Genomic DNA, 72,089 nt, shown 5'->3' on the forward strand with positions numbered 1-72,089 from the left:
CTCAGTACCACCAAAAAGAAAAAAAAAAAATCCCAGCATTTGGGAGGTTGAGACAGGAGGATCACAGTTCGAGGACAGCCTCAGCTACTTAGTAAGACCCTTTGCAACTCAGTGAGACCCTGTTTCAAAATAAAGAAAGAAAAATAGCTCAGAGGTAGAATGCCCCTGGGTTTCATCTCCAGTACTGCAAAAAAAAAAAAAGGAAAAATATACTTATTGTAAGATTCATTTACTGGGATTTTAAAGCACCCTTTCTTTCACAAAAGCCCAGAGTGGAGATAATGCGCCAGGGGCTGCTGTGTTTTCCTGGCATGAGCTCCCATCATCTGAGGATCCCAAGGAGAACAGTGGTTTGATCCTGAAGCTCTCATGAAAGGAGGGGGTGGTCTCATTGGATGGAACTTGAAGGTGGTGGACCTGGGGCACTCTAACGGGAGGTAGAGAGAGCTACTCCCCAAGGCTGGAGGGCCACTTGGGGGAGGCTGAAGTAGTTGACGGAGGCTTCTTTTTTGTCTGCTGTTGCTGCTGCTGCTATAGGAGAGGGAAGTATGCCTGACAGTTCTAAAACTGGCTCTAACTTGGTCCCCAAGTTGGTAGTTCCAGCCTTCTCCTTTTGCTTTCTGGGATCATCCTCATTGGACATTGAGTCTGTGGCCATTGACAACCAACTTACTAAAAGACTTCTGCAGCTGGCCTGGCAGTAAACTGGATGAAAACATATTGCTGTCTCTACACAGCAGTGATCGTCCAGATCTCTCCCAACTGGTAGAAATTATTTCTAAAATGTGTCTCAGTAATGGTACTGCCAAGACCACCAACATACAGTGTGGTGATAGTCTTATCCTCTGGTGGGTCCAGTTGAGGCACTGCTGAAGCCAGCCTTAGAAAGTTAACCTGCTACAGGCCTATTGGTTCCCTAATACCCATCTTTAATGTTCTGATCAGCAAGAGAGTCATCTGGACCTTTAGGCTTGATGGGAGTGTGGCAGTTCTCTCTCCTAACTTGAAAGCTACCATTTCCTCCAGACACTCTCAAGATGGCCACCTCTCTGGGTTCCAACACCTGTAACAGGCAGAACTGGGAGGATGTGGATTTCCCCTTTCTGTGCCACATGTGTCTTGGAGAAAATCCATATATCTGAAGGACCAAAGAAAAGTCCAGGAAAGAATGCCAAATTTGTTCCAGGCTATTTGAAATGTGTTGATGGTGCCCCAGGGTTCACATGTGTTTCAAGAAGACTGAAATATTTCAAAGCTTCAGTCAATTGAAGGCTTGTTATGTTTATGTACTTTGTTACTAAGCAGTATATGGAGTTCTGGAAATTTGGCCTCTGGTCCAGAGATCTAAAAGCAGAACTAATAATAGCAAGGTAAAATTCAAATATGTTGGTTTATTTTTTTCTGAAATTTGGGTATAAATCTAATCAGAAATTTCAGATATGGGTGCCTTGAAAGAAATATTTTGCATTTGTGTAAATAGATAATTTCATACAAATTATGTTCACTTTTCATAGTGTGGGTTGATGGAGAAATTGGAAGTAAAAGGGAGTCCAGTGGATAGTACAGAAATAAAAATATGATTGTCACCAGGTACCAGGAAACACTGTTATGAAAATCTAGTTGAGTTTCCTCTCCATTTCACCATGTATGATCAGGAGACCAGGAATTGTGGGGGGAAAAGTTACTTGTGTGTAGAAAGGAAAAATTATGATAGAAATATTTATTGTTGTTGTTGTTGTTGTTTAAAATATTCAGTTCCTAGAGAGAACACAACAGCAACTACTTTGTGATAACCCATTTTTCCCATGTTTCACTGATGTTATGAATAGAAAAGCATTAGTACTAGGTAGAATGTGAATGTCAGGGAAATTAGAAGTGTGTTGGTCAGCTTTGTGTCACTATGACCAGTATACCTGATAAGAACAACTTAGAGAAATAAAGGTTTATTTGGTTCATAGATTCAGAGGTTTAGTCTACAGTTAGCTGGCTCCAAGGTAGAGCTATCAAAGTAGCAGGTCATGATTAAGAAAGAGTTGCTCAGCTAATGGCATCTGGGAAGCAGAGAAGTTGGGTGAGGGAGAGGGAAAGGAAGAGGAAGAAGGAGCAGAAGACAGAGAAAGAAGTAGAGAGAGAGGGAAAGAGACAATTAATATAAATGAATGGAGTCAGGAACTCCATGGCACACTCTAGCCATGCCCTGCCTCTGGACCTTGCTGAACTAAAGATCAAGTTTCCAGCACATGAACTTTGTAGGGGCTACTCCAGATGCAAACTGTAACAAGAGGTAAAATGACCTGCATACAAATCTTAGTTCTGCCTCTTACTTGTTATAAAACTTAAGCAAGATATTTAAACTCCTTGTGCATCAGTTCCCCCATGAGCATAATAGCTTACTCATAGAACCATCCTGAAATGTTGACAAATTAGTATTGTTTAATAAATCAATGTATATAAGGAAATGGCAGTAGCCTTCATCATCATAACCCTTATCATCATTGTTGTTATATTCTTACTAAGAAAAGAGGACAAGTTGATATATGTAAGATAAATTAAATGTTGAAAGCATGCTAGCTAAAATTTTTGTAAAGTTGAAGACCATGATGATTGCTTTAATAGTTCCCAGAGGAAAATCATCTGCTCTATTAGGAACTATCTATCAAAACAAGGGGTTGAAGACTGACCCCGCAAGACAGATGTAGAAGATACAATCCTACAGCTGGACTGAATAGCCCAAACTTCTGGCAGGGCTCCCATAGTTTAACCTTGGCTGACCTGGTAGAAAAAGAGTCTGGGCGAGCTGCTTCATCACTTTGGGGAAACCACCCCTAGATGGAATCTTTTACTTAAAAATTCCATGAAGAAGGAGACTCTATAGATGAGCAAATAAGGTGACCTGGCTGAAGGGGATAGGAGGAGAAAAGAAAAACTTCTCTGAAGCACATGATGTACTTAAACAAATATATCAATGTCAATCATCAAGCCAAGCATGAGAAGGAGGGAGGGGGAGGGAACAGGCGGGAATTGGGTAAGGCTAATTGGGTGATGTGTGTATGTATGTCTCCACCATCTTGCCTCCCATTAAGATGTATGAATATAATGCACCAATAAAAAATAATTTTTAATTCCAAATTTTCCCCGATTTCTACTATGAGATCACAACATCATCCTTTCCCCAAAGGTCCAATAGCTGTTTTTTACCACGCAGGGGATACTGTCTCTTCACTGTGCTCCAGGACACTGAGTTTAAACTACTCTCCCCTCCCAAGATGAAGATATTTAGAGATCCATAAATGTAAATATATAATTATAAATTTATAAATTATAAAATTATAAATTCTTTATGGCAAACGTCTAGGCTAAAGCAGAAAAATGAAAAGCATAATTAAAAAACTGAAATGCTTTTCATACTGCAGGATGTGGGCCTCGTGTGTGTGTGTGTGTGTGTGTGTGTGTGTGTGTGTGTGTGTGTGTGAATGTGTGTGGTATGCATGTATGTGCATACATAAAGAAGGCTCTGTAGATGTTCACCTGGATGAATAGATGTCTACAAAGGAAAGCAGAATAATAGTGTCTCAGAGAAAAAGAATAATAATGTCTTTGGAGAAAAAGAATTTAAAAAAATAAAACTTATCAAAGATCCTGTCCAGACTGTTCTCAAAGAATGAATCTGAACCACAGCGAAAGCCTAAGGATAAAATGTGTTCGGCCTTACATTTAAGAATAATCCTGAAAGCTGGGTGTGATGGTGCATGGTTATAATCCCAGCATTCGGGAGGCTGAGACAGGAGGATCATGGTTCATGGACAGCCTCAGCTACTTAGTAAGGCCCTCTGCAAGTTAGTGAGACCCAGTTTCAAAATAAAAGAATAAAAAAATAGGGCAGGGGGTGTAGCTCAGAGGTTGAATGCCCCTGGGTTCCATCCCCAGACCCAAAAAATAAAAATAAAAAATAGGGCTGGAGGTATATAGCTCAGAAGTAGAATGACCCTGGATTCTATCCCAGTACTGCAAGAAGGAGAAGAGAAGGAGAAGGAGAAGGAGAAGGAGAAGGAGAAGGAGAAGGAGAAGGAGAAGGAGAAGGAGAAGGAGAAGGAGAAGGAGAAGAATCTTGGAAATTTCTGAGGTAATTTTTAAAGGAAAAGCAGCGATTGGATCAATTAAATAGCATGAGAAGAAAAGTATATCCTTAAAAAGTAAAAATCAACCCTAGCTATGAAGAGCTGAAGTGAGACACTGAACTATTAAGACACTAACAGCCCATAAAGTAAAGAGAATCTTACTAATGAATTATAAACACAGACTTAAAGAGATTGGTCCATAGAATGGACTTGGGTCATACTCTCTTAACTAGATTTTCCAGAGAAAACCAACTGATCCTATAGACAGATTCCTCACTTGGCTCAATATAATTACCACTAAGGGGCATCATTTTTCCTAAAAGTTTCATGCAGTTAATTCCGTATGTTCATGTTGTTGTACTTTTTTTCAGAATACAATTAATACCTGTCCTCCCCCAAATAATAATTCTGGTGTTGATTTTTTATCTAAGAAAAACTATATAGTTGGTTGAATTTAGACTAAATTTGTCCTCAACCTTCTGGTTTTATTTATAGTTCTTGAAAGCTCGTTCCTTTGACAAGGTTGTCATCAGTCTGTTTTATTTATAGGCACTGATTGTACATGCTTACTTCTTTCCCGAAGAAATTACCATGTGCCACTACTGATTCTGGCACTAGGCCAACATCCTAATATCTCATCAAAAACCAGAACCCATCCAGGCGTGGTGGCGCACGCTTGTAATCCCAGCATTTGGGAGGATGAGACAGGACGATCGCAGTTGGAGGCCAGCCTCAGCTACTTAGTGAGGCCCTTTGTAACTCAATGAGACCCTGTTTCAAAATAAAGAATCAAAAATCGGGCTGGGGGTTATAACTTGAAGATAGAATGACCCTGGGTTCCATCCCCAGTACCACAAAAATAAAATAAAATAAAATAAAATAAAATAAAATAAAATAAAATAAAAACAGGACCCATGTGTCTAGCAAGCAGGGGCACAGCTGTGAAATCGACCTTCCACAGGGACAAACAAGGAGGAGATGCATTTTAGTTTAAATTGTTTCCTTGAATATTTAACCAGCAAAAGTGCCACCTGTTTTGAAACTTAAGTTTTATGTCCTCACCTGCAGAGAGCCTCACTTAAATCCGTGAAGTCTTGGAGCCATGGTAACTAACAGCACTTAGGACAGTAATTAAAGAAAACAAAATATCTTGCCCACTATCAGATTATAAGAAAGGTTTTTTTATATATATATATTTGCTTTGAAACACAATCTCACTAGGTGGCTGAGTCTGTTTCAGAATCTGTGATCCTTCTGTCTCAGCCACCCAAGTACTGGGATTACAGGCATATGCCACTTTGCCTGGGTATATTGGAAAAATTTAACTGAGACTAAATGGCTACCCAGCTTCAGAATTCACTTTATTCATTTACGCACATATCTGCTTATCACGTGTTGTGCTGGGTACCATGGTCAACCCTGCACATAGTATGGTATGCAGAGTCTAATATAATCTAGTAAAAATATGTTAAGGGAATGGCTATAGCTGGTGACCAAACAATTTACTGCTGAAGTTACAAACATAAAATTAAACCTACATCACTTTGCAAGATGCCTTGGTACCACTACCTTCAAAATACATATATCTTCCCCTCCCTAATACACCGCTCTGGAACTTGCTTGTACTTGCTAACTGTCAGGACAATTGTACTGACTTCTCCAAAGCACGAGTAGACTTAAATGGTTCCCCTACCCGATCTTGCCTCGTTCCTTTAATAGTCAAAGGCACGGAGTTCAAGATGTCTATCAGGTACTAAAAGCCAGTTTCTGATTTGCAGATGGACAGAGGTGACTGGTCTGCGCTCTCTTCCAAAACTCCATTGCTACATGATGGCCCCAATTAAAAAGTCATAGATACTTGGTAATGATGATGATGATGATGATGATGATGATGATGATGATGATAGCCATGACAGCGACAATAGGTACATACATGCATGCATGCATATGTACATACATACATACATACATGTATTCATGCATATAAAACTCGATGATCATGGGCTCCACTTTCCAAACAGAAATATCTCTTATTTTTTGAGGAAGCAGACCATATTCTGTTCTTCCATGCTACACCAGCAGGAGCCAAGAAAAAGAAAAGAAAAAAAAGAAGAGGGGGGGGGGAGTATAGCACATTGGACATGCCAATAAATGAATGATAAATTATTAAAGCGTGATTGGAAATATTGCCATTTTTCATAGCTGTCACTTTAAGTATAAAAGCATCAGCACATTAAACTAGTTACTGCTTTTTTCATAATTGAGACTTTAGCTTCTAGCTGTGCCCTGCAGCTTTTCATTAATCACTGGGTCTGAAGTTCAAGTTCAGTGACAGCTTAGAAGGCATTAAACGGGCAAAGTATTTTCCAGGTACGGTTTGGAAAGGCCTTTTAGTCCTCTAATCCACAGCTAATTGTTTTTCAAAGTCTCTAAACACAATCTACTCCTGGCGTCTCCTAGTGACAGAATTAGCTGCAAACTGGTTTTCTTTTTATCTTCCCAGGCTTTCTCGCACTAAAATCTATTGAGAGCCTATTGTTAGCTGCAGAAAACAGGTGCAGAATGACTGGGATATGTAAAACTGTAACTGATACTTAACCAAGGAAACATTTATTAGATTGCCTCTGAAACAATACTTCCTGAATACTTATTCTAATCATACCATTTAATTTGTCATAAAAGAAACAAGATGGCATGAAACTTTGCACACAGGCCGACTTTTACTTTTTTCATGAAAAAAAAGACCTTGTTGGATTCTTTTTAAAAACTGCAACTGAATATTCCACCCAAGATGCAGGCAGAATGTGGCTTCCCACATTTATCCCAGCTCCAAGATTCCCAGCATAAGCTCCTCAGTTGCTTGAGTTCATCATTGTTTCCTTTCCCTTTATTCCAAGTATCACACATCAGGTTTTAATGGATGTGCCAAAACATTCTTTCTTTTGTATAACAAATTATCAAGAGCATTGCGGCTCATTAATTATGTCATCTAATTGGATCGAGGCAGGTGCATAATACCTCCGATGAAGTGGTCAGTGGCAGGAAGGCCCAAGTGCAAGTTTTTCTATTAGAAATCAGCATGTCTCCAGACTCATGGAATTACTTTGTACTTATTGATTAATGGCCATAATTTATTACAGTGCAGAAGATCTTGCATTGAGTTAAATGTGTGATTAATCAATTTTCCATCAAATTATGAGCAGCAGAGCAGTTGCCAGAAAGAAAATACCAAGTGCATTTTCCCATGGTGTAAATATATCAGGACTTCAGCTAATAACTGTCTATCACTCGCTTAATATTCTCTGTCACCCTGATAGATGTCATCTCTGCAAATGGGCCACAGGTAGCAATGACGGAGAGACCACCAAACATGCTTTATAGCTGCCCTTCTCATATAATGAAATACGCTTTGCGCCCATCTCCAAACAATTTATTAATTCAAAATTCATTTCTGCCTTCAGCCTGAAATACATCATCGTTAAGTCAACAATCTTCTATTTAAACCGAGGATGAATATGGAGGAAAGAAAACCTTAGGCAAAAGAGAGATGGATTTCAGGCTGCCCATGAACGGGAGTTCATTTTTATTTTCTGTCAAAAATTTCAGGCCCATGACTAATTTTTGTCAATTCAAATCTGCTTTTAAAGCACAACACGTGTGCAGCTTGAGAACACGAACGGGGCCTACTAAGTGAGGGGAAGAATGCATTTGGTTGCCAAGCTTAACTTCTCTGATTAAATAACAGGTATTTTGAGGTTGCCAAATGAGTCATCTCGTATGAGCGGAATACTTCATCTTTCAGTTAAACTATGTAGATGCTACACCTAAGTAAAGGGGGAGAAGGCAGTCAGGCATCGTGGTGCGTGCCTATAATCCCAGCACTTGGAAGGCAGAAACAGGAGGATCACAGGTTCAAAGCCAGCCTCAGCAACTTAGCAAAACTTTTAGCAACTTAGTGAGAGCCTGTTTCTATCTAAAAAAATAAATAAATAAAAATAGGGGATATAGGCTGGACGTGGTGGTGCACGCTTGTAATCCCTGCGCTTGGGAGGCGGAGACAGGAGGATCGCACAGGTTTGAAGCCAGCCTCTCTGGCTTAAGAGACTCTGTTTCCAAATAAAAATATAAAATAGGTCTGGGAGTGTAGCCCGGAGATAGAAGGGTTTCCAAGAACCCCAGTACCACCAAATAAATAAATAAATAAATAAATAAATAAATAAATAAATAAATAAGGGGTGTAGCTTAGAGGTAGAACTACACCCCCACACGAACACACACGCATGACAAAAGACAAATGAAAACGTTGAGGTAACATAACAGTACTTTAATCAGCCACGTTTGAAGAAGATGAACTTGTATTAAAGCTCACGTACAGAAAGAAAAAGTGATTCGGACACATAGAGATTGAAGTGGAATCGATCAGTTTAAACACGAGAGTGCTAATGCACTGAGCCATAGCAATCTAGAGGTAATAAAATGATTGTGTAACAGCTCTAAAGGAAACTTATCCAGGCTTGGGCAATACAAGAAGAGACCTAAAAATGTTAGGGCAGAAGGACCTCACAGAGCAGCACCCTTGCTCATCCCGGAGGGTGAAAAGCTTCCTGTGTGAGCTCGCACCCCCATCCATGACCCCAGGGTGAAAGGCTTCCTTTGCGAGCTCGCACCCCCATCCACAGCTCGCCAGCTCTCACTGTGAGTCCGCTGACCCCACCTTCACGAGGCAGAGCTTTTAATGTCAGAGCCTTTGCCCTTTCTGTGCTAGGATATAGACCCCGAGCCAGACTTCTATTAAAGTCCCTCATTCTGACATTTTAATCCATGTGTCTTGAAGTTAGAGAAATAGAATGCATGCCACTGTACCTTAGCTGAAATGAGATTTTTTTTTGTCTTAAACCCACCCCAAAAATACAGAGCGACTTTTCTTTGCCTCCAAAATACCTGTATTATCCTAATAGTGGGCTTACCATGCAGGCCACCTGTGTGAAGCTTTGCAAACCACTTTTTCTGTAGCCAGCATCTCTGTAGTTAAGATCCTCAAGTCCATAAACCTCTTCTCCTACAAAAGCAGCTGCGTTTTCTTCTCGGCTTTAGGTCCTCCATTTCTAGAGTATATATGCAAGCGGGATAAAAACTAAATGACATTATCAGGTACCATTCACATTAATATATTTACTATATAATTTGGAAAACACAGCCATGAAAATAGCTCTCCAATCCCCCTTGTAATGCCATATGAAAGATTCATTGTAATGGTTCTTTATTCCCAATTTCACCCTCCTGCGTTGTATGGGATTATTAAGTACGCTTGTGTTGGTTGTTTTATGTGAGGTATTAAAATTCTGTAATTACTCAAGCTCAAGTCTCAATCATTTTAACACCTATTAAATCTCTCTGGCTAGAAGGGATCAAACTTCTTTTTCTTGGAAGAAAGGAGATTAGGGCTTTCCACATGCCCAGAAAAAAAAAAAAAAAAAAAAACGTGTATTACAGAGATATTTTTCTAGTCCTGTAGAATTCTCCAGTTGAACCTCATCTTGACGCCAACTTTAACATTCATTTGTGGTCCCACCATTTCTTAAAGTAGACCTCAGTCTTACCACATTCAAACACAGAAGGAAGTTTCTGCTGCGGAGAAGAGAGATCCCATAAAGAACACGTGACTATAGGGGGGAAATTGGGACCTTTGTGCAGTGCTTTGGAATGCAAAATAACGTGCTACAGAAAACCATAAGGAAGCTCCTTAAAAATACAAAATAAAATTTTATGATCCAGCAATTCTGCTTCTAGCATGCACTCCAAGAATTGAAAGCAGGAATGCCTACATGTATTTACACACCCAGGTTCATAACAGTATTCACAATAACCCAAAGGAAAAAGCAATGCAAGTGTTCATCTGCCGATAAACAGATAAACAGAATCTTGTGTGTACAGACAATGGAATATTATTCAGCCTTAAAGAGGAAGGTAATTCTGCCACATGCTGCCACGTAAACAAACATTATTGTCGGTGAAATAAATAACTTATTTAAAAAAGCACAAATCTTTTAGATTCTACTGACATGATTACTACAGTTCTCAAATCCGTGCAGACAGAGGGTAGAATAGCAAGTAACTAATGGTTAGGAGAAGGGAGATGGAGAGTGAAGTCTCATGGGTGGAATTTTTTGTTGTACAAGATTAAAAAAGAGTTCTAAAAATGATTGGGAGTGACAGGCTCTCAGCACAGATGTACTTAAGGATACTCTGTGTGCCTAAAAATGGCTAAAATACTAAAATTTATGTTCTGTGAATTTTACCGCAATTAAAAAATAAAAGAACATGTGACTATAAAGACAGGGGGCAAACAGGAAGAGAGAGGGAGAGAGGGAAAGAGGGAGAGAGGGAGGGAGAGAGAGAGAGAGAGCGCACAATTCAGAGGCGGCCTCGCTTATTTTGGCTCAAACTCTCCCCTAATGCGGCCCTGGATGCAATATGGCTAGTCCCACTTAGAAGAATAAGAAATACAATTGATCTGCCCGTGGAGAGATGGGATGATTTTAACTATGTGATGTAGCCTGGTTGGGCGTATTTCTACCTCTCAACAAGGAACTTAAGAAGTGGAAGAGCAACTCTGCTCAGCGGCGGCACCATGCACCGAGCACCGCGTGACCCAGCACCGAGTTCCCCAATCCTTGTGTACCTCCAAGTCTTCTTCAGCAGCTGCAGCTTCAGGATCCCGACCACAGGCCTGAGTTGTTGCTGTAGCCGGGGCGGTGGAGGCCCCTTGCAGAGCAGACAAGCTCTCCTGACTTCCAGTGATCTGAGTGCTGGCAGTGAAGCTAAGTGCTTCAGGATCTTCCAGTTCTACAAAGGAGAACTCAAAATATTGACACTTATGAGAAAACTCCTGATGTTTAAGTGTTGGCAAATACTACTGAAAAAAATTTTAAGTACTATGTGCATCTTAATGTGGAAAGAAATTGGGGTTTTCAACCATCATTGTGTTCTTCCTGCTTCAGGAGGCCAGCTTGGCTCTTCTAGCACCAGGATGCTAGACCTCGCTGATGAGACGTTCTTACTCTCATCTCAAAACTCACACATGTATCCGTGGAATCAGATGTGTTCTTTATTTATTGTTTTCGTGTATGCATACTCTTGACTAATATAATGATTGCTTCCTGAGAACGGAATCAATTAGTCATTCTTAAATAGATCTATGGTGCTCACCACAGTACCTTTTACTCAGTATCTACTTACTGTAACTCACTAACTCTGTGGACCTATGACTCAAAGGATATAAGCTGAGACCAATGGATGGAACCAGTTTTATTCTCAGAGGGTATTTCCAAAATCCAAATCAGTTTGCGATGTTTTCTTTTCCTAATTTATAAATATGATAAGTTGACCTCTTTTCTTTTTTTTATCTTTGCATCTCTCCCCTTATCTAATGCTAAGATATACTCATTAATTCATTTAGTTCTGATTAACTGTTAACAGGGTGCCAAATTCTATTTAACTTACTAGTCTTTATAAAAACCTTTAGATAGAGGTGCTTTATTGCTCCCAATTTCAAATGAAATAACTGAGCAGTAAATTAACAAGTAAGTTATATACTGATATCACTCAGTATATAACAGAGCCAGAAACAGTCCCTAGATAATTGGCTCTTTTTTTTTAAGGTTCTGCGGATGGAACCCAGGGACATTCTTCCTCTGAGCACAGCCCCTGACCTATTTTTTATTCTTTATTTTGAAACAGGGTCTCACTGTGTTGCAGAGGGCCTCACTAAGTAGCCGAGGCTGTCCGCGAACCGCGATCCTCCAGTCTCAGCCTCCCTAATGCTGGGATTATAAACCTGTGCCACCACGCCCAGCTCACAGTCGACTCTTTTAACCACACCTATCTGTTTCCACTAAAAATGCTTAGAATAACTGTGGTGACCTCAGGATCTGGAATGGGACAGAATGATAAAGACTCCAATGCCTATCTCTCCTTTCAACTAATTTCTCTTTCTTTCATTCTTTCATAATTGAACTGAAACTATAGCTTGGCCACAAATAACAAGAATTTGGTGGAAATCAAGGGAAGCTTTCTGTGACAATCAGTTGGCTATTTAAAATCTGAAATAGAGTACTGCATATTTCTTTGTTTTCACATCATGAGCTGCACATTTTTATGTGAGTAAAACCTGAAATAAACATATGCGCATATATGTATGTACTCATACATTTTTGTCCCAGAGAAGGACTTACTATGCACCACTCTGTTGGAAAGTACTGAGAACAGATTGGAGCTTGGGCTAATGGAAGCCAACTTAGAGACGCATTTCCTTTGGCTTAGTAGACTGCATTTATGAAGTTCCAGTCGCCTCTGTGTTTGGCCAAGTTATTGTTAGCCATACACATGTAGGAAAGGTTTGTATAAATATTTCCACAGCTCACTGTGTTGGCATACTCAGTACAATGACATAAAATTACAGGGCCAGAGATTGTGTTATCCATTACAGGGCCAGAGATTGTGTTATACCTGAACTTATCCATGGTGCTAGAGCAGGGTATCCTTACGTTCTGGCAGAGAAACAGACCGGAACTTAGTCTGTGGAAAATTCCTCCAACTAGCAGCCCTGAATATTATTAGCACAGAATTAGGATGTTCTTGTTACTTAGTACCTATAGTTAGGAGTTTATAGTCATTTAACACACCACACTTGGGGGGGGGAGCACTTAATTTGGAGAGGCAACTGTTCAGTAGGGAAATAAAAAACTGTAAAGGAAGACCTCTGCAGTCTTGAAGGAAAGGGCATATTCAATGAAGCTAGAAGTTTATATCCTAACTGCATGTTTTTTTTTGTTGTTTTTTGTTTTTTTTTTTTTTTTTTGGTGGTACTGGGGGTGGGACCCAGAGGCTTTCTACCTCTGAGCTATACTCCCAGACCTATTTTATATTTGGAAACAGGGTCTCACTAAGTAGCTGAGGCTGGCTTTGGACCTGTGTGATCCTCCTGCCTCAGCCTCCCAAGCGCAGGGATTATAAGCGTGCACCACCACGCCCGGCTCTATCCTAACTGCATTGTAAAGATTGTTTTAGAATATTTTAATAAAAGAATTGAAAAATTATAATAATTTGATTTGGGAATCTAAGAAAGGTTACTGTATTTTCTTTATTTTTATTTAATAAAAAAGCTGTCTCATTCAAACAAAAAATCAGATAAAAATAAATGAAATATGAAAGAAAGGTTTTAAAATTAAGCAATAAAATCAAGAGAAAATGACGAGTTTTATAAAATGTTATGAGATCATAGCAAAAGTGACTAACTCATTAAAAAAGAGAAACGTAAGTGAGGAAGCGTGAGAATAAAAGTGCAATTTAGACAGACAAATGTGAACTGTAGTGAAACCACAGCAATAGTTCCCGAAAGAATCTGTTAGACTGTTAGGCAGTGACTTGGAAAGCAATGTGTCAGCGACTGTGTGGGAAGAACACCGGCCTAGGACATAATAAACATGAGATCCAGCCCTAGCACATCCTTTTGCTCTCCTTACACAGCATCAGATGATGCACCGAGGATTCAGAATTCATTTCATACTCATCCGGTATCTTGCCTTCATGTTCTGGTCCTCCTCCCCAAGTCATTCCATTCCCTCCATTAAAAAAAAATATTTTTTTAAGTACCTTCTGTTTCATTCCACCTTGCCAAAAGCATCCATCTACAACCCGCCCGTCTCTCTCTACCACAACAATGTAAGATGGTCAAGTTGGGGACACTTGTGGGAAGCTCCCAGTTTCTTTCCCAAGCTGTGGCAGCTGTGTCAAGCATTAACAAAATAATATTTCTTATTTATACATTTCAAATACCAGTTCAGAAGGGCTGCTTGGATGGGTTCCACAGCAAAGACGACTGAAGACAAATACTTCCACTTTGTATCTGTGATTTAAATCATGAGATTGGGATCCTGCTTGTTCGTTTTAAGGGTGAAATCATGGAAGGAGGTTTTATCCCCTGGAAAATGTGATAAAATGCAAGAAAATTTCAATAATTTGGGCAAGTAATCAGGAAAAGATGGAGAAATCTCAAGAGATGTACATGGGATGCTACAAGTTTAAAGTAAATTAAATTACTCAAATGTAAAATAAGAACATACTGCATATGGTTAGGAATAAGATTTGGAATCTAATGCTCTGATTGGGGATGCAAATTAAATAAGATATAGAAATGTCTCAATTCAGCTTGTTGTTTACTCCCCAAAACCATGGTGAATCTAGTAAAGGTTTACATAAAAAAAATAGTTTTAAGCTCATCCATTGTTTTATTCTTGAAACTAGTAAAAGAAATTTAACACATTATCAGTAAGAATTTGAGTTCCTAATATACCTGCACAGTAGATTTGACTGTAGAAATATATCTGGTTATTGACTGCACAATTTAAGAAGAAAAAGATACCAAGAAAACAGAGACATTGGTCCCAGAAGTTTAAAAAAAAGTGACTATAAAAATAAATCTTAATGGGGATTAAAATTGTTCAGAATGAAAAATAGAATTCCTGAGGAATGGCTGACGTAAGAATTTTTGTGAGATTCTTTTTGCTAAAGCTATGAATAGAAGAAATTAGTTTAAACACGGGGTTTGTACCTAAGAAAGAAAGCTATTTGTAACCAGCTACTTATGACCTTGCTTACAGTGCCGGGGATCGTCCCACAAAGCAGAGTCCAACTTCCAAGAGCTAAAAATAGCAGCCCCTTTTCTCTATCCAAACTTAAAGCTGTCTTAAGATTCTTATAGTCTTAATATCTCCTTTCAGTGGGGATGGATTTGGGAGTGACTCTTAACATGCTCATTATAGGTATCGGTTAACACATTCATAACTGAAAACCAGACTGAGAAAATGTGGGAGTCTTTAGGGGTGTGGAGCTCTCCTGGGGAGGACAGGGGTGTGAAAGAAGGATGAGAAGCTTATCAGAAGAGAAGAGTGCCCCCGAGATGTTACCCTTCTATCAGTCCATTTTTGGTGTATGTGCCAGAGGCCGCCAACCCTTGGCCTAACATAACTCTTGAGTTTGGTATAAAATGATGAAAGAAAGCTTAAAGGACTCTCTTTAAACTTGTGGCAGGCACAAAGTCCAAGCTTCATGAGGTGCTTTCATCTGCAGAGGGCCAGGGTTGGTAGGGAAGAGTAGAGAGTGAATGGTTTGAAAATAGTCTGAACCCTTCAACTAAAATTAGTTTCTGGCAAGAGCTCTCAGAGACATTGGCCTACATTTTCCAGAACTATTGTTCTTATACCTTTGCCTAAGTGTGTTTTTGTGGTTTCTGAAACAACTTAAATGTCCATTTCTTATGTAATCTAGATTTTGAAATCATACACCACTTAAATACAACAAATACAATAATCCTATTGACATTCTGGTCAAATAAAAGTGTGCGTCCACGCTTGCCCAGGGAAGAAATCTTCTCAGATCAAAAATTAAGATAACTTAATTTTTGCATTACTAACATTTTCTCTTAAATTTAACATTTCAGCAATCAAATTTCAAACTGCATGGAAGTGTCTTTTTGGCATAAAATAACAAGGCAAATTTACTTAGTAAAGTCAATTCAGTGACTGTGTGTTTCTTACCAATATCTTCAAAGACATCTTTTTACAAAAGGCAGTCAGGTTGGGGGGGGGGAGCTATTGTTTCAAATAGAAACAGTCTCTTAAACTCTTGTAAGTATAAATTATTATTCACAGTACTGTCTAAACAGAAAGAAATTTCTTGACTCAATGATAAGGCTCCTTGAAAGTTTCAGTTAGAGAGTATTATGCCCTATTGTTCTTGTGATGTTTGAGCCAAATCTCATACATCAAATATGCAGTCACTTATTGGGTTTTATTAGATGAATCTTTTCTATTGTGTTAAGACCTTTTTATAATTATACATGGAAAATTTGTATTCAGCCAGAAAAATGTTACCTTCACCCTAATCTACCGCTTTAAAAGAAATATTTCCTCTTTCAATTATTTCTTCCCATTGTTTCTGTCAGTATTAAAATTTCCAAAGCACAAAATTATAGTAAAGGATAAAATAAAAAGCACTATCAATATCTAGTGATCTAAAAAAGGCTTTTATACTTTTAGACTAATTTTCCGAGGCTCTGCTTTAATTAGTGTGTGCATTCAGGTCCAAGTTCCTGCTAGAATCCACAGAAATAGACAAATTAGCAAATCCATGAATTCTCCTCCTGTTTATACTTCAGATTTAAGGTTCAGTGTTGGGTTGTTCAAGACGCTTTGTTGGTCAGAAGTGTTTCTAGGTGACAGGACTGCCTGGTTTCTTCTTGGTACAAAATGTGCATGGTATAAAACCAAACACAGAAAGGAAAACATATGCAGTTTTATTTGTCGCACAACCATAAACATGACAAAGCCTGTGGAATGAATAAATAATTCAATTCATTCCACTTAAAATGCATTTGTGGAACATCTTTATTGTGCAGAGCACTGTGTTATTACTGTAAAGCTCAAATCCAGTTGGAAACACACACACACACACACACACACACACACACACACACACACTGATGGGAAAACAATTATCACAAGTAGCGTAAAGTGAAAAGTGAAAAAGGCAAAGCCAAGAAATACTCGTCTCTAACACGCGGATCCCCAGTGGGCAAACACCAGCCCAACCGTCCTGCTAGTTACTGCTGAAGCACATCTGTCTTGGAGTATATTCTTGGCTTCGAAGCAGAAGCTCCTCTGGCAGGTGCCTTCTACCCTAATCCCCCCAGGGTTTAGAAATAGGATTAGAACCCGGCACCCAAGAGTCCTCGGTCCACACGATGGTGGCCTGTGTACAGCTTTCTAGCTATTTGGTGCTCTCTTGATGCAAGAGAATTCCATCACTAGTTTTTTCTGTTGAGTATCCATCCTAAAAATAGGTCTAGTTGGTCGGGGATAAAAGATGAGTTGGAGCCAGGCATAGTGTTATACACCTGTAATCCCAGTATTTGAGAAGCTGAAACAAGAGGATTGTTTTGAGGACAGCCTCAATAAGTAGTGAGAATCTCACCAACCTAGCAAAAAAAAAAAAAAAAATAGAATAGGACTTGGAATGGAGCATGAAGGTAGAATGCCTTTGGGCTCAATCCCCAGTGTCACACACACACACACACACACACACACACACACACACACACACAAAGAATAAGATCAAAAATTCAGTTGTCAGCTGGGTGTGATGGTTCACGCTTGTAATCCCAATACTTGGGAGGCTGAGACAGGAGGATCACAGGTTCAAAGCCAGCCTCAACTATTTAGTGAAGCTCTCCACAACTTAGTGAGACCTTATTTCAAAATAAAGAATAAAAAATAGGGCTGGGGGTGTAGCTCAGAGGCAGAGCACCCCTGGGTTTAATCCCCAGTATCTCAAAAAAAAAAAAAAAAAAACAAATGTCTACAAAAGCTAAAAAATTAAAGGAAAAGAAATAAATCGTTCAAAGGAGGACTATGACAAAATGGAGTTAGTACTTGTCCTGTAGAAGCTGGAGGTTGCTATACTTGGGCCCAGTGTTATAATGACTTCTGATCTTTTAAGTGATGCTGAAAATCTAGATTGTATGTAAAATCTTTTGATTTCCAAATGTTGGCAATTGGTACAAGTAAAAACCAAAACCCAAACACTGGACAAGGTCACACCACACATGTCTGTTAGTGGATCCAGCTCGATATATATATTTTTTCAACCTTCAACTTGAAATCATCATTCTTTTCTGGTGAGGCATGAGGCTGAGCTTTCTCTTTTTACCATAAATAGTGCTAGTTGAAAATCAGTGTTTTATGGCCCTTGTAATTTCATCAGTTCACAATTACACACAATGCCGTAGAATCTTATGCCTTGGATGTGATCAGATGGTTGAACCCGTTTTACAAATTTAAACTGTAGGCATTCATGGGGCGGGTAAAATATGTAATGTTATTTTTAAAAGGAGGGGCCTGATTTCTTCATATTTTACAAGCATGTGCGATTCTGCAGAAACACAAATTTATCATTCTTTTAATGCTGGCTTAATAAAACTCTGATACCAACTGTGGCCTAGAACTTAAACTAAAAAAAAAAAAAAAAATCAGGAAAATGCTGGGAAAACTATATTATAAGCATGGTTCATTGTTGAGAGCGTTCTTAGTCATCTGCTTTGAGATCACCTTGGTCCAGCTTGGGAGGATCACAAACTGTCCACCCAAGTGGGAACTGTTTGCAAGCAGACAAGTTTCCCAGGATCCAATGGGACCAATGACCAGGGATTCTGACCAATAAGCAAAGACTCTGACAGTTTCCTTATTTTTCCTTTCCTTGCCTAATTCATCGCTAGTCAAGGACTAACTTGGTGTTATTCCCTGATTCACCCCATTATTTCTTTATTTCCCATGATTAATAATATCTTAAAATTTGGGAGGTTATAACCTTTATTAAAAGCAAGATGCTAGCGGTAGAACAACAGCGGTAGAGGCATCTCTCTCCTCCCCGGCCTCCCCAGCTGCCATGTTGACTCTGTTGTCTTTCATGTGAGAGACAGCTTCCCATCAGTGGACATCAAAGCCATCCGCTACAGTTCAAGACAATGAAATAAAGTATCTCTCACCATCTTCTCATTTGAACAAAATGAGAAGACAAGGATGAGCATCATTTCCCAATCAGCAGCTGGTGAAACCTTTATGGCGACTAGGGATCAGGTGTCAGGATTTTGTGCAGGAGGAGCCTCGCTCTTCCTTCAAGTTTTTCCTTCTCCTTGGTGAAGAAAGAGATGTTTCTAGACACTACTTAGCAGGACCACAGTCTGTCTGATACTTCCAAAAGTCTCCATCTATGAGTGCTGGAGAATAAATATGGTAGAGTTGTGGTATATCAGAATGTCTTGACTAACTGCACAAATGATTAGGGTACAGAAAGAGAAAACAGGATTCAGGTATCAGGAGGACCTCTGTCAAGCAGCTGAGTGGGGCAAGACAGGCTGTGCGATTCTTGAAAGGTCCACGTGTTCTTCTGGGAAGATAAAAAATACATGCCGCAAATGTTGCAAGAATCAATTGAGATTCCAAACCATCCACCAAAAAAAGGATATTTAACATGGTGTCAGGATCCTACTAGTTTTCTTGGTTTCCCCACCCCTACCTAGCACATACATGGAACATACACACTCACATACCACAGAAGCACAGCAGCTTTTTTCAGTCAAGAAGCAAGGAAGATGCTGGAAGTAGATTTGCTAGTGAGAAAACAGAGAAGACAGTACTGGCTCAGAATAGCTCCTGTCCTGAATAGCTGGCCTGTTATCAGCAATTGCAGAAGTTAAGGACATGTCTTAAAAATAGCACCCCTCGCTCTTCCTTATTTTCCCTTGCCTTTCCCCACCTTGAAGCCATTAAGTGATGGATAGAATAATACCTTAAAGTCTATCAACTAATAAGTTAGCAGTGAGTGTGTGTGTGTGTGTGTGTGTGTGTGTGTGTGTGTGTGTGTGCATGTGTACTGCATGCCAGGGTTTGAACCTAAGAGCGTTCTACTTCTGAGCTCCACCCCCAGCCCTTTTGTGATGGATAGAATAATACCTTAAAGTTTATCAACTAATAATTTAGCAGTGATTGTGGGGGGGAGGCATGTGTACTGCATGTCAGGGGTTGAACCTAAGAGCATTCTACTTCTGAGCTACACCCCGCCCTTTTTTATTTTTATTTTGAAACAGGGTCTCAATAAAGGCATCCTAAATACTGGGATTATTTGTTTGTTTGTTTGTTTGTTTACTTATTTTGGTGGTACTGGGGTTCCTGGAAACCCTTTTACCTCCGGGCTACACTCTCAGACCTATTTTATACTTTTTTATTTGGAAACAGGGTCTCTCTCTCTCTCTCTCTTTTTTTTTTTTTTTTTTTTTGTCCCTTGAAGCCCTTCTACCTCTGGGCTATACTTCCAGACCTCTTTTTTTAAATATATTTTTATTTGGAAACAGGGTCTCTTAAGTCAGCACAGCTGGCTTTAAACCTGCACGATCCTCCTGTCTCCACCTCCCAAGCACGGAAATTAAAAGTGTGCGCCACCACGCCCGGCTAAATACTGGGATTATAAGCATACAATACCATGCTGGGCTTTAGCAGTGGTTAACTTCATAAGTGTTACAGAATAACTGGAAGTATCTAGGGACAGAACACACCATATCCTTTAGGTAGGCTCCTGAGTGAACAGATGAACACATAAATGAGGTGCCATGGGTGGACAAGCGTGACCAGATGGACAAAGAGGGACAAAGAGAAGTTAGTAAAGCTGAAGTAGTGAGAGCAGTCCTATCTGATCAATAAACATCATTTATAAGTAAGAGGGGTTGATCTTCATGGTCTGCTAGTTCTGTTCCAAGGATTGTGTAAAGTGCACTTATAACAACTGTTTCAACATTTCCTATATCCAACTTAAGGAAGAAACCATTATCTCCATTTAATACAGGTTAGGGAGATAAATCCTGTGATGTCTTCCACAGCATCCCAGAACCTGAGACTGAAGTCCAGTTCTTGTCCAATTTCAAAGCTTGTGTTCTTAACCATATGCCTCAGTCAACATTCTCACTGATATAATCTAAAACAGCTCACCACACAACTTAGAGGAAGGAGGCTTTATTTGCTCACAGTGTTTTAGAGATTCTGGGGTTCAGACCATGTTAGGCTGGGTTACATCTGCAGAGCTCAGAGCATAGAAGCGGGAAATTGAGAGAGGGAGAGAGCAAGAGCTCTGTCCTCACATCATGGAGGCCAAAAGCAAGAGAGCCAGCAACAAGGGGATTCAAAGACAAAAGCACAGTTCCCAAAGCTGCACTACCAGGAACCCATCTTCTCCAGCCACAGCCCAGCTACTGCCCAGAAAATCTACGACAATGGACTTACTCACTGATGAGACTACAACCCGCATGACTTAATTCTATCATCCCTGAACATTAATACCTAAGCCCTTCAGTCTAGATCTATTACACCAGTTCTGTTTGGTACTTCTCTCCCAAGGAAGAGCATGTGCCTCTATTGTGAGTATTTTCAATACTCAGGCAATTTCTTTCATCACAAGAATAAAAACCAGCGAAAAATAGTATTTGAAGGAGGATGGGGGGAAAGAATCCACACATCTGGCCTCAGATGAACCACCATCAGAATACAATGAAACCCGCTATTTTGTACAATTAATATGCACTAGTAATTATAATAAGAAATGCAAATACATTCCAAAAGGGGCAGAAGCAGGGTAGAGCAGAGAAGAAAAGTGGGGGAGATGAGAAGAATTCATCAAAGGGAGGTGGAAGAAAGAGATGGAGAGGGGTAATTCTCCCCTTAGAAAAGTAGAGGTGTAAACAGCAAGTTAGAAAGTTATTAGGAAAAGTGGAGTGAAGAATTACAGGCAAGACATCAGGCTGACCTGGGAGCAAAATTGACTCAATGACATAATGGGATATATGATTAAAAATACAAGAGCTATATATTTTAATTCATCTTAATTTGAACATCAACAAAGTTAGGCTCACTTAAATGCCATTTGCCTTCTGGAAGAGAAGAAAAGTACTTAGTTGGAAAATATTGTTTCTGCTAATCAACAATATTTTATTTTTTGAATGTTATAAGAGTAAAAGAGGCTTTTCGTTGGAGACCTCTAGTGAGAAAAGATCTCACCAAGGTTTGGCTACTTGAGGTAAGCAACTGCAGGTCAACACAGTGGCATCCCGTCAATACCCTCAGGGAAAATAGTCAGAACCCAGTTAAGCATTACTGCTGTGGTGTTTGGGTGTTTCCTTTCATTCATTCATTCCTAATCTGAAAGAATGCAAAGGTGCAATATGTATGACGGCAATAATTATCATCTACCATAATTTTAAAAGTCTAATTAGACATTAGGGTGAGAGGAGCCCCAAAACAGGCTAAAGAAATCAAATAACTTCTTTCTGATAAGAATTTGTTCTTCTCCTATGATACTAAAAGATACATTTTTCAAAGTCTTCAAGAAAATATTGTTGAGGAATGCACAATTAACAGATGGACTTATAATGATGATTTCAACTATTAAAAAAAGTAGGCTAAATTACTACCCTTTCAGGATATCTGTAGGTGTGCACTAAATACAAACTTTATATAGAAACCATTTTTCCTCCACTTTCCCCTTTTATACTGTCCAGCAGGTCTTCAGCCTCTATCATCTTATCACAGGTACCAAATTTGTTGCACTAAAACTCTGAGTTAAAAGTGCACTGGCCTATTTTCTGAACATAAAATTGGGACATGTAGTCCGAACAAAAGATTTTATGCCTCTTCCAGTGAAAAAGATAGTCTGGAATAAATACCTTAGACACCAAAATATATATATAAGAAATTCTAAGATGTTTCAATATTTTTTGGCGATAGAGAACATTTTGAATCAGGGCTGCCCCAGAAAACTCACAATAGAAGAACATGGTCTGTACCTTGCTTTTGAATATCTTTTGATCTAGTCTTTTAGTATCCAACTAAATTCTAGATTATCTAATAGAGTTCCACAGTGCTACATGGGACACTGAAAATTTTTATGTGTTGTGCAAATGAGACCCAGTAAAACCTCTGTGTCTGCTAGGGCAGTGTTCATCAGGAAAAGAAATAGGAACAGAAGCTCAGGGGCAGCTCCATGGATTCCTTAATACATGCTAATACTTGGCGAATTAGGGACAGTATTTGCCAAATCAGGCTTCTTGACTAAGAAAGTAAAGGCTATACTTCTAGCTTGATAGAAGGGTTCAGAAATGGGGAAGAGGAATCCAAAGTTGGTCAATCTTTTAGATCAATAGTTGACCAGCATTTATAGTTATCTATTACTATATAACAACAAACTCTCAAATATAGTGACTTAACAACTATTTTATTATACTGTGTGATTTTTGTGGTTTAGAAATTGAGACAGCTCTACAACTCTTCTTTCTGTTTAATGTGTCATTGATGGATCTACTCCACTGGTCAATATGCTCTTCCATTCACATGTCTGGTTTTTAACAAAGATTGCTGGAAATCAGGGGTTAGGATGATCATGTCAACCAGAGACCCCAAACATGGTTTCTTCCTGTAGTCAACTCATCAGCCTTTGGGTAGACATATGGTGTCTTGCAAATTGATGTTTCAGGAAATGGGAAAATCACATGACATTTGATGGCTGAAGCTTAGAAGGCATGAGGTCTCACATCTGCTCTACTGTATTGGCAGATACTGTCATGAATCTAAGCAGAATTCCACCAGATTCCTCGATGAGAAAAATGTCAACTATTTGGGCCATGTCTACAATTACAACACCAAAATTGGGTGACGAGCATGAAGACATAGCTAAATTGTATGGAATTGTGTAGTATACCAGTTTTTTCGGGGGAGTAGGGGTGATAAAGGGAGAAAGACCAGCCTACAGGCAGTTAATCTTGAACGAGTTAACAAGTGACCTTGCACAATGGGTTTGTGATGGTCAACAATAAACAATGCTACGCACATATGTGAAGTTACCAATAACAATGTCAAGGATAGACAGCAAGCAGAGCTGTTAAACTGGGCGTGGTGGCGCACGCTTGTAATCTCAGCATTTGACTGGCTGAGACAAGAGAATCACGGTTCACAGCCAGCCTCAACTACTTAGGGAGGCCCTTTGCAACTCAGTGAGACCCTGTTTCAAAATAAAAAATAAAAAATAGGGCTGGGGTGTAGCTTGGAGGTAGAATGCCCCTGGGTTCCATCCCCAGTACTACAAAAAAAAAAAAAAAAAAAAAAAAGCTGTTAAGCCAAGTGTGGTGACACATACCTACAATCCTTATACTTGGGAGGCTAAGACAGGAGGATCACAGGTTCAAGGCCAGCCTTAGCAATTTAGAGACCTTGTTTCAAAATCAAAAATAAAAAGAGCTTGGGTGTTGCTTGGAGGTAGAATGCTTCTGGGTTCAATCTCTACCACCACAAAAATAAATAAGTAAATAAATAAATAAATAGCTGTTAAAATGGGCTACTGACTACTTTGAAATATTCAATTAATTATTGCCAACCACACTTATGCTAGAAATTAATTAGAAATCAATTCTGCTACTGAATCGCCCTCAATACCCAATAACCATTCTCTTGCCACACCCCACCCTTCTCAACCTCTGCTAGCCCCCATTCAACCTCCTGCTTCCATGAGACCACCTCTACTTTCTATACTTAAATGAAAGTATGTTTATGATGTGAGTCCATATGCACCAATAAAGGCATATTAAAAAAAGAAACTACACAGTGTTTGTCTTCTATTTCACAGGAAAAAAAAGCTATTTTCAATAATATAGTTAAATTACATGACTTTTCCCACTAAAATTAAGAAGGTGACTCCTAGACATTTCCTGTACCTGGTAGGAAAATGTTGGTCCAACTAGTTACAGTTGAAACATATAAACTTATTTGAACAGGTATATTTTCAATCACATTAGAGAATTACTATTCTCTGTGTGTGTGTGTGTGTGTGTGTGTGTGTGTGTGTGTGTGTGTATGATACTGGGGATTAAATACAGAAGCATTCCCCCTCTGAGCTATACTCTTATACTCTCAACCTTTTCTTTTTTTTTTTTTTTTTTTTTGGTGGTACTGGGGATGGAACCCTTCTACCTCCAGGCTACACTCTCAGACCTATTCTATATTTTTATTTGAAAACAGGGTCTCTTAAGCCAGTGAGGCTGGCTTCAAACCTGCACAATCCTCCTGGCTTCGCCTCCCAAGCACGGGAATTACAAGCGTGGATTACAAGCATGCGCCACCACGCCCGGCTTTTATTTTTTATTTTTAAAACATTGTCTCATTGGGTTGCTGAGGGCCTCACTAATCTGCTGAGATTGGCTTTAAAACTGTGATCCTAGCCGGGCGTGGTGGCGCACGCTTGTAATCTCCATCCTTGGGAGGCAGAGACAGGAGGATCGCACAGGTTCAAAGCCAGCTGCACTGGCTTAAGAGACCCTGTTTCCAAATAAAAATAGAAAATAGGTCTGGGAGTGTAGCCTGGAGATAGAAGGGCTTCCAGGAACCCCAGTACCTCCAAAAAAAAAAAAACCTGTGATCCTCCTGTCTCCGCCTACCAAGCACTATAATAACAGGTGTGTACCACCACACCTGGACAAGAGAAGGTTCTTAACTGAAGTGATTCATTGGGCTGTCCTGATGGCAGTGATGGTAGTATTATGGGTTTTCTCATTCTGCCTTCCTCAGACCCTTTTTGGGTAAAGAATTTAACATTTGCTTTATATCAGGTGAATGATCATTAGTAGTAAGATGAAGTTATAGACTGGAGACACTCAGAAAAATAATTGTAGTTAACCCAGTAAGGAAAGTGTTAGGTATCAAAAAATACAGTAGTAAACCAGGCATGGTGGCGTATGCTTGTAATCCCAGCATTCGGGAGGCTGAAACCAGAGGATTGTGGTTTGTGGACAGCCTCAGCTAGTCAGTGAAACCCTCTGCAACTTAGTCAGACCCTGTTTTAAAATAAAGAATAAAAATTAGGGTAGGGGGTGTAGTTTGGAGACCGAATGCTCCTGGGTTCCATCCCCAGGCCCACAAAAAAAGGAAGAAAGAAAGAAAGAAAAAATATATATAGTAATAAGCCAGCAGGGTGGTGAATGCTTGTAATCCCAGTATTTGGGAGGCTGAGACAGGAGAATCACAGATTGGATGACAGCCTCATCAACTTAGTGAGGCCCTTTCCAACTTAGTGAGGCCCTTTCCATCTTAGTGAGACCCTGTTGCCAAATAAAAAATAAAATAGATAGGGCTGGGGTGTAGAATACCCCTGGGCTCAATCCCCAGCAACGCGTACGTGCGCATACACACACACACAAACACACACACATGTGTGTAGAATAGAAAGGAAATAGAGAGAGAATAGAAATAACAAATAGAAATAAAGAAGCTGGGCATGGTGGCACACGCTTGTAATTCCAGCTTTCAGGAGGCTGAGACAGGAGGATCGTAGTTCACAAACAGCCTCAGCTACTTAGGCCCTTTGCAACTCAGTGAGACCCTGTTTCAAAATAAAGAATGAAAAATAGGACTGGAGGTGTCGCTCGGAGGTAAAAATGCCCTTGGGTTTCATCCCCAGTATGGCAAAAAAAGAAAGAGAGAGAGAGAGAGAGAGAGAGAGAGAGAGAGAGAGAGAGAGAGAGAGAGAGAGAGAGAGAGGAGAAGAAGAAGAAGAAGAAGAAGAAGAAGAAGAAGAAGAAGAAGAAGAAGAAGAAGAAGAAGAAGGAGAGAGAGAGAAAGAGAAAGAAAGAAAGAAAGAAAGAAAGAAAGAAAGAAAGAAAGAAAGAAAGAAAGAAAGAAAATTAAACAGGAAGGATAACAAATACCTAGAAAGGGGAAAGATATTCTAATATCTTTTGCTATAAGATAATTTCGTTTTCACTCTTAGTCCTTGGGTCAGCTGTTCGGGAACTAACCAATGAGACCCTTCTCAACTTTGGCCATCTGACTTGCCCTATTCTGGCATAAACAGTTATCAACACCAAAAATGTGAAAACAGGTGTGTTGGCCACACCTGTAATGACAGTTCTTGAGAGACTGAAACATGAAGATCCCAGTTCAAAGCCAGTCTCAGCACCTTAGCAAGATTCTGAGGAACCCAGCATGACCGTGTTTCCAAACAAAAAAATTAAAAGGACTAGGGGCGTAGCTCAGAGGTAGAATGCCTCTGGGTTCAATTCCCAGTAACACAAAAAAGTTCAAGTCCTAAGGCAAGCAACTCATGGCTAGGTTTAAAGGTATATAGGAAAGACCAACCCTTTCAAACCACAGACTAATCATGTCTAGGCTAACAAGGCTTTGTATACTTTTTTCTTATTAACTACATGTTATCCCTAGTACTAGTTAATACCTACCACCCAGAAGAGCCAGTTAGTAAGTGATACAATGCAGACTCAAACACAAAAATAAATTAAATTTAAATATTAACTTCATAGTTATCTTTTCTGATTGACCCTGCCAGGTTTTTATCATTCTCATCTAAGAAGAGGATGTCAGGCTTTAACATATGTGAACATCAGGCCCGTATTTGATTTCATTGTGGATACAGGCTGATTTTACTTCCTAGTACCACACCAGAAAAAGAACATTCCCGCGTCTAAAAGACATGATCTAACTGGGTAATGAAGGCATTCTTTGTGCTTAAATATCCAGGAATCGAAATGACATAGTGCCACATTATCAAGCAAGCTTCAGAACAAACTAATGTGGCCCAATTTAAACAACCAAATACAGTTTTGAATATCATAACTTTCTTATATTGCATCTCATTTTATTTATTATTAACAAGATTTCCTCATTAAGATTACTTACCAAAATAAATTTAGAATGCCCACATCTTATGACTTTTTTTCTTGGCAATCAGAATACATAGTTCTGGAATTCCAAACTTTGATGTTATTTCCTCATTCATTTAGGCAATCTGAGTGTTAAAAGATGCAGAGGGTATCTATCTCCTACAGAATTAGATACAGTCGTGCGGTTTTCTTCACTTCGAGAGAACGCTCTGGTAAGTACATACTTTCTCTTCTACAATCTCCTTCCCTTGAGAGCTGAGATTTAATACTCTGATAACCTTTTACTAGGAAAGAGAAGGCAAAAAGCTGATCTGTTAAGGTCTATTAACCAGATCAACATTGAACTTTGATCTCTGAATCAGAAGGACATTGTTAAAATGCTACCTTGTACTTTGGGCCATTGATCAGATGATCTGACAATCTACTCAATAAAAACTAGTGACAAAGTGCTTTATGCTGCTAATGTTTAATAGGTTAACTTGATTTTTAAAATTGAGCCTATATATTTTGGTTTTAAAGGGCCATATTATTTAGTTAGCATTTACCTGGTGCATAATATATGGGACATTTTATACATCTATATGTTTATAATCCATGATGATTTCTCACTTGTTGTTTCTACTTTGTAATTCTTTCTATCTTTGGCTTTAAATATTACAAAATTTTTCATTAAGTGAAGTCCATTCATGTTATGTATCTTTTCCTATTCCTTTCTTCTACATCTTTCTGATTTGGACATGTAAATCACATCCAGAGTTCAAAAACCAACATTTCCAACCTGAAACTCTTTGATGTTTAATAGAAAAGTGTAATCTATTTTTGTTTATGGATCCTATCCATTTATTTGGAAAATACTTTCAGAGGAAAATTCTTGGTCTGTAGCAGAACCTCATTCAATATTTGCTGAACAACTATATATATTTAGCATGTTTTTTCTCTGATATTTCTTATCTCCTTTCCAATCTTCTATTGAACTGAGAAATTTTCCTATATTTCTCCATTTCTTTTGCTCTTAAAGTTTTGTGGATATACATTTTATTTCTTTCCTGATGGTAATTATTATAAAACCTTAGACCATTGCTTTAACAAGTTCTACAGTGTTGATTTTGACTAATATATCATTTTACACATTTATATCATTTTTAACTATTCCTTAAGATAATTTACCAAATTGGGTATCAAATTAAGAAAACAATGGACCTAAGTCAGATATAAAATTGTGCCTATTATATAGATATTTAAATATGATATTAATTTATTCTCAAGATTGAATCAAATGATGATAGATTAATAAAACCCCAAACAAGAAAAATCAATATAAAAGTATTTAAAACACCAATACAAATACATTGTATTTAGAAAAGAGTATTCAATAAAGACAGAAATGCTTCCCTTTATGCTTAATTTTTTACGGACTATTAAAATTACCAAACCAGGATGAGGTACTCAATGCATATTCATATCATTACGACTTGGTTTTGATTGTCGTCCTCATGAGGTTGTGCACAACTCTTGAGCTATTACATGACTCAGTCTTTTCATTGATGAAGCTGTATGTTCCTTCTGCTTCGGTGATGTGTAATCAATTTCTGCAGTTTTATTTGTACTGTCTACAGCACAAAAGCAAATTGAGATTAGCATAAATAATTGTAGCATCATACCTTTGGTTAGCATGAGGCCACACATAGGTTTAAAAAATGAAGAAGATGCTGCAGTCAGAAAGAATCATCAATTCCACTGTGTAGTTATTGATGGACAAAAATCTATGAAAGTCAAATGAAATAAGAACAAGTGTCCTTGTTAATTAGTGTTCAAGCATACTAATGGAGCCCTTACACTTTAGCATTTTTAGAGAGGTAATTCATTATACAAATAAACTCAGAAAGAAAGCACCCGTGTGAAGAATTTTTATAAAAGTGACATCTTTCCCCGTAGAAGGTAGAGTGAGGAGATAGAAATCTACAGAGGGTAATAATTCTAGCCTTGTGTTGGGCAGAATAATCCTCCCTCTGTCCACCAAAGTGTGCATGTTCTCCTCCTGTTCTGTGAATACGTTGCCCAAATGGCAAAATGGAACTAGACAGTTGTGATTAAGTCAAGGGAGATCAGTCAGATAGGAGATTATCCTAAATTACCTACATGAGCCCACTGTAGCCAAGGGCTATTCCAAGTACAGATGGGAAGCAAGTTCAGTCAGAGAAGATGTGCTGATGGAAGCAGAGGTCAGAGGGATGCAGACTTGACCGTCAAGATGCAAGGAGCCACAAGAGAGAAAGAGAGCATCTTCTAAAAGCTAGAAAAGGCAAAAAGATAAGATGCTCTCCTAGAACTTCCAGAGGAGACACAGCCTTACTGACCTTGTGGCATTAGCCCAGTGAAACTCAGTTCAGACTTGTGACTTCCAGAATTCTAAGATACTAATTTTATGTTGTTTGTGATTATTTGTTATAACATGGATAGAAACTAATATGGGCTTCCAGCAGTAAGAATTTATGAGGGAAAACATAAAATTGTTCACTTTCTGAAGTGAACGTTTATCATAATATTTTCTAGTTCCATGTTTCTGCAAATTGACATTATTTTGTTCTTTATAGCTAGATAAAATTCTCTTGTGTGTGTCTATACAAATATATATTTGTATTCCATGACATTATTTGGTAGAAGTCTTCCAAATGTGATATATATATCTCACATTTTCTTTATTCATTCATCTATTGATGGGCATCTAGCCTGGTTCCATAATTTGGCTATTATGAATTGTGTAAAAACTAGAAAGAAAATACGTAACAAAAATAACTTTAGATAAAGGAGGAGAGTCTCTAGTGAAGCAGTGGGATTTGGGGGAGCGAGGTGGGGGAAGAAGATTTGATGAAATAACAGTTCAAATAATGCTATGTACCTATACTAAATTATCAACACCAATCTCAATAACATGTATAGAAAAGGGGAGTAAGCAAGGTGGGATCCAGGGAAAAAATACCAAGTACTGTTTGCATGTGTGCTCCTATCGCTCTGACCCTCGTTATGATATATAATTACAATGCTCCAGAGAAGTATATTAAAAAAAGAATGTATGCATGATAAAGAAAAGTCATCTCAGGCTGTGGACCAAAGAATAAGATACAGAGAACTAAATAACTCACCAGGGCCACCAAGTTAACAGTAGAATAAAAATTCAAATGTGGGTCTTTCTTTACCTTTACTGTTATCATGAAGAACTTGAAAAAATCTCAATGAAGAATGAGTAGAGTCTGTCCTACAACAAATAGAAGGTTTTTTTTTTCCATGAACAAAGTAATAAGAAAAGTAAATCTAAAGTATGTTGAGTTCTGCATAAAAATCAAATAACTAAAAGGTCATAAAGGAATCTCCGATTTGTGCATAGTCCTCAAGATAATCCAAATACTAAGAATTTTAAATGATTTTATTTCACTGACGGTGTTTTTCTATGAGACAAAATTAGACTAAAAGAATTCACACACAATAACATTTTACAGATAAGAGACATTTGTGTAAAAGTCAATTTTAAATGGGTGAGTCAAAATTATATCCTTTGTAAGCAGAGTTGTGTAAATGAACATTAATGGAGAAAAAGCTTTCTAGAGCCTCTGTGTATGTATTTTTATCAGCAGAACTATGAACTTGAAAGAGAATTTCCAAGAGAAGTAAGAAGAATTATTTTTAAATGGTAAACAATTCTCCTACTTTATTTTAACCAAAGTGGGACTGACTAAAAAATTGAAGTGTGCTTGCCAATCCTTACTTTTATTAACTATTGTTATTTTAATTGTACATTTTTAGGGGAAACTGTGATTATTCAATATATGCATACAATGTATAATGACCAAATCATGATAGTTAGCATTTTCAGTTCCTTAAACACCTAATTTTAATTTAATTTATTTATTTTTTGCAATGCTGGAGGTCTAACCCAGGGCCTACTTCATGCTAGATAGGCATTCTACCTGTGACATGTACCTCCTAGCCCCTAAATTTTTGGTCTATTTTGTAATAATTTATGTATTCATGGGGTAAATTATAGTATTTCAATACATGTATATAATAATGTACTAATAAATCAGGGTGATTAACTTTTCTATCTGCTTATCACTACTTTGTTTAGGGCCTTCAAGTTCCTCTCTTCTAGTTATTCATAAAATATATAATAGCTTATTGTGAACTATGATGGGCCCACTGTGCTATAGAGCACTAGACTCATTTCTGCTACCAAACTGATAGTTAGATATAGGACGTCCCTTGAAGAGCTCAGGCAGTGGTGTTCAGAGTTGATGTAATTGAGTCATGAAGATGAAGACCTAATTTTATCAATAGATGAATCCATTAGTGGATTGATCTGGGCAGTAATATGGGCTGGTGGGTGTGACTAGAGAAAGTGGGTCCCTAGGGTGTGGTTTTTAATGACTATCCTTTTGTTTTTTAATCCCCTTCCTCTCTCTCTCTCTCTCTCTCTCTCTCTCTCTCTCTCTCTCTCTCTCTTTCTCTCTCTCTCTCACACACACACACACACACACACACACACACTTTTGGCCTCTATGATGTGAGAGCAGAGCCTCTCTTTCTCCCTCTTTCTGTATTCTGCTGTCATTGCCTGAACTCCAGACCCCGGCCTCACATGGACTGAACCCAGAAACTCCACGAAACTGAACACATAAATCTTCATTCTTCTAAGTTGTGTGGTTAGTCATTTTGGATCATAGTAGTGAGAATGTTGACTAAGATACAAACTATGCTTTGGCATTCAATATCCAACCTCCCTCTCTCTCCCCTGTCCCTGTCCTTCTGAGTCTTTGGAAATCATTAACTTTTATATAGCTTTTTAAATGAGAGATTTATCTTCCAGAATTTATCTTTCTGTGTCAGATTTCTATTTCACTTAACATAATGTCCTCCAGTTTCATCCATTTTGCTGCAAATGACAGGATATAATTCCTTTTCTTGTCTAAATAATATTCCAGTGTGTATACAACCACATTTTCTTGATCCATTCATCTACTAATAGACACCTAAACTGACTAAATATTCTAAGTCTGTGAATAGTACAGCAACAAACATGGCCCTGCAGGTATCTGGTTGATATGCTGATTTCATTTCCTTTGTACATATACCCAGAAGTGGTAATCTATTTTTAAATTTTATGAGCTTTTATCCTGTTTCCCATAATGACTATAACTAATTAATATTCCCAGCAATAGTGCACAAGAGTTCATCAAGGTATAATTTCTAATATTCAAATTAAAGTGATCAGACCAAAAAAAAAGACAGGTTAATCATTTTGAGTAACTTTTAAAATTCTAACAAATATCTGGTATTATTGTACTGTTTTTAGCCTCTGCTAGATCCTTACTTGTTCAAAATGTCAGTCCTTCTTATATTTGCATTCCCTAACATTACTCACAGAAGTCTGCCAAGCTTCCTCCATTCTCTTTAACAGCCAATACCTTGCAGATAAGCTTTTCTCCCACACAGTTATCTCCATTCAGAGATTCCCAACACCATTCTTTTTCTTCCAGAAATACCCCTCCTTAACCCTGCTCAATCCAAAACCAAGAAGTCCATCCAAGCCCTCCAGAAGCTCTTCCAGTGGCTTTCCCACCTCAGAAAACTCCAATTGTGTCTGTGCTAGAGGTTGCCATTCTTGCTGCTAACCTCTGAGATAATTATCCTCACTGGTTATTAACTAACTCTGTTTTTAACATCAATTGCTCCTGTTTCACTATCTTCAAGATATGTCATCGTCAGCTGGGCGTGGTGGTGTGCGCTTGTAATCTCTGCGCTTGGGAGGTGGAGACAAGAGGATAGTGCAGGTTTGAAGCCAGCCTCAGCTGGCTTAAGAGACCCTGTTTCCAAATAAAAATATAAAAAATAGGTCTGGGAGTGTAGCCCGGATGTAGAAAGGTTCTATCCCCAGTACCACACACACATAAAAAAAAGATATGTTATCTTTAAACTCTACTTTCTGCTTACAAAAATCCCACTGTAATAACAACATTGATAATAATAGTAATAAAATAATAAATTGTCCTCTCTTTAAGTTGACAGATCTCACTTCCAAATAGAAAAACTCAGTCTCATTTTGGTCTCTTAAAAAAATTCCCAATGTAGTGAGGATAATAATAATAATATATATAAAATTTGTCCTCTCTTTAAGTTGCCGATCTCTCCTCATATAGAATAAGTAAGTCTTATTTAGGTCTCTTCATTCTAAATGGACTTATTCTAGCAGACATGATCTCTGGCCTTCAAATGCCCCTCTACCACTCTCTGTACGGTCTTTCTTTTTTTCACCTTATTCACACTATTTTCTCTCTGAATCTTACTTTCGCTGGTTTCCATAACTCCAAAGGTATGAATTTCTTTCCACTCCTCTGATGGCTGCTTTTTCTTTAATGGACCTCTTTTCTTTTTAACCTACTTCCATAACTGTTCCCCACGGTTCTTTCTTCTCCTTCTCAAAAACCTGGGGCTAAAAATTCTCTTATTTTACGTAAAAAGCAATTTTAAATCAATGAGTCATAATTGCATGTTTGGTAGAAAGAGTGGTATAAATAAACGTTAAGAAAGAAAATTCACACTGAAACCTGAACAAATATATTTTAATCGAAGAAATAGTATGGCATCCTCTGACTTTTCTCATTGTTTTTTACTTTATTATCTAGTGCTCTTTTAGTAGATCATCACATTATCCATAAAACAATATTTTTTCTAATTCTTTATCAAAATTTGTATTGAACCCAGGGAATTCTTTCAAGCTACACCCCCAGCCATTTTTTTCATTATTATTATTTTATTTTGAAACAAGATCCTGCTGTACTGCTGAGGCTGATCTCTAACTTGTGGCCTTCTATCTCAGCCTTCCAAGTACTGAGATTACAGACATGTACCACCACACCTGCCTCCTCAAATTTTAACCATTTCTTTTAGTTCTTCAGTTGCATTGGTCCTTAATTCCATAAAAATGCAAATAATGGTGGCAGAAGTGATCTCTTTCTGTTTCCTCCTGAGCAAAAGCTTCACATTTGAAACAAATATTTTTATCACATAGAAATGTACGAATGTCTATTTTAGAAAGACATTATTTATAAGAATGAATGCTAAAATTTTATAATCCTGTCTTCGATATGTATGGACACCGCTATAGATTTTTTCTCCTTGGAGAGATTAAAATGATTTAACTTGTATTATATTTGAAACCATTGTATGAGATCAATGTGATCTCATTTTCTATATGAGAACCGACTTTCATGATCACACTCTTAACATGTTAGTCACAAAACAAACAGCAACCCACTCAGATCTCAGTTTCTCCTCATTCTTTTTTATTTTTTCACGCCCCACAATTTCATTTACCAGTCCATCATTGTCCAAGCACATGACACAGAAAATTCCAGAAAAATAGAATTCTTAAGTTTTATAATCAGGTGCTATTCAGCCAGGTGTGGTGGCACACGATTGTAATCCTCGTACTTGAGAGGCTGAGACAGGATTATGGGTTTAAAGCAACTTAGCTAAACCCTGTTTAAAAATAAAAATAAGCCGAGTGTGGTAGCGCACGCTTGTAATACCAGAATTTGGGAGGTGGAGAACAGAGGATCGCGGTTTTCAAACAGCCTCGTCTACTTAGGGAGGCCCTTCGCAACTCAGTGAGACCCTGTTTCAAAAATAAAAAAGACTTAAAAATAGGGCTGGGAGTGTAGCTCAGAGGTACAATGTCCCTGGGTTCCATCTTCAGTACCAATAAATAAATAAATAAATAAATAAATAAATAAATAAATAAATAAATAATGCCGGGTGTGGTGGCGCATGCTTATAATCCCAGCATTAGAGAGGCTGATACAGGAGGACTGCAGTTCACGGCCAGCCTCAGCTACTTAGTGAGGCCCTTTGCAACTCAGTGAGACCCTGTTTCAAAATAAAGAATAAAAAAATAGGTCTGGGAGTGTCACTCGGAGGTAAAATGCCCCTGGGTTCCATCCCCAGTACCACAAAAAAAAAAGAAAATAAATAAATAAAATCAGTCTGGGGGCGTATCTCAGAAGTAGAACACCTCTGGGTTCAATCCCCAGCACACACACACACACACACACACACACACACACACACACACACACACAGAGTGCTCTCCTGAGTAGCATGGTGAAATCAAATTGAAATCCTCTGATGTCCTGCCCTGTCCTGCCTAGCTCGCTGTGGAGAACATTCACACTGAATGTGCTGCCCCTGCCCCAACATCATCACAACTCAGCATCGGCATCAGAGGCTGCAGATGGTCCTTGTTCTGAGGCATCAGCAAGTCAGCAGCAGCCTGACTCCGTCCTGCCTCACTCAAGCCAGTCTTAGCCATAGGCATCGCATCCTCGCCCATCACCGTAAGCACAGCACGGTCTTCTGAAGGCGAGACCACATTGTATAACATTGGTTATGGTATAAGTTATTGTTGCTCTATTTTATTCTTAGCTGTTGCTCTTAATTCCTTGCTAGGCTTTATTTTTATATTAAACTATTATAGGTATGTATGCATAAGTTAAAACACAGTATATATCGGGTTTGGTATTCTGTGGGGTTTCAAGTATGTATGGTGGGGAGGGGTATCTTGAAATGTCTCCACAGATAAGGAGGAACTGGTGACAGAGGGGAAGAAAGAGGACAGCAAAAAGGGAAGGAGGGAGGGGAAAAGAGAGGGAGGGGAAAATATAAACGTGTGTGTGTGTGTGTGTGTGTGTGTGTGTGTGTGTGTGTGTGTGTTGCTGAGGATTAAATCCAGAGGATTCTACCTTCAAGCTATACCCCCATCCCGATTTTATTTATTCGGAAACACTGGGGGCATTATTTGGTCTCGCTAGGTTGATGAGAGTCTCACTACTTGCTGAGACTGTCTTCAAACCTGTGATACTCCTGTCTCAACCTCCCAAGTGCAGGGATTACAGGCGTGCGCCACCATGCCCGGCTAACCATAATCTTTTTTTTTTTTTTTGGTGGTACTGGGGTTCCTGGAAGCCCTTCTATGTCCGGGCTACACTCCCAGACCTATTTTATATTTTTAAACAGTGTCTCTTACGCCAGCACGGCTGGCTTCGAACCTGTGCGATCCTCCTGTCTCCGCCTCCCAAGCGCAGGGATTACAAGCGTGCACCACCACGCCCGGCTAACCATAATCTTTAACTCAAACAAAATCCAATCTGAATATCCTAATCTGAAAGGAAATACACCAAGACATGTGTGTGTGTGTGTGTGTGTGTGTGTGTGTGTGTGTGTGTTTGTAGACCTGTATCATTTTGAACCTCACCCCACCTCACTCTTGTCCCTGGCTTGTCACATGGGCATCGTATATATCTTGCACAGGCAAGAGCCAATAAAGGAGCCAGTGGGTGCACCGCACCAATAAAAGTGTGTTAAAACATTTTAAAAGCCCAACTGCTCCAGAAAAGTGGGAATAGAAAACCTGAGGCGTGATTTCTCAGCCACTCTGAATGCTGGTTCAGTCTTTGATAACCCGAATCAGAACTGAAGAGTCTGAAAGCCACAATAGTTTCTGTCTCCTGTGGCCCAGACTCAGCACACTTATTTGTCCTATAAATTTATTATTATAAACATTGTGCGCGGATGTAGCCAGGTAGGCGCAGTGGCACATGCCTGTAATTCCAGTACTTGGGAGGCTGAGACAAGAGGATCATAGATTCCAGGACAGCCTCAGCAGCATAGCCAGACTCTCAGAAACCTAAGGAGACTTTGTTTCCAAACAAAATAAAAAAGGGGATGGAGGTATAGCTCAGAGGTAGAACATTCCTGGGTTCACGCCCCACTGACACACACACACACACACACACACACACACACACACACAGCCACTTTTATGCATAAATGTGACAAGTCATTTTAAATAACAAGAGTAGTATAAATTGAAATGCAAAAGTATTCTTCGCCACCTCTACTGTAACTCCTCTGACATAAACACTATAATTGCTGTGAATTCTCAGCACTATGAATCTAAACAAAATGCTTATACTTCTTTTTCTTAATTTATTATTCTTTTCCATATTTATAGACTCTGCCTTGGGAGTTAGCAAATGATCTTGTTCTATTCCTCTTAGTAAGGTTTGTGGTATTAATTTAATGCCCTATTGTCTGTTTTTGTTAACATTATATTATTTATATGATATATTTAGTAAATAAATTTCTACTAATGATTAAATAATATAATGAACTTTTTTCTTGTTGTACAGTTTTTAGATGAACTGGAGGAGGGCCTGGGGAAAGAACCCAGATCATTCTACCACTAAGTTATGTCACCAGATTTTTTTAACCTTTTTTTTTTTTAAATAGGGTCTCAGTAAGTTGCTGAGGCTGACCTCCAACTTGCGATCCTCCTGCCTCAGTCTCCCAACTATTAGAATTACAGGTGTGTACCCCCACACCTGGCTTCTGGTAGTATCTCTGTAGACCACGTCCACCCCACTGCATCACCCGAGCTGGCCACCTGCTGCTGTTTCTCTTCTTTCCGTCACTCTTGCTTCCTGCGGTGTCAGATTGGAGGCCTTGTTTTCCTTCCAGCATCTCACACCCGTTCCAGCCTCTCAGTATTTGCAGTAGAATCTCCACATTTCCGATCATTCATTCGTAACTTTGAAATACGAATGGTATGAAGTCCAGGTACTCTTTTCCCCTCTACATCTCAACCATCACGCCAACCACTAAAGATTTAATAATTGCCAAGTTTGGGGCCCACTGTAAAATCCTCACCCCCATGATACTCCTCTTCTGAGCACTGACAGAACCGACCTTTGCCCATCTTGGGACCCCACGCCTACTGGACTGTTATTGGCTCTTGCCAGACACACCATAATAAATGCTTTCCAATCTGTCTCCCCTACCACCTCCAGTTTTCTTTCCAAAAACCACATTTGTCCAACTTAAAAAAAACTTAAACTGAGTTACCAAAATAAAAAAGAGAGAGTTTTAAGGGTGAATGCTCTTCAGTAAGTAGATAGTAAGTGAACAGAGCAAGATAAAAATCAGATAAATAATACCATTTTAATTATTTGTGAATATGTGTAATACCATAATGAGTACATGTGGCCACAGATGCCCATTTGTATTTCAGAAAAGAAGATGCCAGATGCTAACGGAGTTTTCTCTGGTGGTGTGATGCTGAATGCTTCTTTTCTAAATGAACATTTATTACTCCTGCAATTTAGAATAAAATGTGATACGAAACATGATAGAAAACATATGGTTTTGTTTGATGCAAGAGAAAAACACCCAAGAATATTGCAGAGCTAATATAGTAGTCTAGTCAGGTTTGGAAGAATAACTGGGCCGTTTCAGGTCTACAAATGCATTTCATTTTATTTTATTTTATTTTATTTATTTTTGCGGGGCTGGGGATGGGACCCAGGGGCATTCAACCTCCGAGCTACAACCTCTGCCCTATTTTTTTATTCTTTATTTTGAAACAGGATCTCACTGAGTTGCAGAGGGCCTCACTGAGTAGCTGAGGCTGTCCGCAAACCGCGATCCTCCGGTCTCAGCCTCCCGAATGCTGGGATTACAAGCATTTTAGATAGCAGAAGAGGAGGAGAAATTGACCCACAGGTGTAGGGGCACACTGCATATTCAAAATGCAAAGAACATTCCAGCAAGCAAAATAACCTGGTGGGCTCCTATTATGATGCCCTTCGCCCTGTTAGTAGAAGATCCTCTTTATGCCCTCAAGATTTTTTTTCAAAAATTCATCCCCTCTGATTTTGTAATTCCTCATGGTTCGAGAGCTCTCCTATCTCTATCCCCCTTGAGCTAGACAATACCTCCGCAGAACATGGTCGTATAGTAACCCTCAGTGCTTGGCTGAATTCCAAAAGTTTTGTTTTCTGAAACTATTTCCCTGCCTTCCATGACATGGCTCATAAAGGCCATTTGTAAATACTAGCATTGACAGTGACTGATTCAATTAAAAATACAAATAATCTGCCTTTTAATAATTTGTTAGTAATTTTTGCAATGTTTTCTTTTGGTGTATGTGTGGGGAGGTGTGTGGAATAGGAGAGGTTGAATCCTATTTTTATTCTTTATTTTAAAACGGGGATTTGCCAAGTTGCAGAGGCCCTCATTAAGTTGCTGAGACTGGCCTTGAACTTTCTATCCTTCCTGTCTCCGCCCCCCATGTACTAGGATTACAGGGGTGCATCACCATGCCCAGCTAATTTTAGCAGGATTTTATCTTGCCAACCCTGTTTCTGATCTTTGTACCCTGAGTTAGTATATAATGACTTAAAAGTGCTTTAACAGGAAATAAATCCATGTTTAAGTAGGACCAGGTAATCTTCAAAAGCTTCCTGCATTCAAACCCTCACAACTAGTGTTTTTCCTTTCAAAGTGGGCATTGGTTTTGATAGAAGCAAGCGGGTAGAAAGGATACAGCCGGCAGATGACATAAAGCAAAGGTAAGGTCTGATGGACATAAAAATAAAGCCAGCTTTCTCCAATACTAGGATAAACTCACTCCAGCCAAAATGTTTATAGTCCTAGGAATCCATCAGATTTTATCAGTTAAATGGTAATTATCAATCCTATTATGGGTCTTCACTATGGATTAGTGAGCTACATCATTAGACTTCTGTCTACCATCATTGCTTAAAACCTAAGACATCTGAGCCATCATCGTACTAAATAGAGCTGACAAAAAGAAGTATCTAAAATTTTTTCAGCATCATCTCTTCTTCTGTGAGACACTAGTCTTTAAGTCATGAAATGCATTACATTCTTTTCGGAATTAAAGTACTATAAGCACATATTTCCACAATTAATAAAGAAATAATACATTAAGCACGGAACCACGTGCAGTTATATTCTGACCTTTTTTAATGTGATTTTTTTCCATTGTAGAGCCAAGCTTGTTTTATCGTGGTGCTCATAATTAAAACAACAAAGTCAGAGCCAATGCTAAAATACCCACTTGAAACATTTTTTAAAGCTAGCAAAATAACAGTGTCCTTTACTGTGTTTCATAATTTTGTCCATAGAAGAAATATAACTGAATCTGGAGGTATCCCCATGACCAGGTATAAAAAAACCAATTATCTAACTTGATTATATACATTGATATCGCTTTGCCAAAGCATTATGAAATAATTTTATTTTCTTTGAATTGGCAGTACTCAGCTTTTTTCAAAAGAATTACAGAGGCCATAGAAAATGTCAATAATAAATTTAAAAGCTTGGAATCTCCATAGTAACTATGGGGATTCAATTTAAAACCTCTTCAGTTTATGGCTTGAACTTGTCCTAATTACAGACACAGGACTGTGAAAGACAGTGATATTTCTAAGCAAGAATTTGCCTGAATCACCCCTAAGAGTTAAAAATGATAATAATTCCAACATCCAATGATTTGCCAGAAATATGAACAAAAATTATCCTAATACATTCATGGACATATTTTAAATCTCTCTATAGTACCAAACAACTGGAAAAATCGACTATAACAGTTGTCCAAAACTAAAGTAAAAAATATTTTTTCACTTATGTTGAGATCTAGATCTAGCACAATATATTATATTTTAATTTGCCTGTACTTATGAACAAACATACATGAAAATAAGAGTCCTTATTTTCAAACAAATGTGATGAGCTTAGATGTCATAGAGTTAGCAACCCAACTTCAAAGAGCTAAATCTCAGATTCACTAGTTGACTAATCATTTGCAGAGTTTTCAATGTAAACACAGGAGAATGACCCATAAATTCTTTGTTTCCTGAATTTTCAAAGATACAGTGAAAAATACAACGGTTTGTAAATAGCAAAAACCAGAACTTCATACTGATAAATAAAATTTGCTAACATATAATTGGAGTAATCAGTTTTATAGAATTTTAACACGTATGAGAACCTTGGTCAAGTAATCACTAAAATTATATCTATGCATCAGTATTTTTAAGATGCAAAAAAAGATATTCTGTTACCATGATGAGGCGAGAATTAATTTAAATAACTTTGGACTTGGTTCATGAAAAAAACAAAACACTTATGCAGTAGGGGGGCATTATTTCTGCTTTTTTTTTTTTTATATACACAAGTCATGGTCTGCATTCAACTTCCGATTCAAAAAGAAAAGTTGCAGATGTATGGAGAGAAGTTCTGTGGGAGAGCCTAGTTCTAAAGTGAAAAATTAATAAGCCTGTGGAAAACTTACGTCTTTTAGCAGAGTGTTAAAATGATTGCAGACTGCGTTCCAGGCCAAAAAAAAAAAAAAAAAAAAAAAAAACCTCATCTCATCCCAATAAATTACTACCAAAATGTTAGCAAGCACCAAGTTGTCACACTCTGGCAGTGGGAACATAATGGGGACAGAGAAGAAAGCTGCCACATAAATCACTGTAAAATAGTCTTTTACTCGGCACAGGGAGAAACTTCCATCCTCAGCCGAATCTCATCCCCCACCTTTCATCTCCAGGATGAAATGGCCACTGACCAAATCACTAAAAATAATTCGAAATAAACCCCTGACACTGTTGCTGTGAAACTTCCTTAAAAAAGAAATCATGATTAAGAAAAGTAAAGAATATATAAGCAAAAACATTATTTTAAATCTGAATTGATAAAATAACTCCCAGTTTTTAAACTAAGCCAAAGAATATGTAAATATTTATTTTAACTTAACAGCCTCTTTAATCCCACTTGAGAAACATATTTTTATAAAGTATAGAACTGTAAAGAAATGTGTAATAATTTGGCATTGTCAAAACTATACTAGTGAAAGAAGATGCATTTAACTCATGAAAAGAGTCCTTAGGATTTTAATGTCTACTAGTAAGAGGTAATTTTAAATATTCAGACCATATCTGAAGTTATTTTTTAAAATAACTATTCAGAAGAAACATGGATCTGTTAAACTGTCTATTTTTGAATAAATATGAAAGGTATAATTAATGATCACAAAAGTCATTCTAAAAGTAAAGCAAATTAACATTATTTATAATTAAAACATAAAATATCTTCCATGTGCTTTCAGACACACTTGTATAGTTATAAAAATAGAGTCTAGGTGTCTAAAATAAAATTAATCAATTTTTAATATAAGCTTTTAAAATATTATCTTAACTCTTGTTTCTCATGTTTTAAAAGAAATCAGTTTTGTTGCTTATTATTTAATCTCTTAAACTTTCAGAATTCTTCGCTATTTCGTAGGTGAACCCAGTGAAATTTTCTTATCTTTTGACTGTATTTGTTTCCTCTTTAACCATATCTTGAAAATAACTGGAGAATAAACCTAGACATTCAAGATAATTTTATTAATCCTGAAAAACCTAATGCATACTAACCAGATAGCACTCGACTCCCCTTGTCAATTTTAAAACAGAAGTATTACTGTTGCTTGTCTCAAATTTAGCATCCTTGAAGCTGAAAGGGGGGAAATCAACGGTGCAATTTAGACAGTTACCAAATTACCAAAACCAGCGCAGCAACTCTTAATGAGCAAAACCATTAACAATTTTCCGACTGGAGCCCCTGTTCAAATACCTTGGACACCTTGTTAGCACAGAATGAGGTGTTCAATCAGGAGACTGGGAATTGGAAGTGCCAGGGCAGTTTTGAGTGGTGATTACAAGGGCGAGCGGGCGAGTGCCAAAGTAGCAGTCTTCTACCCTGCAGGAAGCTGAGAAACCTTCCCGTCCACATTTGTAAATCAGGCCCGATGATTACAGCAGTCACAAGCAAAGAACATATGAAACAATTATTTGCACCATTCTTTCACTGTTTTAAGTTGCTCTTAAAATGAACAAGACGATCCCCAGAGTCACTAGTATTTTGTCTTTAGAAATTGAGAGTCTGCTTGAGGATTTTTCGAGCATGAAGCCAAGCAAAAAAAGACCCAGAGGTCATTCCAGGGAGCATTCTTTTCTTTCCCACAAGCTATTTTATTATTCAGGTTTGTTACCACTAAAAATGTATCAAATATTCTGCGGTTTATTTTAGATGTCGGCTCTTTTTTTTTTTAAACATGAAGTATGTGTTTGTGAATTATTGAGTCCTATTTTTTATGTTATTGTTTATCATTTAAAATGCGATGACTTCTAGGCCCTGAGAAGTTCACATAAATTGATAAAGAAGAATACATGCTTCCGGTTTTTAGCTGTCTTAATCCTTTCTGTGACCACTGACAGCTTACAAATAATTTGCTAAAGGACTTTTACTTTAGACTATAGTTATTTAATCTGCCTTAAAAAGTTAACAGGGACGCAGTATCAACTTGTGTTTGAAAGAATATATTTTAAGCAAATTATTCTTTTTTAAATAGGCATAATTTATCTGAACCGGAAAGACAAAACTACACCTTTAAAATGCCGACATTTTAGATTGATTTTATTGTCACCAAGCATATTATTTTTAACTAAGTTGACTGTTCAGATAAATTAAAATTTAAGGGACATAAAATGAAGTGTTTATAGTTAGAAAAAGGCAACACAGATGCATGTTTAAATTTTTGTTCTATGCCTCAAAAATTGGTTATAATTTAATTTATAAATATGTGTCTGTTTTCTTAACTGTTATGGGATAATGAACTAATTGTTAAAGGGATAGTTTTGCTAACTAATGACAGACCTGGGGGTCTACATTTAAGATGACTGGTTTTATTTTTACATGTCGATAATTTCATAAACAATTTATTATGACATCATCTGAAAAGAATTCTCAGAGAAACTTAAATACCAATCAACTTTATTTCATTTCATGCAAATATATTAAAGGTTAGATGTGGAAGTCTGTGTTTCCTTCAGTAGTTAGAGACTGAAAACCAACAAGCATTTTGTTTAAAGCCTTTGATTCCTATCTGAATTTGAAAACATCTTGAGGTCTTGTTTAGGTAAGCAAGACAGGAAAATAACACAATATTAACTATTTAAAACTGATTTCTGAAAAATCTATTAAATAATGTGATTAAATTCATTTTTGAAGTAGATTTATATATTTTCCCTAGAGACCCTTCTATTTTCTCTTGACTACTATTTCTGTCAGTTTGTTTGCTGAAGGGCACACGATTAAGTTTCCATATTTTGATTTTCTCTGCTAAATCAATGGTTTAAAGTGCTGTAACCTCATATGAGAGGTTACCGTGTAATTTTGTAATATATTACAATCACCTCATTTGTCCCTAAACCCACACTGATTATTTCTAAATACTCCTTTTCTCAACCTGTGAAATATTTTTCCATCCTAAATTATCCAAATGTAGAGGGCGCTGTTGCTCATATATTTTAAAAGTGTTTCATAAAGCAAAACATATTCAGCTAATCGTCGAGTGTTTGCTTTTTAAAACCTGTCTGTACATTCCAATGAAATTATGAACACATAAAGTACAAATTTAAATTGAAAGACATTGAAAAAGTGCCTATGTAGGCTATCATGGAATTTGTATTTTCCTTTATGGACGTAATAGGTATTTTAATGACCCCTGAGTTTTAATTAATCTCTAATTCATTTTAATCATTTATAGGTGGAGATTTTTGTAGAGATATGTCTACTGCTGTTATGGTAATCATGTGAAAGGATGGCTTGTTCATGAGAGACAGATGCTGAAAATTTAGGAATGTCAATATATTCAAATGGTGCAGGGGGGAAAAAAGAAACAAAACCAGAAAAAAATTGTTTATTCTGGGTAGAGGACATGGGAGTACTTTCTGTACTCTATTTCTATATTTTTATATGCCTGAAGCTTTTCAAGCTAAAAATTAGAAGGAACTATTCTGATTTTTTGTCTTTTTTTAATTTCTATGGTTACTGCTAATTCTTTTTCTAAAGTAAAATAAGTATGTATTTTAAAAATATTTTACTGAACATGCTAGTTCCAGTATAGCCAATTTTAATGCAGTTCTAAAATATACATGCACATATAGGACAAACATATGATTTCTTTTATTAATTACTTGAGTCCGAGTAGGAAACCTACTTTTTAAATAATTCATATGTGATTCTATCTTTACCAAATGCCCAGTAAAGACGCCTCTGATTTTCAAATGTTTTCTCATGTCCTAAGACCATATGAGTTCACTTTTGTTCTGTGATTTGATCCTTGCTATAAAGAATTTAAAAACAAAAACAAAACAAATTATAGTAGTCAATCTTGTTAAAAATTTAGGCAAAACACTGACAGAACTTAATTAATTTTTAAATATTAAAATTTTGGTTGTAGTTTTGTATCTAAAGCACTGAACGAATGCTCTTATAAAACTAACCAGCACCTTGCCACTCATCCTAAATGCTAAGAGTTACAATCATACACTTAAAATATATTAACTCAGAAAACTCCAACCAGACACTAAAAATAGATAATATCCTAGGATACTTTTCATTCTTAGTTCTTTACATTTAACTACATACTTAGAATAAAACTTTTCCATTTTTTCTTTTACTATTATGTATATATTTAATGATTCTAAACATAGACATTCTGTTGTGATATATGCAGAATCATTAACAACATTCTCTGTAGTTAAATAAAATCACACTTAGAAGCATCCAGAATTTTGACTGAACGCTTCTTTGTATTTACGTATTAAGTACGTTCCAGGAAGCAACGAAGAATCTCTCTTCTTTCTTTTCAATACAATTTGCAGAAAGAACAAGAGAAAGAATGTTAGTAAGTAGTCTATGTAAATATGTATTCTATGCAGAGCCATGAACAAAATCATTGGGAAAAAAAATAGCTCCAGGAAAAGTTTTGAATGCAGCTCAAGCATAACTCTCTACCACTTGAAGTTATTTTAACATCAAAATAAACACAGCAGAAAGCGCGAGAAGAAAACTCAGCTCCCAAACAGGGCTCCTAACTGGCTCTTTTGAATAGGGGATCTGAAACTTTGTCTGGTTCAACTGTATCTAATCTGGCACAAGTAGGCACTGTCTGATTTTTATGGTATCCATACCCAGTCAAGAAGTTTTCCACCTTAAAGACAAGCAAGAGGGAGGGCCAATCCGTAGCTGAGTAACAGTTGCCTTTTATGATTGACAAGTTCTTTAGGACCAAGATGCCCCCCGGCCTGACCGACTGGGACAGTGAGATGCAGTTCAGCCCTGTCTTTATGTCAAATCACTGCCATCAAAACAATGGTTCATATTACATGAAAATCTTGTGCAAATGAGCCGTAATGGGAGTGAATGACAATCTTGTAAGACCGTGCGGCAGGGTCCTCCTTTGATCTGAAATACTGTTAATCTTTCTCAAACATAATTGGCTAAGTATACTTGGCAAATCCTATATGGGAAAGTCCGTATAGCACAGATCCAGAGATAAACAGCTGTAAGAAAAAAAGTCACCGATAAAAAGTTCCATGACACTCATAAATTTTTATTTACTGGAGTCCTCTTTGTTTTGTTTTGTTTTGTTTTTGGTGATCGCTGGCTCTGTTTAGGTTTTATACATTCTATCTTTACAAATCTATCTACACAAATCATAGAAGATCTATACATTCTATTTCCTTACTTTAAAAGCATTAATATGATTGCTTTACATGTATTGGGTCTGAATTTTAAGCATCCAATGTTGAACATTATATTTTAAAAAGCCTTCCATGGATGGATTATAACTATTCAAGAATGTCTGAACTGCCTTATTTACATAGGCTTTTGTCATTAATCATCGTGGATTCAGACGGATGGCTTTATGTGAAGTTGTAACAAAACGAGAGAGAGAGAAAGAGAGAGAGAGAGAGAGAGAGAGAGAGAGAGAGAGAGAGAGAGAGAGAGAGAGAGGAGGGAAGAGAAAGAAACTTTAAAACTTTCTCTTTTCTACTGTAATAGAGTGATGATTGAGGGGTTTCTATTTCTAAGATGCTTTAAGCAACCATCAAAATATCTCACAAGAAGTTATGGATCAGCCTTTGAATCCCAAGAGGACTTTTCCTTTTCTCTCCAATATTAAAATCAAACTGTTTGGCTGGGTAGCCAAATATGTAAGGCACATGTAGTCTACTGCAAGCTGGGTCAATCATGGTAATTCAGCGCTGGTAGGAAATATGCCTCTTCAGTTGGGCTCTGCTTTGAAGTATGGCCTAAAAAATCAGCCTTGGGCTTCAAAGGGAGGAGGATTATAGCCTTTATCCAGCAATTAATATGGCTGGAACTCAGACTGTCAGTGCCTGACCACGGTCCTGGCTGGACAGTGGCATAGCAGGAATTCGTGCTCCTTCAAGACGCAAAGTAAATCATAAAAATGAATAAACAGGCCATAAAATATTACCGATGTTTGGCAGGGGGGAAAAAAGACAGAAAAATCAAACGTTTCACTTCTAATAGCCCACCTGTTTTCTGACACATGGGCAAGCCCTCCCCAAAAAGTGATGCCCCCAGACCTTCACCCACCTTCTCCACCTAGAACATTTTAATCTCCCACCAACTGTTAAGCAGAAAGAAGTGCCATTAGAGAGAATTCTATTCCTCTCACCTTCTAACTAAGATCAGATGACAACCTCTCCAAGTTCCTCCTCTCTGTCAGAGTGCAAGCATTCAAAAATGGTCAGAATATCAAACAACTAAAAAGCAGCAGGGTTTTGTGGGAAGCATGTAAGTACAGTAGGTTATGCAGAACGGTCAGAAGAGATGCTGCTGTCAGGGTTCATTTTTCTCATTCCCAATCTCATCCCCAATACCTCTAACACCTGATCTCCTTCTGCTGCTGGGTAACTGTGGAACCCAAGCCCCTAAAATATCGCTGATTTCTACTTCTTACATTTTAAAGATCAAGATGTCACCGGGCATGATGCCACATACTTGTAATCCCAATGCTTGGGAGGCTGAGACAGGAGGATCGCGCAGGTTCGAAGCCAGCCTCAGCTATTTAGTGAGGCTCTCAGCAACTTAGTGAGGCCCTGTTTCCAAATAAAATATAAAATAGGTCTGGGAGTATAGACCGGAGGTAGAAAGCCTCTGAGTTCCACCCCAGTACCAAAAAAAAAAAAAATTTAAATAAAATAATAAAATAAAGGGCAAGATGTCCCCACTGTCATAGCAATGGGCTATTTGAAATGACTATTTCAGCATCTTGTATTGACTTCTGTCTGAATGCAAAGTGATGTCATTGCTTTTTGGATTTGTAACACAACTGTTACTGAATTTAGAGAAACTTCTCCTTTGGAATAAGTGGGAGCAAACCCACGTCTGCCTATATAGCAACCAAGCAGCCTGCCCTTGCAACTCTTACCCAGTTGCTGCTGTGTGTTTATCTCTTTATCGATTTTTTTCTACTGACTGGAAGAAGAACACCATGTACATAAAGTATTTACAGAAAAATGTCGCCTCATCCTGACAAGCCAAGCAATGTATTTCATCAGTAAGCAATGTTTATTGCTCGGTACACAGGTTTTGTGTGGGAGACGTTTGAAGAATGAGCACTATAAAACCTAATAGTAACAAAAAATTAATATGTAATAGCCTTTTGGATATTATATACATATTTACCCTTAGATTCCACACGTAAATATGGAATTGAGTTCACAAAGGTATTTGATTTTCTACATTCTCCTTACATGTATTTTCCCTTTGTATACTGCCTTGCGTCCAGGACTCATAGTGAAGAGTCTGGACCCGTAGAAAGTTGGAAGAAAAAACAGTAAGTAATGAATTAAATAAAATAGAAGACACTGCGGTGACCACAGGCCTGATTCTATTGAAAATGGGGTAGAGCCACGTGTGGTGGCTTGTGCTTATAATCCCATGTGTTCCGGGGGTTGAGACAGGAGAATCACAGTTCATGGACAGCCTCAGCTACTTAGTGAGGCCCTGTGCAACTCGGTGAGGCCCTGTGTCAAAATAAAGAATAAGAATGAAAAATAAGGAGGTAAGATGCCCTTGGGTTCCATCCCCAGTACCGCAAAAAAGAAAGAGAAAGAAAGAAAGAAAGAAAGAAAGGAAGAAAGAAAGAAAGAAAGAAAGAAAGAAAGAAAGAAAGAAAGAAAGAAAGAAAGAAAGAAAATGGGGATAGAATGTTTACAACTGGAAGAATCCATGTTTCCCTCTGTTTTCTTGCCATCTTGTTGCTAAAACGCCTTGAATTCCAGATCCTAGTTCAAAAGTCAGGGAGCCCACCAGGACTCATCTGACATATCACAGCTGAGTTCACAGATGTTAAAAAAAAGTCAGTGAAGAACAGAGGATTCCAGAAAGAGGAAAACTAAATTCTTCAGCCATTAACAAGAAATAAGGACAGAGAAGAAAGCCTGTTTTTAAGATTTTTATCTGATTTTTTTGTATAATATTACGGATTCTAGCAGTTCACTGTCATCATCTAACAAGCTTGGGGTTTGGCAATGTTGACTTATATGAAGATACCATGAAGTATCTCTACTCTGTATGTAGTTATCAACAGGTCCAAGATGTTAGGTCTGTTTTTAAAACATTTTCAAAAGATCCTCAACCTATTTAGAGTTCACAGTTACTAGATTCTCCCAGTTTCTATCCTAATCCCACCCCATTTATATGATCTATAGATTTGTACGTGTGGGGTCATTGAAGGGAATTAATAAATGTCATTTATATAACTACAGATTCATTAACTAGAATCTATTTAGCTGGACTATTCTTTCAAAATAACTTGCAAGGTAAAACTTTTATTGTTTTGCACAAAGAGTCAGCATTTTCTGTAACAATGTGCACTAGAAAAAAAAATTTTTTTAATTAAAAGGGCAATAAAAACACATGATTGCTGTTTCTTATAAAACTGAAATTTCTGTAGGGTTCTAGACATTTCTCAGCAAACCCTATGATTACCACCTGGTAAAATTTACTTCTGGGTATTCTCATTTCATATTTTAAAGTATTTTATTAAGTTTATTTTTGAGCCAGGCATGGTGGTGCATGCTTGTAATCACAGCATTCTGGAGGCTGAGACAGGAGGATTGTGGTTCGCAGAGAGCCTCAGCTACTTACTGTCAGGGTCCAGCCCTAGCAAGAGTTGAGGTTCATGTGCTGGTGAGAGGAGAGTCGAAGAAGTAAGAGGGAAGCTGGAGAAGCTTCCATCAGAATAAAGTTCGAGAAGCTGCCATCTGGTCTCTTGTGTCAGTGTCTTCTCTCTCACAACCTCAACTCTCCTCTCACCAGCACACAAACCTCGACTCTTGCTAGGGCTGGACCCCGGCAACTTACCAAGGCCTTTCGCAATTCAGTGAGACCCAGTTTCAAAAATAAAAAGACTTTAAAAACTAGGGCTGGGAGTGTAGCTCGGAGGTACAATGACCCTGGATTCCATCCCCAGTATCAGAAACAAAAAAAAAAATTAATGAATAATATATCTACACTGGTCTTGACAACCAAAATAAAGAATAAAAATGTGAACAAGTGGCCATTCTTCTTCCTGTCCTTCTCTCTGTTTGTTTATTCTCCCAGCTCTCGAGTTGGAAAGATGCTTTCCATGTATTATTTTGTTGTGTTTTTAATGTATATACAAGTACTCCAAAACCGCCAATCACCCTTCCAGAAACATCCACCTGCTGCTCGGTCCCCCACGCAGCTCAGTCTCACCAAAACCCATTGGTTTCCCATTCATCCACTCTCTCGTCTCCGCCTTTAATGATACAAAGGTATTCTCTCTCTTAGAAACTCAAAGCCTCCCGTGTGGGTGAGACCTCATCTTTTACACTTCCTCAAAACTTTACTCCTTCGGTGCTTTTTTTTTTTCTATCTGCCTTTCTTCTCTTTGTGTCTGGAGGTCTCGATGCTGACTATTTAAATTTCAATAAGTTAATTTTAAAGTTCACTCCCTCGGTTGCACTGGCTATGATGCAAATGTTCAACAGTTGAGCTGCTTCAGTCTGAAACATTTCTCTCATGGCAGAAAGTTCTATTGGACAATGTCCTAGTGCACAGAAAAGTGGCAGAATACGTAGAATTTGCTGAGTCTATTACACGCCAAATGCGTTATTTTTTTAATGCAGTACTGGTACTGGGGATTGAAACCAGGGGTATTCTACATCCAAGTTCTTTTAATTTTTTTTGACATGGTGTTTTGATAAATTGTGCGAGTCTTGCTAAGCCGCTGAGGCTGGCCTCAAGCCTGCAATCCTCCTGTCTCAGTCTCCCAAGTACTGGGATTACAGGTGTGTGCCATCAAGCCTGGTTCAAATATAATTCTGCTCAATTATTTTCTCTACCAGATTTAGGTTTCTTTATTTTTGTAGAATGGGAAAAAGAATAGTATCAACTGCATAGACTATTGCATATAAAGAGCACATATTACATAAATTGGCATGAAAATGTGAATAAAAATATGGATAAGAACATATATAAGCATAGGTATATAGATATGTATATGTAGATAAGATTATATTAAAACAATTCATTTTTCCAATGAATTTCTCAGTCCTACTTAATCTACTTAAAAAAAAAAAGATTTAACTTTGGGCAATTCTTTTTCCCCCCACAGTACTGGTAATTAAACTTAGGGACATTCTACCTATGAGCTACACTGCAGCCCTTTTTTATTCTTTGTTTTGAAACAGGGTCTCATTAAGTTGCAGAGGGACTCACTAAGTATCTGAGACTGGCCTTAAACTTGCAATTTTCCTGTGTCAGCTTCCAAATCCTGGGATTATAAGCATCACCACATCTGGCTAACCTTGGACTGTGTGTGTGTGTGTGTGTGTGTGTGTGTGTGTGTGTGTGTGTGTGTGTGTTGCTGAGGATGGAACCCAGGGGCATTCTATCTCTGAGCTACACCCCCAGTCCTATTTTTTATTCTATTTTGAAACAGAGTCTCACTGAGTTGCAAAGGGTCTCACTAAGTAGCTGAGGCTGCCCACAAACACTGATTCTCCTGTCTCAGCCTCCCAAATGCTGGGATTACAAGCGTGCACCTCCACACTCAGCTTAACCTTGGACAGTTCTAACAAATTGTATTTACTTCCCAAGTCCTCTTAAGCATTTACCTGCATTTATGTTCCCATTTAATCTTACATATACTTTTATAATATGATATTACTTTATAATATCTGTTAAGACAAAGACCTTAACTTCATGTATTAAGTGCCAAAGGGTTTAGGCACATAAAAAGTAGTAAATAAACTTTGTAGAATTGAATTGGATTTAGCTAGACACTAGATTAATGATTCTGTGAGAATCCTCACTTCATTCAAGTTTTATTCTCACTTACATGGTCAATATCATGTCTTCTTTTATCCTTTGCTCTAGAGTTTATTAACATGCAATTTTCATTCTCTCTTAAATGTTCAAACCTACATTAGCTCATTTAAATCACTTTAGATTCTTTTCCAATATGAGGGGTGTCGGGGTACTGGTTATTGAGCCCAGAGGCATTCAACCTCTGAGCTATGCCCCCACACCTATTTTATTTTTTTATTTTGAAACAGTCTCACTAGGTTGCTAAATTGCTAAGGCTGGTCTCAAACCTGTGATTCTTCTTTCTCAGACTCCCAAGTAATGGGATTACAGGCATGTACTACAACAACTGGTTAGGTTCTTTTTCAATTTAAAGCTTATTGTTAAGTAATCTATTTTTAGTCAGAAAATTTATTTTCCTACAACTTGTAAAAAAAAAAGGTTATGTCCCTTAAAAATATTTGATTTTACTTTCAGACTCTATTATCTGAAATAAAATTATTAAAGAGAGAAGAAATAAAGAATTATAAAAAATAGTGTAACTTAGGCCCTCCTCAACCTAGTGAGAACCTGCTTCAAAATAAAGAATTTCAAAGATAGGGCTGAGCATGTAGTTTGAAGGCAGAATTTCCCAGGGTTCAATCCCCAGGACCAAAAAATTAATAAATAAAAAAGGGAGACTTCTATCATCAGCAAGTCAGAGTACATTTATAAAATAGAAATCCGAGTAGCTGTTAAATGAAAAGTAGATAGTGATAGATAGCTTAATTGAATGACCCATTTCTAAAGTATATTGCTAAATATATACATATATACATATTTATATTTATACATATTTATTTATATTTATATTTAAATAAATACAATTTTTTAAATTACAGGAAGGAATGAATTGTTTACTCCTAATAAAAAAGAGAAATATATCCATATACATTTATGTACTTGAGACCATTTTGACTGTTAGTGGAAGAGAAGTTTTTGTTGTTTGAATTTTTACCAATTTTTCAAATGCATTTTATCAAGTTAATGCATTTTGTTTGGAAAGTATTTGAACAATAACAACAAGAGAAAAACCATCTCCTACCCCATGTCTCCTAGCCTATGAGATTCTTTTTCCCAAGAACAACTACTTCCTCTACATTTCTCACAGTTTACCTCTGTACTTCTCAACAAATGTCTTACATTTGTATTTCAAGATCTACCAATTTTACCTATTGTGTATTCACTTCATATTATGGTAAGTACCATCTTACACACAAACACTTCCCTTGTCCCCTCCTTCATGATTACATACTTTTTAGGATTTTTATATTTTGGGTTATATAAATATTGTTTCCTGCTGAGCCAAATGTGCTATCGGTATTTTTTCCCTTTCTTGTGTTACTTATGTTTCAGAGAATCAATATTTGATTTTTAAAGTAAGTATATTATTTTGCTTGTTGTACTCTTTGCCTGTAGCTAATGCCTTTTAAAGTTTTCAACAGATTGGAAATATTATCCCAATGCTATTTTCCACATTGTCAAAATGAATCAAATCAAATCAAAGTAATTTCCCCCATACATTCTCCTGTTTGGATTTGGTTCTTGTGAAAGCTGATCTTATGAATTCCTAGGCTCATCGCAGAGACATTATCTTGAATCTTTTCTTTGCCTCTTACCTGTGATAAACCTATGACTTTATTTTCTTTCTTCATTTTTTTTCTTGACTATCCTCTGTCTTAGTGAAACAGAGATGCTTTATTGAGAATAAGTATATGGAGGAAATTTTGCTGAAGCATTGCAGGTCTACAGATGTCTTTATTTTTACTTGACCAGAGTTTGGCTGTAGACAGTCTTTTAGAGTTAGAATTATTATTATTATTATTATTATTATTATTATTATTATTACTATTATATTGTTACTATTACTATTACTATTACTATTACTATTACTATTACTATTACTATTACTTTGCAATACTGAGGATGGTACCCGGAGGCATTCTACCTCTGAGCCACACCCCCAGCCCTATTTTTTAAATTGTTTATTTTTTGAAACAGATTCTCACTGAGTTGCAAAGGACCTCACTAAGTAGTTGAGGCTGTCCACGAACTGCGATCCTCCTGTCTTAGCCTCCCAAATGCTGGGATTACAAGCGTGCGCCACCATGCCTGGCTTATTTTTATCAAACCTTCTGCTAATTACCTGATGTACCTTTCTAATGTGTTGACCCTTATCCATGAGTTCTGGTGGATTTTCTGGTATTACTTTCAGTTTTCACTATTCTTTCTAAAATTCCTATTCAAGTTGATGTTGAACTTCCTGGAATATCCTCTAAACCTTCTTTTACTTTCTAATGTTCATTTTGTGTCTTTCTAAACTACTTAAAGATTTCCCCCATTTCACTTTTCAGTTCTGCTTACGTGTTCAATTTAGTGTCTACACCCTAGAGCTTTTTTTATTCTGATTCATTTTATTAATATGCTGTTCTTGTTTTAAGTAAGCAACAGCTTCATTTTCCTCTGAGATAGTAACTATTTTTAGTTTTCTTTGGTTCGCTGAATTATATGTACTTGTACTATACTTTGAATTTGTTTGGGTCTCTGTATTGCATCTACAAGATTTCCTAAATTGTTTGGAGATTCTCACCTCGTCATTTATATGTAAGAGTAAGCCACAAAGAAGTTGATTAGACACTGGGCTTCAACGAGAAGATGATGGACAATACCACATCTTCTTGTTAATGTATGAAGTCCTACCATCCGTAATGAGATGGCTTAGCCTCCTTGCTGGTTGTCTTCAGTCTGAGCCTAACCGCTAGGACTAAGGTGGCCATGGGAGGTGATGACTCTGGAAATGTTACCATCTACTTTCTCACTCCCTCGTCACTCTGAGACTTTGCATCCCCAGTTTAAACCCCTTCTTTGTGATATCTAGTCCTCCTAATTCTGAGTTCTACCAAAGTTCTGTGGGGCAGGATACTATAGGTCTCATTGCCATGGTACTCTGCAGGCATGCAGGCATCCATCATCCAGTTCACTGAGACAGCCATGACCCTCCCATTGGCTTCACTTCTTCCAAATATCTGCTGACATCACTTTGTTATTTCTTCCCACACACTCTTTGCCTTATTTTTGTAACATTTATGCTTGTGGCAGGATTGGTGGCACAAGCCAGTAATTCTAACACTTGAGAGACTGACACAGTAGGACCACAGTCTTGAGAACAGCCTCAGCAAGTTAGTGAGACCCTGTCTTAAAATTAAAATATAATAAGGGCTCAGAAGTAAAGTGTCTCTAAGTTCAATTACCAGTACAAAAAGAAAGACTTATATGCTTGTCATTGCAATTAAGGAGAGACCACGAGTCACCTAAAAAACTTGATTTAATTCCCTTTAATAAAACCAACCAAAATTATTTTAATGCACCATCTAGAAAGTTTTGTGTAACTAAAGCACACAATAATAGTCTGATTATTTCAGACTAATTATCAACATTAGCCTGTATCAACTATTGGCAAGGCATCCAACCCTAGCTACACACTTCATTTTGCTCATGGAACTGGGAAAAAAATGCTATATTTATTTCAGGGTGTATTTGTCCAGATGATTTTCAAACTCCAACCATGATTCTTGTGCCCAATTTTTTTTTAGCTCTTTTGACTTCACACATTGAAATTTATGGCACATTTTCCAGTGCTCCCTGTGGAGTCCCTCATCAGCTTCTGGCTGCCAGGCCACTAGGAAACAAGAAATGAAGGCTGGAAAACCCTGTGGCTGTTCTTAACTAAAGAACTGCAAACATGACCAAAGTTCTCTGCAAATCCTCCTAGATTGTCAGAAGAAAAATGGTAACAAGCTGTAGCCATTCAATGAAGCAATATTTTCCTTATTACTTGCAAAGTCTTTTATTTAGCCTCAACAGTATCATATTTGAAATGATTTCATGACTGGGGGCAATACTTGGGTAGCCATCTGTTCTCTCAGATTAGCTGTCAGATGAGTAGAGTGCTTTTAGTCGATGTTTTCCAGTTGCTTTAAAATATCAGCAAATTTCATATTTGCTCCTAACTTTTATGGGAAATATTTTTTATATTTTATCTCAAACAAAAAGTTGGGTTTTCCTAATAATTGTGTGTTGCCTCCAGAATTCCTGGTGCAAATGAGTAGATTCTGGAGATAAGAAAGAAAGAAAAGTGGTAGGAGCATCTAGATGGATTCGGTAATACCCGCGTTATCTTTACACTTGCGATTTTAAAAGCAAATCTTTAATTTGGAGGCTCCTGCCTACCTCCCATTCCAATCCCCTTCCGGGCAATGATCTATCAAGTTCTGACTGCCTCAAACTGTTTGCACCAGATTCCACATCGATCTCACTCACACTCCCTACACTTTGAACCAGAGAGCCAAGAAACAATAATTTTCAATTAAGAAACTAGAAGAAGACTTGGGGGTTGATTTATGGTGCATGACTAATTATCAAATAGCTGGCCTAATGAAAATTAAGCTGCTGGTTACTACCAAGACTGAACTTCATTTTCTTGAAGAGATACTGATATGATCCAGAATGTAATTTATCGAAGTAGTATGATGCATTTTAAAAGTCATAGACATGTAAATGAGATCATTATCATTTTTAAATGACAGGGCTAATTATTTATATTATGATGAATTTTGTATTCATAGTACAGATACACCTGAAATAAAAGATCATCTTTGCTTGAGATAATGATTTTCACTTCCTTGTTATGCTCCAAGAAGATCTAAAAATATGGCACATAGCATGAGGATTAAATAATCATGTCCATAAGAGAGAATTAAATTTAATAGCTTTCTGTATTTTGAGAATTACTTGGTATAAATCATTCAGAATGAGTAAATGAATAAAAACTTTAAAATCATGTGAAACATTATCAACTGAGACAGGCCAAAATGTACATTCTATATTAATTATAGATTTCTCTTGAATTGACAAATACAGAGTGATGAAATGCTAATGCCTAACACCATAAAAACACAAGGATGCGGTTTAGTTTTACCTTCGATCCTGAAACAAAATAGTGTTCTGCTATGTTAGGTGTGATATTGTCTAGCCTATTAAATTGAGAGCTTTAAAAATACTCAACATTCTACCCATATTTTGCTGCTGTTTTCCTTTCGCATTCTCTTGTGCAACCAACCTGGACCATTCTTTGCGCCCTAGATGTTACATTCATTTTCTGGGAATCTTTTTTTCACTTACATAAGTCTATTTATAAACTTCCCGAAAACCATGTCTCCAAGTTTTGCCTTCATTCAACCCAATCTTAGATGTCACATCTTCCATGGAATGAGAAAAACAAAAAAAAAAGCTTTCCTTCATCCGTCCATCTATCTCACCTTAAAAGGATGCCTCCTTTCTTTGAGTCCTGCAGCATTATACAGTCAGGAGTCAGATTTTGGTTCTCAAATCCTGGCTACTACCATGGGATCTTGTATTACTCTGGTCTTTTTTTTTTTTTCTTTTGCCTCCGTACTAAGTATTCATGGTTTCAATTCATGATCATTTTTATCATACTGTATACTTATGCGCACTTTGCTAAATGCACATTATACTTCAATAAACAGTATTTAAGATGACAGTGCTGTGATTCCACCTAAAATTAATTAAAAAGAGTCTCTAGGGATAAGCTAGGTGTAGATGACACATGCCTATAATGCCAGTACCTAGGAGGTTGAAACAGGAGAATCACAGGTTCAAGGCCCGTCTCAGCAATGTTGCAAGACTCTGTTTCAAAATAAAATGTGAAATAGGACTGGGATGTAGCTCAGAGGTAGAATGATTCTGGATTCAATCCTAGTAAGAAAGAGGAAGAGAGAGAATGGGAATGAATATCTGTGGATAGAATTTTGGAATTTAGACATTGTGGTTTTTTATTAAGTACCCTAGATAATTTTAACATTCAACCAGCAGTTAAGAACTACTGACCTATCTAATGTCTTCAGAAGTTTATCTTCCTTTCTAAAGAGATAATTACCATCGGGATAATAAGATGTGGGCAGACAACGAAAATGTACAACTACCAACCATACATACTCTTCCATGAAGTGTGACCCTTTCCCAAATGATAGGCTTGTAGTTTGTAACAACTATTGCATGTTTGAGAGTTAACCAGATGTTCGTAAGAATGTTATTAACAAAATGTAGTCATTTCTATGAAGTTGACATTATTGTAGTATTCGTTATCATATAATTCTTAATATGGTTTTATAAAAGTAATATCCTCCTTTCTGACTGTGGGCTTCCTGATACCAGGATCCTGTTCAATTTCTCAATCGATATTGGTTCATCAATACTGGTTCATCATAACATGCTATTTTGATGTTGCTTGGCTAACTCCGAGGCCATTTTTAGAAAGGAAAATGGTGAAAAAAGAAAAGTCAGAGGATAAGAAAGAGAGTGATTTGAGACTGTTTAACTATCACGTAAGATGGCGAAACACTAGAAACTAAATATACTGCTTGTTTGAATCAGGGTATATCAATAATCTGAAAACATTTTTGAAATAGCCTGACATTGGTGAAATTAATTTCTAGTTCCTCTATACTGCTACCAAAGTTGTTCATAAAGATACAGATTGATAGTTTTCCATTGAAAGAAAGCATCTTTGAGTTTGTTTCCAGTCTCCTCTTCATCCAGAGCTGCTTTTCTTTTTTTCTTTTCTCTTTTTTCTTTTTTTTTTTTTTCCAGTCCTGGGGATAGAGCCCAGGGGCATTCTACCTCCAAGCTACATCCCTAGCCCTAGTTTTTAGTCTCTTTTTTATTTTTTGAAACAGGGTCTCACTAAGTTGCGAAGGGCCTCACTAAGTACTTAGCTGAGGCTGTCCATGAACCGTGACCCTCCCGTCTCAGCCTCCCGAATGCTGGGATAAGGAGCGTGCGCCACCGCGCCCACTCAGAGCTGCTTTTCTAAAGCCCAGAGTCTCCACCCTTGCACTCAAACCCTTGCGATTCAAACTGATGTTTGGAGTGTGTAAGCCAGCTTTCTGTTCCTATTAAAAAAAAATACTAAAATAATTAGTATAAAAGAAAACATTTCTATTGGCTCACAATTTTTAAGTTTCCCATCCAAGATTGGGCAGACCCATTGCTTGAACCTCTGATGGGGGTTTGGGTGGCATAGTGGGGAATCACATGGTGCAGAATGCACTCCTCGATACCAGGAGGGAAAAAGTGGGAGAACAGTCCAGGTCCCACAATCCCCTTTGAGGGCACACGCTCAGTGACCTAATGACCTCCCACAAGTCCCACCTCTCTGCCACCTTGGGGACCAAGCCTGTAACTTTTATATCTGTGCGAGACATTCAACTCCCAAACTCTAGCAGGGGCAGGAGTGCAGGTAGGAGCTGATTAGAAAGCCTGAATCTGGCTGGGCGCAGTGGCATACGCTTGTAATCCCAGCATTTGGGAGGCTGAGACCAGAGGTTCGTAGTTCACGGACAGCCTCAGCTACTTAGTGAGGCCCTTTGCAACTCAGTGGGACCCTGTTTCAAAAATAAAGAATAAAAGTAGGACTTGGGGTGTAGCTCAGAGATAGAATGTCCCTGAGCTCCATCCCTAGTATCGTAAAAAAAAAAAAAAAAAAAAAAAAAAAAAAAAAAAAAAGGCTGAATCTGAGGCCTCATACCAGAAACAACTGAACTGGAATCTGCTTTTTATAAGGACTCCAGGTGAATCATATGCAGGCTGCAATTTGAGAAACTTTAATCTAAAGAATGGCAAAAATCTCCTTTTACCTGTCTCCCATCTCCATCTCCCAGCCTTATTTAGGTTTTCTCTATCTCCATCGCCCTCCCACACATCCACCTGGGCTATTTCTCAATTCAACATTTTCTTCTCCTCTTGGAAGTGAGACTTTTCTTGTCTCATTGGGTAGAGTCAGGGTCTTCTTCTTCTTCTTCTCCTTCTCCTTCTTCTTCTCCTCTTTCTTCTTCTTCTTCTCCTAGTTTGCAAAGCTCTATTTTAACAGTGATCATATTGTATTGTCTGCATTATTTTTCTAGACTATAGGCTTTTTGGCAGCAAGAACCACATCTTGTTAAGTATTGCATTCCCATCTGAAAAGATTTTAGACATCAAGAAATAAGTCCACAAATGCTTTCTGAATGTCTAGGTGACACCATTTATGAGGACTAAGTATTGCAAAATGTTCCCTTCCACATTTAAAAAGTCTATTTATTGTGGTTATTCTCAATATAAATAGATTCTCCTATTTATAGTAGAACAAGACATACATAGAAATAGAGAATCAGAAGTGACTTGAGACATAATGTCATCTACTCTCTTCCAAACTGAATGATTAAGTATGCATTTTATATACAAGCTGGATGCAAAATAAAGGATTTCTACAGAATTTGATGAACTAAGGCACATATTTAGTATTATTTTCAAATGTGGCCCTCAGTGATTTATACAAATAAGGTACGTAAAGCATTGCAACGGTGTTGGTATAAAAGTACGTGATGGGTAAGAAAATAAATATTCTCTCTTTCCAGCTTCTCTTCTCTTGAACTTAAATCTCTCATGTGTAATTTAATCCCCATTGTCTTTATTCAATGCCTAAAAATAAAAAAATTAAATTAACATCTAATTTTTTGGTACTGAATATTGAACACAGGGGTATTCTATCTCTGAGCTTCACTCCCAGACCTTTTTATTTTTATTGTGAAATGGCGTCTTTCCAGGTTCCTGAGAGTCTCTAAGTTGCTGAGGCTGATCTTGAACTTATAATCCTCCTGATTCAGCTTCACAAATAATGGGATCACAGGCATGCACCACCATGCCTGGCAACCCCTACTTAAATTTAAGTTGGACTAAGCTAACTAATCCATTGGCTACTTGTACCCTGAATCTTAGATATTTTTGTTTATTCATGGCTCCCATTAACTCCTTTCTATGTGAAGGCCAATCATCTTTTCATATATATTTTGAAAATGAATTGTAACACGGCAGTTACTCATAAACAAATATTTCAAATTTTAGTCTTTGGTGGAGTTATAGTTTGGATCTGAAATATCTCCAAGTCCTCGTGTGTTGAAGGATTGATTCCCCAGTGCAGCCATGCTCAGAGATGAGGATTTGGGAAAAGCGACTGGACCATGAGGTTCTGACCTCAACAGCAGATTAATAATGAGATGGCATTATGGGAAGTCGTGAAAATGCAGTGAATGGAGACGAGTTGGAGGAAGCAGATCGCTTTGGGCATGCCCCAGAAGGGAATTTCTTATGCTTAACCCTGTTTCTCTGACTCCCAGCTGCCATGAGCTTTCTTTCCTCTGCCTTTCCTGCTGCCTTGATGTTTTTTCCTTGGAGCCGACCAACCATGGATCGAGCCTCTGAAACCAAAGCCACAATAAATCATCCCTCCTCTCAATTGTTTTTCTCAGGTATTTGTTGCAGTTATGAAATGCTTTCTAGCACAAGTGGCCAGGTAGTTAAGGTAAATGAGTAACAAGTATAAAGACAACTGAAACAATGGTAGGGACTTCAGCAAATTAGACAACACAATAATTCCATCTGAGCCCTTTAAATGGGAACTTCTATTAACCATGATATTCCAATGAAATAATAAGACATGGCATATTATTCTAAATGCTTTACACATATTAACGCATTTTATCCCATTGGCCCAGATGTGGAACACCTATAAAAATTTAAATATTACGTATAATATATAATTTATATAAGCATATAATTTATTATCACATAATTATATACTATTATGCAGTTATGATTCTAACCTATTAGTATATGAGAGCACTATATTATTATGTTCAACTAATTTTAATGTGCCCGTGACGATTTTGTCAAGATTTTTCTTTTCAGAATTAAAAACTTGGGTTTTAATGGATTAATTGGTTTAGTGCTCATAAACCGCCCCAGAAAGTGAGGAAATGAGAAGCATCCTTATGTGGCAGGTGAGGAAAGTGAGGGGCACAGCTGTTAGGTAACTCAATAGTGAAGACAAAATGCTAACCTAGACTAGACCCTCTGGCTTAAGTGTGCCTACAGTCCATGCCTGGATCTTACACAGTGCTTCTCAAGCTGAACGATTTACTACTCACAATCATTTTTAAAAAATACATAACCAAATGTTGGTGACATCTGTACCCAACCCAGCTCAATCAGAAGCTATGATCTGTTCAACAAAGATTTATTATTGAAGTACTGGGTACAACTGATGCAGCCTTCAGGACCATGTCCAGAAACACAACCACATGCTCACAACTTGACCATCATCCATCACTGCCCCACAAGGAAACCTCCTGAAAATTGCTCAACACTCTTCAGCAGAAAACCAGAAAAGAAGCCAGCCTCCAACTAAATCAAGTTAGTCAACAAAACAGAAGTTCCACTTATAAATTATAATTGTCCGACAGATGATTGCTCATAGGAGAGAGATAAGAGCATGGTCTTACAGAAATGATTCTTGACAATATATCTAATTTTTTTTTTTGCAGTACTGAGGATGGAATTCAGGGGCATTCTACCTCCGAGCTACACCCCAGCCTTATTTTTTAGTCTTTTTTATTTTTGAAACAGGGTCTCACTGAGTTGCGAAGGGCCTCATTAAGTAGCTGAGGCTGTCCGTGAACTGCCATCCTCCGGTCTCAGCTCTCTAAATGGTGGGATTACAAGCTTGTGCCACCACGCCCAGCTCAATACATCTAATTCTTAAAAATGACCACTGCTGGTCCTGGTGATGCAGTCAAATTAGTATAGACTCAGGAACAGAGTTTGTCAAGTCTGCCTGCTTTGTATTTACCTGGAGTATTTAAAATGTGGTTTTAAATACCACAAAAAAAAAAACCCTCCTATATCAGGAGCTTTGCAGTGGGATTCTGGGGTCGAAATGCTTAACATGCTCTTGCGCATCACCTCAAGTATGAGGACCAGGAGGGAGACAAAGAATGGGGAAAGAGACTTAAATGACTTCTCAGAAAACACTGAAATCAGCCGGGCGTGATGGTGCACCTGTAATCTCAGTATTTTGGAGGCTGAGACAGGAGGATCAAAGGTTCAAGGACAGTCTTAGCACGTGGTGAGAATTTCATCAACCTAGCAAGACCTGGAGAACATTATGCTAAGTGAGATTAGTCACAAAAAATAAAAAAATCGGAGGCCCTCCCTAATACGCAGAAGCTAGGGAGAAAATGGATCATAGGAGGAACTCTAGACAAAGAAGGAGATACTATGAGCTAACTGAGGGAATGGGAGGGTGGAAGAGGGAACTTCTCTAATGTACATGATGTACATTCAAAAACATATCAAAGTCAAGCATGAGGAGGGAGGGGGAAGGAATGGGGAGGGAACTGGGTAAGGGCTTGGGTGATGCGTGCATGTATGCCTCCACCATCTTGTATCCCATTAAGATGTATGACTACAGCCGGGCGTGGTGGTGCACGCTTGTAATCCCTGAGCTTGGGAGGCAGAGACAGGAGGATCGCGCTGGTTCAAAGCCAGCCGCACTGGCTTAAGAGACCCTGTTTCCAAATAAAAAATATAAAAATAGGTCTGGGAGTATAGCTCGAAAGTAGAAGGGTTTCCAGGAACCCCAGTACCACCAAAAAAAAAAAAAGTATGACTATAATGCACCAATAAAAAAATAAAAACAAATAAAAATAAGAAATAAGAAATAAAATTGGGCTGAGGGTGTAGCTCGGCGGTAGAATGCCTATGGATTCAATCCCAGCACCTCACAACACACAAAAAAAGAAAACGTCGAGATCCATAAAATAAAAAAAAAACCTAAATTAATGTTTTTTAAAATGAGACTCAACTATACTCTGAAGGCAGATCGCCACCTTTCGAAATGTAGTAACACCATTGTGCCTTGGAAATTATTAGCTCTCTTGGGTTATGCATTTGTGTCTCCATTTCTAAAGAAATGTATGTTAGAATCGCCTTCTGCAACTAATAGCAATAGAAGCCAAGCTTTTTAGACAAATGAATGCTTATTTTTTTTTCTCTTAAAATAGCAATTCCAGGAACATGCAGTTGCAAGCAACAGTCCAGCTGCTCGACTTTAGTGGGATAACCCAAGCACCTCTATTTTTGTTCTTCCATTTGCACCACACTACTTTATTCCTTCTGGTCACAAAATGACAACAGCTTTTGCTCCAGCAAAGGATTCAATGCAGGAGAGGGATGTGAAAAGTCTTCAAATCCTTCCAGGATTTGTCTACTGAGATTGCACTCATTTGAATGTTAACCAAAGGCAATAGGTTGAAAAACTGAGAAACAGGAATGCCATGATAGGACTGAACCAAGAGCCAGCAAACTACACCCATGGGCCACATGCCATCTGCTGTCTCTCTTTGTAAATAAAGTTTTATTGAAATAGTCACGTGCATCCTTATTCTTGGTGTGCGGCTGCTTTCATACTACATCAGCAAGGTTGAGTAATCACAAGATGAATGTCCTGAGCCAAAATATTTTTAGCTTATCCTTTATATATTTACTAGCTTATCCTTTATAGAAAAAGTTTTCTGATCCTAGATTTAGACTAGTGATAATCTGTGATAAGCAGTTAGGCACAGCTCTGCACTAAGGCATCTGATAGCAAAAGCAAACACTGTCACAATGTTCTTAAGGAGTGTTCTTTGATGTGGGCCCATCTGAAGAAAGAAAGCAAGAAAGAGAGGTAGAGGTAGAGAGAGAGAGAAGAAAAGAAAGGAGAAAGAAAAAGGAAGGAAGGAAGGAAGGAAGGAAGGAAGGAAGGAAGGAAGGAAGGAGGAAGAAGAAGAGGAAGAGGAGGAGGAAAAGGAAAGAAAGGAAGGAGAAATACTCCTTATAAATTTGAAAGTACCTCAACATCCTTGTAGTCTTAACTGTAATTATATGTGAAATCGCCAGCATGGTGCCCACCACATAGCAAAAGGTAATGTTGTTTATCCATGTTGCTGTTTTCATAAATCCTACTATGCTAGCCTTTTCTGTAAACTTTCACCTGACCCAACTTTGTTGTTATCAGATATTGAACATCATTTCCATTTTAAAAATCATAATTATAGGAATTGAAAATGGTAGGCCGTGGTAATGTGGGCTTGAAAGCTCATTGTACATATGGATGTAGCAACTGGTTAAAGGTTCTGGCACAGATAAATTGACACAGACACACTTAGACATTATCTATCATCAAATGCAAAAGAACTCTTCACTTGGTTCACATATGCTATATGGTAATTGGTGCGTTACAGAAAATTCTCTTCAAAGAAAATTGGTGTTTTTAATGGGGCCTTTTCCTAGCTTGCTGCTGTCTTCCCATAGGGCTGTTGTCAGGCCTCAGAGAAATATTTCAGCCAGTCACACTGAGCCCTGTAGGATTGTCCTAAAAAGCACTCTTTGCAAAAATGTTCATGAAACCAAAAACACCACTATAAACTTCTCTAAACTTGAATATAGTCCTTATTCTTCATAGTCAATGAGCCAATATTATCTGAACTGTTACTTTCCATATGAAATAGTTTCTTAAATGTGTCACCAACAGAGCACTAAGAAACATTTTTTTTAAATATTAAAGTGTAATCACCGAAAGGCTGAGCTCTTCTATTGTATGATTTTTCCCAATGTACAATACTAAATTTCTGTATTAAAAAGACATGGTCATCGACTTTCATAGCATAATTTGAAACACAGAGAAAAAGTATTACATGCTGAGCAATGAAATTGAAATTTTTATTCAATTCTTAAAGGGGATCTATCTAGTTCATTCAGGTCTCCCATTTTTTTTAACTTAAAAACTAGAAATCTACAAAATATTTTGGTGAAATCTGTGAGACTCCACAGGGGTCCAGAGAGTAGAGTGACATTACTTTCTTGCATTAGATAAACAACTCAAAAACTCAACAACTGGCCTTTCTCATTTACCTCCAGTGTTAGAGTAACAGGGAGGTTGAGATAAAACTAAGTCTCCAGCACTTTGGTGTCCATGTTTGTTTTAGAATTGTTAATCGGGATCCAGAGGTATTGACCATAGAAGATAATTAAGAGCTACCCAGTGCCTTTAAGCTTGCAGCTAGATATTAAGAGATCATGAAGGCCAAGACAGGAGGATCAGGATCGCAGGTTCAAGGCCAGCCTTGGCAACTTAGCAAGATCCTGTTTCAAAAATAGAGAGGGCTGGGGATGTAATTCACAGGTAGAATGTCTCCCTGGGTTCAATTCCTCATATACCGAGAGAGAGAGAGAGAGAGAGATAGATAGATAGAGAGAGAGAGAGAGAGAGATATGCAGAGACAGAGATTAAGGTCATTGTCTTCATGTTAAGGACAGACACTCGCATTATGAGAAAGTCAACCTGAAGAAGTCAATCTCACCCAAGAATGGTGGCTCACGCCTGTAATTCTGAAGCTATGACAGGAGGATTTCAGGTTAGAGGGCAACCTCAGCAATGTAGCAAGACTCTTAACAACATAAGTGGACTCTGTTTCAAAATTTGATAAATAAAAAGGGCGGGGGTATGACTCCCAGGTAGAATGCCTCTGGGTTTAATGCTCAGTCACACACACACACACACACACACACACACACACACACACACACACAGAGTAAACATTGCAATTGACAACTTGGTCTGAGCAGGAATTTTGACCTTAAAAACACCATAATAAACATTGTTAGATGTCATTTTAAACACTAGTATTAATAACATAATGCATAATTCAATACAGAGTTAAAAGAATGACCTTTCTGGATTATTCGCCCATCCTTAATCAACAGAAACCCTTAAGAGTTCAGAAGTGTTAGCCAGGTGTGGTGGCGCACACTTGTCATCCCAGCATTTGGGAGGCAGAGACAGGAGGATCATGGTTCCAGATCAGCCTCAGCTACTACTTAGTGAGGCCCTTTGCAACTCAGTGAGACCCTGTTTCAAAATAAAGAATAAAAAATAGGGCTGGGGGTATAGCTTGGTGGTAGAATGCCCCTGGGTGCCATCCCCAGTACCACACACACAAAAAAAGAATTTATACATGTAAGGTAACATTTGACAAGGTAACAAGATGTCCCTTTGCATTAAAAACACTTTGCACCGTATTTTCAAGAGAACCCGAGAGCTGGCTTATTCCATAGTGCTATCCTACACAGTCTGCTTCTTTGGCTATGTGAATCTGCCACCACTAGGCTAGAAGAACCTCCCTCTTCATTGTAAAATTCTATTTGTCTGCTCATAAATACGAATGTCTGTAAGCACTATAACACTTGCACATATTCACGCTTTTGTAAGCTACCACCACCATTCCTGCATCTTCATGAGAAGGATGCCTCTTCACCAAGGCATCTTCCTGCCCTCCCAGGACCTCCTCAGTGGTACCCGATCTATGTCTTCTCTTCCTGAGAAACTCCCCTGCTTTGGACCTTATGCTGTGCGTGCTTTTCCAGCATCCCACAAGGTCCTGCCATCCCTTGGACTGTATGTAATTGTATGCTTTTATGTTACATTTTGTTTTTGAAGTACTGGGGATTGAACCCAAGGGCATCTACCTCTGAGCTACACTATAAGCTACATCCCCAGCCCAGTGGTTGGTTGGTTGGTTGGTTGGTTGGTTGGTTGGTTGGTTGATTGGTTTAAAACAGAGTCTCACTAAGTTGTGAAGACCTTGCTAAGTTGTTAAGGCTGTCCTCACACTTGTGATCTTCCTCTCTCAACCTCCCAGCTACTGGGGTGACAGGCACACCCAACTTAATTATATGATTTTAATCGTCCACAAAGTATTGATTTCTGCTCCCTATGCCAAAGTGATTAGCCTTCACGTGTTATCCCTCCTGATGGCATTTTTAAGTGTGACAAAAATTCATAACCTAGATAAGTCGCTAAAAAATGGGTTATAGGAAGAATTCTAGATAAAGAAGGAGATACTATAGATGAGCAAATAAGGAGGCCTAACTGAAGGGATGGGAAGAGAGAAGAGGGAAACTCTCTAATGTTCATGATGTCGATTAACAAACACATCAAAGTCAGTCACTAAGCCAAATATCAGGAGGGAGGGGGAGGGAATGGGATGGGGATGGGGAAAGGGCTAATTGGGTGATGTGTGCATGCATGCCTCCACCATCTTGTACTCCATTAAGATGTATGACTTTAGTGCACCAATTAAAAAATTGTTAAAAGAGCTGGGGACAGGAGAGGTAGTAAGGATGAAGAGCTATTGATCGAAAGGTGCTGAATTAGTTAGCTAGGAGGCAGAGCTTTTCGTATGCTATTGCACAGTATAATGATAACGACTTGTAGATTTCAAAGGAAGCTAGAAGAATGTATTTGAAAGTTTCCATCACAAAGAAATGATGTGTGTCTGAGGAGATAGATACGCTTAGCCTGATTTGAACATTACACAATGTAACCATGTATCAAAAGCGCACACGATACCCCATAAATATGTACAAATTGTATGTGTCAATTAAGAAAAGAAAGAAAACGCCAAGGCTTGCTATTTTGAATGTCACCGAAAGATAGCAAAAGATAATTTTACCATCAACATTTCTATGAGCTTCATTTGCATAATGAATGTATTGTTCTATTATGTAAATAGGATGATTTGTTTTTACAGGGAGCATTCGTCCGGTTCCCCAGAATAAAACTCTAGCAAAGTACCTTCTACAGTCTTGTCATAATGGTTCCAAAAACACAGGACCCACTTATGCGTCTACCTGATAATTTATAGGCAGACTACTATTCATGCTTTGTACACTTAAATGATTCATAGCTGGCAAAGAAAAAGATCATAGAAATAAACGTAGCACTGGGGGATAGTTTTATGATTCTTAAATAAATTGCTGTCATTTGAGAGCTGCCGGTCCTACTCTGGGAAAACGCTATTTGTGAGAATCCACCAAATTCTGGCTCAGCAGAAACATCTCATTGGATGCAGCGGTGGCCTCTCTATTGGAAAGAAGCAAAGATTACACGGACTCCAATTCGTATGTACTCCACTTCTCCCACATCCAGAAGCATGTGTCAGATAGCATATATGTGATAAAGAAGAAACGCCCACTGTAAAATGTTTGTGTTTCTGTTATCTCCTGATTAAATATCAGATGAACCAAAGGCAGAGTTGAGCCGGGCGTGGTGGCGCACGCTTGTAATCCCAGCATCTGGGAGGCTGAGACAGGAGGATCGCGGTTCGCGGACAGCCTCAGCTACTTAGTGAGGCCCTTTGCAACTCAGTGAGACCCTCTTTCAAAATAAAGAATCAAAAATAGGCTGGGGTGTTGCTCGAAGGTATAATGCCCCTGGATTCCTTCCCCAGTACCATAGGAAAAAATAAAAAAAAGACAAAATAAAGAATAAAAAAAAAATAGGGCAGGCACTATAGCTCATAAGTAGAATACTTCTGGGTTCCATCCTCAGTACCAAAAAATAAAATAAAATTCTAGTTGACTGTTATTTATATTTTTCACGGCTGTTTTTAAAACTTCTCAAAACTCTCCTCTTTGTATATCCTAAGAAATTTTCATTGTACTTCTCAAGATTGACCAAGAGCAAATCTACCCCAATCAGGTAATGACTTTACTCTTGATAATTTAAGCCCTGGTATCTGGATAACACCTCTGAGACATCTATTTGATCAAGTATTTTCAGGTGGAGTTCATTTGCTGTTTACAAAAATAGTTCTGCCCTAGCTAAGGTCAAGTGGTAGTTTTAATTTGAAATTATATTGTTAGCCCGACATGGTGGCGCACGCCTATATAATCCCAGTACTTGGGAAGCTGAAACAGGAGGATTTCAGGATGGAGACCAGTCTCAGCAACTTTACAAGACTCTCAACAACCTAGAAGGACCCTGTTTCGAAACAAAATAAAATTTACAAAAAAATTAAGGGCTGGGGTGTAGCTAAGAAGTAGAATGCCCCTGCAGTTAATCCTCAATACCACAATAAAGGAAGGAAAGAAGAAAGGAAATAAATTACTAAAGCTTTGACTTAAAGAGTATTCATCTGGATTTTGATACTACATCCTGCTTGCATATGGGTGTACCACAAGCAAAACTATGAACACATCACGTATGTGAGAAAACAACAAAAAATTGAGCTGTTCCCCTCTTCCAAATTCCTTCTATGAGGCCAGTATCACATTAATCCCCAAACCAAATAAAGATACCTCAAGAAAGGAAAACTACAGACCAATATCCTTAATGAACATAGATGCAAAAATTCTAAACAAAATACTAGCTATACGCATTCAAAACTATATCAAGAGAATAATACATCATGACCAAGTCGGTTTCATCCCAGAAAAACAAGGCTGGTTCAACATACGAAAATCAATACATGTTATTCACCACATAAATAGAACCAAGAACAAAAACCACATCATCATAGCAATAGATGCTGAAAAAGCATTCGACAAAATCCAACACCCATTTATGTTAAAAACACTGCAAAAAATTGGGATAGAAGGAAAGTACTTCAACATCATTAAGGCAATATACTGCAAACCCAAAGCCAACATTATATTGAATGGGGAAAAACTGCAAGAATTTCCGCTACAGTCAGGAACAAGACAAGGATGCCCACTTTCACCACTCCTTTTCAATATAGTCCTTGAGACTCTTGCTGCAGCAATCAGACAAGAGAAGGAAATCAAAGGAATTCACATAGGAAGAGAGGAATTAAAATTATCCTTATTCGCAGATGACATGATCCTTTATCTGGAAGACCCAAAGAACTCAACCAAAAGACTTCTGGACCTGATTGACAAATTCAGCAAAGTCGCAGGTTACAAAATCAACCTAAAGAAATCAGTGGCTTTTCTTTATGCCAACAACAAATCCACAATGAAAGAAATAAAAACAACAATTCCATTCACTATAACCTCAAAACCAATAAAATACCTAGGAATAAACCTAACCCAAGATGTAAAAGACCTCTACAACAAAAACTATAAAACATTAAAGAAAGAAATTGAAGAAGACCTTGGAAGATGGAAACATCTCCCGTGCTCATGGATAGGCAGAATAAATATCATCAAAATGGCCATTCTGCCAAAACTGATCTATAGGTTCAATGCAATTCCCATTAAAATACCAGTGACATTCTTCAGAGACCTAGAAAAATCAATCATGAATTTCATATGGAGAAAGAAAAGACCTAGAATAGCCAAAGCAATTCTCAATAACAAGAAACACGCAGGAGGCATTACAATCCCAGACTTCAAACTATACTATAGAGCAATAGTAGTAAAAACAGCATGGTACTGGCACAAAAACAGATATACTGACCAGTGGATTAGAATAGAAGATACAGAAACAAACCCACACATCTTTAGTCAATTAATCTTTGACAAAGGGGCCAAACACATACGCTGGAGAAAAGACAGCCTTTTCAACAAGTGGTGCTGGGAGAACTGGCTAACCATTTGTAGAAAGATGAATCTAAACCCCTATATCTCATCAAACACAGGAATCAACTCAAGATGGATCAAAGACTTAGAAATTAGACCTGAGACTGTGAAGCTAGTAGAGGAAAGCATAGGTTCAACACTACAACATATTGGCACAGGCAGTAACTTTCTCAACA

The sequence above is a fragment of the Muscardinus avellanarius genome, assembly GCF_963383645.1.
Source record: "Muscardinus avellanarius genome assembly, chromosome: 5".
NCBI classification, from domain to species: domain Eukaryota; kingdom Metazoa; phylum Chordata; class Mammalia; order Rodentia; family Gliridae; genus Muscardinus; species Muscardinus avellanarius.